At 38.4% G+C, this 72,089-nt stretch overlaps 1 long non-coding RNA gene and 1 other non-coding gene across 2 annotated transcripts; both read right to left on the reverse strand.

Annotated features, from left to right (window-relative positions):
- Positions 1-7,933: 7,933 nt before the first annotated feature.
- On the reverse strand, positions 7,934-58,346 carry LOC112449131 (uncharacterized). The gene is made up of 3 exons (XR_009496631.1): positions 58,098-58,346; positions 54,003-54,177; positions 7,934-8,031 (listed from the first exon to the last, which is right to left on the reverse strand). It is a non-coding gene; the product is annotated as an uncharacterized lncRNA (long non-coding RNA).
- Positions 45,590-45,661, reverse strand: TRNAW-CCA (transfer RNA tryptophan (anticodon CCA)). The gene has a single exon. It is a non-coding gene; the product is annotated as a tRNA-Trp (tRNA).
- Positions 58,347-72,089: the final 13,743 nt, after the last annotated feature.

Here is a 72,089-nt window from a genome sequence, read left to right on the forward strand (position 1 = left end):
AATGTAAAAAGTGCTTATATCCTTTGACCATGATTACTTTTCCAGAATTCTATCTTAATGCAAACTTTTCATCACAGACTTACAATAGAAAAGAAATTGGAAAGTACATAAACGTGTAACAACAGATGATTAATTAAGCATATTTATGGGTCATCCATAATGTTATACACTCATTAAAATATCATTTATTAAAAACTAATGATACAGAAACATGCATCCAAAACTCATATCTATCATTAAATCACAATGTAAAACATGTAGGAAAAATGCTAGAATAAAATGCAACACAATCTTATGACTGTATCAGGGAAAAATTTTAAAGACTGTGCTCTACTTCGAGGAAATAATGTTTGCAGGATTTGCTAAGCTAGCTCAATTTCCTATTTGTATCCTATCTCCATTACAGTTTTGCGATCTACATTAGAAGTCTTTTATTCATTTTCTACAAAATTGCTCCCTCTTTGCTTTAATTAGATTTAGGATCTTTGATCACATTATTCCTTTCTAATGCCATCTTATATTAGTGGAGTTTCAACTGAAGTCTCAAACTATGCCTATCATAACATTTTGCATTTTTGTAATAAAATTTTCCATACTTTGGTAATCACTTGTACTGAGAACTTTTAATACACAGGTACCTGGAACCCGAAGAACTCCCTGTTATGTCCATCTAAAAATTGTAATTTTTTTCCGGCCAATGGTCCTTCTTTATCTGTCTCCATTTTCTGTGTTCTGCTTATGATAGTGTAGGGAAATTTTATTAAGATTTTTTTCTTTCCACTCATTAAAATTTAGATTAAAACCAAGAAATAAGGTTTTGTGATTCTTCTTTCAAACATATCTTTCATAATTTCCACCCAGTATATGCTAAGAGTTGGACACGACTGAGCGACTGAACTGAACTGAACTGAACTGATATGCTAAACCCTTACCAGTAACTCTTTATTTCATTCAGTATCATCCATATATTCTGCTGTTTTCATAGTCTTATTCCCTTTTAGTGTCACAATCATCAATCAGAAGACCAAAACTGGCGCCAATACCTGGGGACCATACCCAGCCAATCCTGGAATGCTATTCCAGAATGTTAAATGTATCAGAGATTTTTATCACAATGTGTAATGCTTTTCCACTTGCTTTAGCAGAAACGAGTAGCCCTCAGTAAATATTAGGGATCTACCAAAGCCTCATTCACATTTTTTGAAATACAAGCCCAGGAATGCAGTCACAACACATAGCTGCCACAACACATAGCTGCCACCTAATATCTTTGTGACCTCTTGGAGTGAAGTCAACACCAACCCTCACGATCTTGTACAGCTGACAAGACCTCTTCTACCTATAGCCCCTTGACCTTCCTGCCTCAATCCTCCTCTAACCGGGTAGTGGTGAAGCCTTTTCAAGATGCTCTAAGCCACCATTGATTAAAAATTCCCCTTGTTGTCATTGTGCAGTAGCTAAGTCATGTCTGACTCTTTGCAACCCCATGGACTGCAGCACACCAGTCTTCCTTCTCCTCTGAGTCTTCTACCTATTTATCTCTTACAACTGATTTACTACCACACTCAGAATTCTGTAAGAAGCCCTTCTACCCAAGAATACTTTAATAAGCTGGGTATAAAGTTCATCTGGAAAGTTTTTTAAAATGCACACAGGTTCCTGGGCTTATCCTCTAGAAATTCTGTTTCAGTAAGTCTAGGTAGGATACTGGGAATTTTTAACAAACACTGCAGTTGATTCTAATAGGGATGCTTTACAAGACACATTGAGAAAGTGTTTTCATCTTTATAAGAACCTTGAGCATCATTTCTCAAGCTCCTTTTCCTGCAACAGATTTATTCAACACCTCAAAATACTCTGCTTCCAAGGGTTCCTACAGATTGTCTTGTTAAACCTATTTCATTCTAGTTTTATCTATTTGATGGCCACTCAGTATTAACATATGAAAGATTTAAATGCTTTTTCATAGGATCCATACGCTCATGGAACAAAAGACCCTAAAACCAAGGCTCCCCTTCCTTAGAGCAGCAGGCAGCACTAAAAAAAGTGCTGCCTCACCTTTCCTGATTAATTCTGGACACCTCCTAAACCCCTACTCCTGGATTCAGTTCAGTTCAGTCACTCAGTCATGTCCGACTCTTTGCCACCCCATGAATTGCAGCACTCCAGGCTCCCTGTCCATCACCAACTCCCGGAGTTCACTCAAACTCATGTCCATTGAGTCGGTGATGCCATCCAGCCATCTCATCCTCTGTTGTCCCCTTCTCCTCCTGCCCCCAATCCCTCACAGCATCAGAATCTTTTCCAATGAGTCAACTCTTCGCAGGAGGTAGCCAAAGTACTAGAGCTTCAGCTTTACCATCATTCCTTCCAAAGAACACTCAGGACTGATCTCTTTTAGAATGGACTGGTTGGATCTCTTTGCAGTCCAAGGGACTCAAGAGTCTTCTCCAACACCACTGTTCAAAAGCATCAATTCGTCAGCGCTCAGCTCTCTTCACAGTCCAACTCTCACATCCATACATGACCACTGGAAAAACCATAGCCTTGACTAGATGGACCTTTGTTGGCAAAGTAATGTCTCTGCTTTTGAATATGCTATCTAGGTTGGTCATAACTTTCCTTCCAAGGAGTAAGCGTCTTTTAATTTCATGGCTGCAGTCACCATCTGCAGTGACTTTGGAGCCCCCCAAAATAAAGTCTGACACTGTTTCCCCATCTATTTCCCATGAAGTGATGGGACCAGATGCCATGATCTTCGTTTTCTGAATGCTGAGCTTTAAGCCAACTTTTTCACTCTCCTCTTTCACTTTCATCAAGAGGATTTTTAGTTCCTCTTCACTTTCTGCCATAAGGGTGGTGTCATCTGCATATCTAAGGTTATTGATATTTCTCCCGGCAATCTTGATTCCAGCTTGTGCTTCTTCCAGCCCAGTGTTTCTCATGATGTACTCTGCATATAATTTAAATAAGCAGGGTGATAATATACAGCCTTGACATACTCCTTTTCCTATTTGGAACCAGTCTGTTGTTCCATGTCCAGTTCTAACTGTTACTTCCTGACCTGCATATAGGTTTCTCAAGAGGCAGGTCAGGTGGTCTGGTATTCCCATCTCTTTCAGAATTTTCCACAGCTTATTGTGATCCACACAGTCAAGGCTTTGGCATAGCCAATAAAGCAGAAATAGATGTTTTTCTGGAACTCTCTTGCTTTTTTCCATGATCCAGCAGATGCTGGCAATTTGATCTCTGGTTCCTCTGCCTTTTCTAAAACCAGCTTGAACATCTGGAAGTTCATGGTTCACATATTGCTGAAGCCTGGCTTAAAGAATTTTGAGCATTACTTTACTAGAGTGTGAGATGAGTGCAATTGTGCAGTAGTTTGAGCATTCTTTGGCATTGCCTTTCTTTGGGATTGGAATGAAAACTGACCTTTTCCAGTCCTGTGGCCACTGCTGAGTTTTCCAAATTTGCTGGCATATTGAGTGCAGCACTTTCACAGCATCATCTTTCAGGATTTGAAACAGCTCCACTGGAATTCCATCAGCTCCACTAGCTTTGCTCATAGTCATGCTTTCTAAGGCCCACTTGACTTCACATTCCAGGATGTCTGGCTCCAGGTGAGTGATCACACCACCGTGATTATCTGGGTTGTGAAGATCTTTTTTGTACAGTTCTTCTGTGTATTCTTGCCATCTCTTCTTAATATCTTCTGCTTCTGTTAGGTCTGTACCATTTCTGTCCTTTATTGAGACCATCTTTGCATATAATGTTCCCTTGATAGTTTTAATTTTCTTGAAGAGATCCCTAGTCTTTCCCATTCTGTTGTTTTCCTCTATTTCTTTGCATTGATGGCTGAGGAAGGCTTTCTTATCTCTCCTTGCTATTCTTTGGAACTCTGCATTCAGATGCTTATGTCTTTCCTTTTCTCCTTTGCTTTTCGCTTCTCTTCTTTCCACAGCTATTTGTAAGGCCTCCCCAGACAGCCATTTTGCTTTTTTGCATTTCTTTTCCATGGAAATAGTCTTGATCCCTGTCTCCTGTACAATGTCATGAACCTTTGTCCATAGTTCATCAGGCACTCTATCTATCCGATCTAGTCCCTTAAATCTATTTCTCATTTCCACTGTATAATCATAAGGAGTTTTATTTAAATAGGTCGTACCTGAATGGTCTAGTGGTTTTCCCTACTTTCTTCCATTTAAGTCTGAATTTGGCAATAAGGAGTTCATGATCTGAGACACAAGACCTTTTAGAAATAACACCCAAAAAAGATGTCCTTTTCATTACAGGGGACTGTAATGCAAAAGTAGGAAGTCAAGAAACACCTGGGGTAACAGGCAAATTTGGCCTTGGAATACGGAATGAAGCAGGGCAAAAGCTAATAGAGTTTTGCCAAGAGAATGCACTGGTCATAGCAAACACCCTCTTCCAACAACACAAGAGAAGACTCTACACATGAACATCACCAGATGGTCAACATAGAAATCAGATTGATTATGTTGTTTGCAGCCAAAGATGGAGAAGCTCCTGGATTATAGACATCAATTATCACATTCTTATAGGATAAGCAGCCTTCCACACCTACATTTTCATGATCAGTTATGTCATATAACTAACAGTTATTTCTTTATTTCCTGAATAAATTTAAACCAGGAAAAGACCATTCTATTGCATCTTAATGTCTGCTCATGCAATTCATCATATTCAGCTTATCTTTCTCCTGCCCCCTCTTGTCCTTTCTATGGTTTTTCCTACTTGTTTTTTTAATTACCAAACCTGCATAAACTCCTGGTGCATTTATAAAGCCTTTCTAGGTCAGTCCTACAGGTACACAAAGCTTATAATAACAATGTTTGCTGTTAACACCTGAATAAAAATGATGTCTGTTAACATTTAGGACCTTTTCAATCACAACATGGGTTTCCATTATGTAATCAAGGCAGAGCAGTACAATAAATTAAAACAATTTTCTTTCTCTTCAGTCGAATATCTCACTTGAAGCTCCTTTAATTACCAAACCCGCATAAACCCTGGTGTATTTACTGAATCATTCCAAGTCAGCCCTACAGCTACATAAAGCTTATAACAGTGTTTACTGCTAACACCTGAAGAATAAAATGACGTCTGTTAATATTTAGGACCTTCTCAACCACGATAGGAGTTTCCATTTTGTAATCAAGGCAGAGTAGTACAATAAATTATAATATTTTTCCTCTTTTCAACTATATAACTTGAAACAAAAGATCTTTACCTAAGGGTAAATTCTATTTCATTTACATATGACAGAACTTAATTTACAAAATAGCCTTTTTCTTTTTTTTCCGTTCTCAAGTCAGGTGACTGACAGTTTGCAAAGAAGGAATAGTTAACTGGTTATCAAGAGAAAGATAAACAAGCTGAGCCCTTCATAGAGACCATGAGCTATTTCTCACAAATGCACATTATGTATAGTTGAACAACCTTTCTGAAACATGCATACTATCATCTCACCGACCTCATCTTTTAAGCTAATGTACTCAGACATTTCTTGGGAGAAAAATGACTTCTGAGATGATTTTTAAACCAAGAAACAAAAATACATTACACTTCCAAAGTAGACAATATTGCATTAAATGTATCCCCACTTACAAATATTATAAATACCTAGCGACTATAAATATGATGAATATAAAGCAAGTGGGAAGTGTTTTCCCTTGCAATACAACTTGAATCAGAGCTTATCTCAATATTTCTCAACCAGCTTTTAATACAGTGGAACTATTTCTGAAATTGCCTTGAGAACATGAGTAAACTGATGTCCCAAAGAGACTAAGGAAGAAGTCCTGCAATTCAGTGGATACAAATCTCCCTCCACAACACCGAGGAAGTTATTTAATCTGTTTGCTCTTCTGTTTTCATGTCCGTACAATGAAGATTATTAGAGTTCCTGTCTCACAGGGTCATTGGGATGATTAGATATAAAAATAAATGTGTATCCAGTATCTTTTTATTTTTATATGTATGTGTATTTATGTATGTATATTTGTATTATGTTCATATGTATAGCTGTATGAGAAAATTAGTATAAAGAAAGTAATAAATGTAAAAAAAGCACATATAGTAAAAACTCACTAATATACATTATTCTCATTATACAGTTTTGGGGCACTGAAATTTCCCAAAATGGTTACATTGGGATGTCTTACTTTATTATTAGACTAGTTCCTTGTGGAAAAGATATCTCCCAACAGTACCCTATAGTCAAAATCTCAGATAAAAAGCAAGTAAGATGCTTTTAGGGCAAAGTACTGTCAAAAAAGTCTTCTATAAATTTCAGGCATTATTAGTGTTGATGACAACTGTGATAATGACATTCCTCAAATCTTATGTCATTCAGGTAGTCCCATTTTCTCCAGCCTTCCAGAGTCCCTCTTCCTTTTTACACAAGCAACAGCAATTCAGTCACCACCTTTTGTTACAGTTTCCTCCACCCCGAGGACTCACTGAGGAATGCATGTGTGTGACAGAATTACACTCTCTGGGTCACTTCTCAAGTATGTAACGCCTGCCCATCAACACCCGAAGCACAGTTAAGATTAAGTGGAAGCCATAGACAAAGGGAAGGTCATTGTAATGCAGGAAAGGAAAATGCAATGCTTCAAAAGTCCCTTCACAGGCAGTGACTTATTTTTAGCTCCTCAAATATTTCTCCTCAGAATTTTATCTGCTAGCATATTATAGAAGTTGACTTAGCTCTTCTCAAGCAAAGTTCTTTCAGACTATTTCCTTCCTACTGAGAAGTCAGGTGCCTGTGTTCCTGGCCACAGAAAGAAGAATAGCAAAACTCTCCGCCTGCCCTCTGCCACCCAAATGTCGTCAAGGGTATATTTTCCAAAGTCTGAAAGGCATCACAATCGGGGATCCTCTGCACAATCTTCGTTATTGTGTTTACCTATCCTTCCAGTCTATGGATCGTCAGTGAACAAGCACGTGGAGGGAAAACAAGAGTGAGAGAGAGAGACCCACCTGTCAACGGCAGACGTTAATTTTCAGAAAACGCCTAGCCAAAATCCATGTCTAGGAGAAGAGGTATTGGGCTCTTCTAGGCCATACCCTTAAGAAGTACACACCCAATTTAACATTTCAGTCTGAGGCATCTGTGTTTGAATTACTTCTCCAGTTCTGGGTTTCTGGAGTACCATGAATTAGATTCTTGCTTTGATTCTACTTGGTTAAAACTACTCACACAACTGATCTCTCCCATAACAAAAGAGGCTCAATACCCAGCCTAAATTCCCTCTTCTGCTCTGAAATTTAGACAGCCTTTATGTCTCTCAAATGGTATTTTTCCAGCTTCAATTATTTTAAGATCTCGGCATTTGACTTTGTAAATATGAATATGGATTCATATTTAAGTAAATATGGAGCACAAGAAGAAACTCTAAGAACTATTATTTGGTAAGGGATATAGTAGGCATATACAAACAATTCATGAGCAGCCATGAATTTTAATAAATATCAAATTATTGATCTGGGGTTTGTAGCTGAGGAAGAGGAATTCCAAATGACTCTCTCAACCCCCCCAAATGGAATAAAGTCAAATAATCAGTTAGAAGTTGATTTTGAGATAGCTTGTTAGAACAGGCACATATATGCCTTCCTAATCCTTGGTGAAAAAATAACATTGTTGTCTATTCTTTGACAGCTCAGCCTAATTATTAATTAAATATTAAAAAGACATATTTAGAATTAGCTCTATATTTGTTTTGAAATATGAAATATTCTTTTTCTAAGAGAAAAAAATCATTCCAGAATCAAGTAAGTATATCCAGATACCATCACTATATGAACACAACAGAGCACAGAGCCTAGAGTGCAAAAGACATCTAGGTGCCAGTTTCACTTACAATCTGAAGTGAGGCCCAACAGTCCTATGAGAGTCTTACCTCCATCAGTGAACTTGGTGACTATAAGCTGTTAGATGTAATTTGGACAGTGATGAAGTTCCATGAAGCAGATGCTAAAGGCCCAGAATGGTCCTCCTGGGACCTGTAGGGGATCAAGCAAAAGTACCATCTTAAAAACTCTGATTGAGGGCTTTCCTGGTAGTTCAGTGGTAAAGAATCCCCCAGCCAATGCAGGAGACGCAGGTTTGATCCCTGGTCTGGGAAGATCCCCCATGCTGCAGGGCAGCCAAACCCATGTGCCACAACCATTGAGCCTGTGCTCGAGAGCCTGGGAGCCATACTACCGAGCCCACATGTCCCAACTCTTGAGCCCACATGCCACAACTACTGAAGCCCGTGTGCCCTAGAGCCCCTGCTCCACAACAAAGAAGCCACCGCCAAGAGAAGCCCACACACGGCAACTAGAGAGTACCCCTGCTCCCCACAACTAGAAAAAGCCTGTGCCCATCAGTGAAGACCCCAGCATAGCCACAAACTAAATAAATAAATTAAAATGTTGAAAAATCCTGAATGAGCATTGAAAACTTATTCATCTTTGATCAATTCCTGGTAATCAGAAGTTTAAGGTTTAAAGGAAGGGGCTGAAGTTGCCATAAGCTTACCACCTTCGTACATAATCAAAAGCAGCATTTTTATTCCAAAGGGGTTTAATTACCCTATATTATGAAAACATTCCCAGAAGTGTTTGCAATTCTATAATATTAATATTACTTGCAATTTTCCAAGCAAACATTTTCCAAAAGTATAGTTTTTCTAACTTAAACCATGATTTAATTTCCCTCTTGTATTGAAAAATAATTAAAATGAATTTTCTTTTTTCTCTCTAGAGCATTTCCTTTTCTTTTAAGGCATATGGACCACTTATAAATCAGATTTACAGAAAAATGATACAAAAGATGACATGTCAAGCAATTATGCAATAAAACAAATCAATTGTAACTGTTTCAACCGGTTTTCAATAAATTAACTGACTTCATTCGTTTTATTGCCCAATTTTGTCAAACTGCCACCCTTGTAAGTATGAAACACATTTTGATGATTTTGACACTAAAGTATGCTATATTTAAACCTAGATGGTCTTTTATACATCCCTGAAATTCTAATAATTTGGAGAGCTGGTTTTTCTATGGAAAATTTTTTATCGTAAGTGAAGAATGCTCATGGATTTCACATTCAGTTCAGTTCAGTTCAGTCGCTCAGTCATGTCTGACTCTTTGCAACCCCATGAATCACAGCATGCCAGGCCTCCCTGTCCATCATCAGCTCCTGGAGTTCACTCAAACTCATGTGCATTGAGTCGGTGATGCCATCCAGCCATCTCATCCTCTGTCGTCCCCTTCTCCTCCTGCCCCCAATCCCTCCCAGCAACAGAGTCTTTTCCAATGAGTCAACACTTCACATGAGGTGGCCAAAGTACTGGAATTTCAGCTTTAGCACCATTCCTTCCAAAGAAATCCCAGGGCTGATCTCCTTCAGAATGGACTGGTTGGATCTCCTTGCAGTCCAAGGGACTCTCAAGAGGCTTCTCCAACACCACAGTTCAAAAGCATCAAATCCTTGGCATTCAGCCTTCTTCACAGTCCAACTCTCACATCCATACATGACCACAGGAAAAACCATAGCCTTGACTAGATGGACCTTTGTTGGCAAAGTAATGTCTCTGCTTTTGAATATGCTATCTAGGTTGGTCATAACTTTCCTTTGAAGGAGTAAGCGTCTTTTAATTTCATGGCTACAATCACCATCTGCAGTGATTTTGGAGCCCCAAAAAATAAAGTCTGACACTGTTTCCACTGCTTCCCCATCTATTTCCCATGAAGTGATGGGACCAGATGCCATGATCTTTGTTTTCTGAATGTTGAGCTTTAAGCCAACATTTTCACTCTCCTCTTTCACTTTCATCAAGAGTCTTTTTAGTTCCTCCTCACTTTCTGCCATAAGGATGGTGTCATCTGCATATCTGAGGTTATTGATATTTCTCCCGGCAATCTTGATTCCAGCTTGTGCTTCTTCCAGCCCAGCGTTTCCCATGATGTACTTACATTACCTTTACTTAAAAGGTTAAATGATTTTTCTTTATGAAAATAATTCTTAATCCAATGCCCTTTTAAAAATTTATCCTACATGACAACTCAGGTAGGAATCAGCTGGGATGCTTTTCTTTTATTTTATTCTCAATCTTTTGTAGTATAACAGAAGAGGCTTTACCAAGAGGCTCCACAAATTTTGTAAAGACTATTACACCAATCAACTATGAACATGGTTCTCTGAGAATGCATATTTAACAACCAACAGTGATACACAAAAATTCCGTAAATTATGTTTCAAGGCTCAAGCCATGGTTCACTTTCCGTACATCAGTTAGCACATAACTCATAATAGCTTCCCCATTTCTTCAGCAGAATGTCTTGGCTTATGTTGATTGATTGCTTTTTTAACTACGTTGGAAGTAAAGCTGTTCTAATGGATGACAAGCAAAGAAGCCCTTCAATTACTTCTTTATTAATGTCATTCTTTTCTATGTAGTTGTCATTAATAATCCTTTCACCAATGTTTCCTGTTACAATTCTAAAAAGAGTTAGGTTTCTGCCATTTGATGAAATATATACTGGTTTCAATTTACTACATTTTTTTTTTCTTTCAAGTAAAACGCAGTCTCTGTTAATTTTTCTTGAGATTGCCTGTATGGGATCTTCTGATATATTCATGCTTCTAGTCACTGGTGGTGCTTCACAGTGAGCATGTATATGGTGCAGACATGGTACCTCCATTTGTATACTCAGTCAGTAATGCTTCAGAAGCTCTCTCCCCTTTAAGCAGCACTCAGTGTGGTCAGTTCAAAACTGATTCATAGAAAATACTCAGGCAGTCATTAAAAATAGAGACATTACTTTGCCGACAAAGTAGTAAATTGAAACCAGTATATACTTTGCCAACAAAGGCCCATATGTAATCAAAGCTATGGTTTTTCCAGTAGTCATGTACAGATGTGAGAGTTGGACCATAAAGAAAGTTTAGTGCCAAAAAAGCATTCAAAAAAAAATGAATGCTTTTGAATCGTGGAGCTGGAGAAGACTTTTGTCTTGAGAGCCCCTTGGACTGCAGGGAGATTAAAGCAGTCAATCCTAAAAGAAATCCACCCTGAACATTCATTGGAAGGACTGATGCTGAAGCTCCAATGCTTTGGCCACCTGATGTTAAGAGTGGACTCACCAGAAAAGTCCCTGATGCTGGGAAAGATTGAAGGCAAAAGGAGAATGGGGTGGGAGAGGATGAGAGGGTTATATAGCATCACCAACTCAGTGCACATGAATTTGAGCACACACTGGGAGATAGTGAAGGACAGGGGAGTCTGGCGTGCTGCAGTCCATGGGGTCCCAAAGAGTTGAACATGACTTAGTGACTGAACAACAACAAAGCATTAAAAGCAAAAGTGCAAGGAGTGAAAAATGAGTATTTAGCACCTATACACTCTATAATATCTTGCCTAAACATCAGATAACCTTATGAAATAAGTATTAGCTACTATTATAATTTTCCTAAAAAGTTTGTTTAATGAATTTCCCAAGGTCATACCTTGACTCCAAAATCATATTCTATATATCTTAATTGTAAATACTGTCCACAGAAATAAAACTTGATAGGTGGGGTCTGTATGCTTTCTAAAGTAAGAAAGAGTTTCATTAGATACTTTATTATGAGGGAGCATTCTTTCAAAGCTGAAGCTTCCCTGCTGGCTCAGCAGTAAAGAACCCACTCTGTGGGAGAGGAAGAGGGTGGGATGATTTGGGAGAATGGCACTGAAACATGTATAATATCATATATGAAACGAGTCGCCAGTCCAGGTTCGAATGCACGATACTGGATGCTCGGGGCTGGTGCACTGGGATGACCCAGAGGGATGGTATGGGGAAGGAAGAGGGAGGAGGGTTCAGGATGGGGAACACATGTATACCTGTGGCAGATTCATTTTGATATATGGCAAAACCAGTACAATATTGTAAAGTTAAAAAATAAAATAAAAAAAGAACCCACCTGCCAATGTAGGAGGTGCAGTTTCAAACTGTAGGTTGGGAAGATCCCTTGCAGGAGTCTTGTACAACTCACTCCAGTATTTTTACCTGGAGAATCCCATGGACAGAGCAGCCTGGTGGGCTACAGTGCATAGGGTTTCAAAGGGTTGGGCACAACTGAAGCAACTGAGCATCCACGCATGTACTTTCAAAGCTGCTGATGTTTTAGCAATAGTATAGAGAGGAAAGGAATAGTCATTTCTTGTATTTGTCAGGGTCCTTGTCACCATATGGTCTTTATGAGATCCTATTTACTTGCAAATGCTTCTGAATAGGAGAAATGATACCTTCACTAATTGTTTAATAGTGCTGCAATAGATGGATATCAGCAGAAATATATGACAGAATAAAACAGTTATATCTGCAGGACCCTAGAAATGATTGAACATGGAGACTGAGAAAGCGATAAGAGACAGAGATAACTACTTTGTTTCTAGCTCCCATAAATGAGGAAATTTTCATACCATTCATTTAAAGAGAACACAGTTGAGAAACAGATTTGAGGTGAAAATTACTAGGTCATTTTTAAATCACATAGAGTTCAAACTTCCTATAAAACACGTAAGTGAGATTTCCAGGAACCAGCTGGATTTACGAGTCTTGAGTTCAAGGAGAAAATTAAGGCTGAAAACGCAACATGTAAGTGATAACTGAAATCAGGAATGTAATTCAAGTAACCTTGTAAGTGTGGACAGCAAAAAGAACCCAGAGCTGATAAAGCAGCCTTGCAGAATATAACTAAGCAATGCGCAGAAAAAACATAAGCCCACGAAGGAAACTAGAAAGAAAATCTAAAAAATAGGATGGAATCCAGGAGAAAATAAAGTCATAGAAAATAAGGAGTATTTCTTGCTTTAAAAAGAGAATCCTCAACAGTGACAAGTAAGATGAAGCAAAAAGGGCGCATTTTATAGGCCATTGTTTATCCTGGGGAAAAAAACACCAAAGGAATGAATATGTACCAAAGTGATGGCAGGAAATGTTTCTTCCTCTATAAAGCAATTCTCCAGGCAAGAATACTGGAGTGGGTTGCCATTTTCTCCTTCAGGGGATCTTCCTGACCCAGGGACCAAACCTGTGTCTCTTATGTCTCCTGCACTGGCAGGCAGATTCTTTACTACCAGCACCACCTGGGAAGCCCCACTATAGAGCAGGTCCATTTTCACTAGAGGTTCAGGACTTAAGTGTAACTGAAAAGGGATGTACTTTGGCCACCTGATGTGAAGAGCTGACTCGTTTGAAAAGACCCTGATGCTAGGAAAGATTAAAGGCATGAGGAGAAGAGAATGACAGAAGATGAGCTGGTTGGATAGCATCATCGACTCAACGGATATGAGTTTGGGTAAACTCTGGGAGTAGGTGATGGACAGGGAGGCCTGGCATGCTGCAGTCCATGAGGTTGCAAATAGTCGGACATGACTGAGCGACTGAACTGAACTGAACTGAACTGAACTGAAAAAGGAATGTGATGTCAAAAGCAGATATTTTAAGCATAGGAAAAGCCGTTACTTTTTTTTTTTTTCCAGTGGTATTCACCTCTGAGAAAGCAAAGAGGTAAAACTATTGTTGTTGTTGTTCAGTCACGTCTGACTCTTTGAGATGCCATGGACTGCAGCTAAATCAATCCAAAACTGAGATTTTATAAGGGGTGGCCACCGATGGGCAAGGAAGAGAGGAAGGGTAATAGTGACAGAATGACTGAAGTGATGGACTTTGGAACCTAGGGTCGAAGAGGATGAAAGTGAATCTAGAAAGAAGCAGACAGATTAGAAGGAAATGGAGTGGCTCAAGGCCTGAAGTTTGCCTAAGGTCAAAGAGTAGATATACTAGTTTTACAGAGTTGGAAGGATAGACAGATTGTCACAGTTGCAAAGAGTGTGAAGTTTAATATTTTACATGTAATATAGCACTAGGTTTTGCTGTATTCAAGATGTGTCTTATCTGTCCCATACCAAATTAATATAAAGGTAAAGACCATTATAGGGGACTGGAATGCAAAAGTAGATAGTAAAGAAATACCTGGAGTAACAGGCAAATTTGGTCTTGAAGTACAGAATGAAGCAGGACAAAGGCTAATAGAGCTATGCCAAAAGAATGCACTGGTCATAGTAAACACCCTCTTCTAACAAAACAAGAGAAGACTCTACACATGGACATCACCAGATGGTCAATACTGAATTCAGATTGATTATATTTGCAGCCGAAGATGGAGAAGCTCTATACAGTTAGCAAAAATAAGACTGGGAATTGACTGTGGCTCAGATCATGAATGCCTTATTGCCAAATTCAGACTTAAATTGAAGAAAGTAGGGAAAACCACTAGACCACTCAGATATGACCTAAATCAAATCCCTTATGATTATACAGTGGAAGTGAGAAATAGATTCAAGGGATAAGATCTAAAGTGCCTGATGAACTGTGGATGGAGGTTCATGACATTGTACAGGAGGCAGGGATGAAGACCATCCCCAAGAAAAAGCAATGCAAAAAGGCAAAATGGTTGTCTGAGGAGGCCTTACAAATAGCTGAGAAAAGAAGAGAAGCTAAAGGCAAAGGAGAAAAGGAAAGATATACCTGTTTGAATGCAGAGTTCCAAAGAATACGAAGAAAAGATAAAGATAACCTTCCTCAGTGATCAATGCAAAGAAATAGAGGAAAACAATAGAATGGGAAACTCTTCAAGAAAATTAGAGCTACCAAGGGAACATTTCATGCAACAATGGGCACAATAAAGGAAAGACATGATATGGACATAATAGAAGCAAGTTATTAAGAATAGGTGGAAAGAACACACAGAAGAACTGTACAAAAAAGATCTTCATGACCCAGATAACCATGATAGTATGATCACTCACCTAGAGCCAGACATCCTGGAATGTGAAGTCAAGTGGGCCTTAGGAAACATCACTACGAACAAAGCTAGTGGAGGTGATGGAATTCCAGTTAAGCTATTTTAAATCTTGAAGATGACACTGTAAAAGTTCTACATTCAATATGCCATAAAATTTGGAAAATGGAGCCACAGGACTGGAAAAGTTCAGTTTTCATTCCAATCCCAAAGAAAGACAATGCCAAAGAATGTTCAAACTACCACACAATTCCATTCATCTCACATGCTAGTAAAGTAATGCTCAAAATTCTCCAAGCCAGGCTTCAGCAGTACGTGAACCATGAACGCCCAGATGTTCAAGATGGATTTAGAAAAGGCAGAGGAACCAGGGATCAAATTGCCAACATCCACTGGATCATCAAAAAAGCAGAAAAGTTCCAGGAAGACATCCATTTCTACTTTATTGACTATGCCAAAGCCTTTGACTGTGTGGATCACAATAAACTGTGGAAAATTCTTAAAGAGATGGAAATACCAAACCATCTGAACTGCCTCTTGAGAAATCTGTATGCAGGTCAGGGAAAAACAGTTAGAACTGGACATGGAACAACAGACTGGTTCCAAATAGGGAAAGGAGTACATCAAGACTGTATATTGTCACCCTGCTTATTTAACTTATATGTAGAGTACATCATGAGAAACTCTGGGCTGGAGAAAGCACAAGCTGGAATCAAGATTGCAGGGAGAAAAATCAGTAACCTCAGATATGCAGATGACACCACCCTTATGGCAGAAAGTGAAGAGAAACTAATGAGCCTCTTTAGGAAAGTGAAAAAGGAGAGTGAAAAAGTTGGCTTAAAACTCAACATTCATGTTTAAATGCCATTCTCCCTAATCATCCCAACCCTCTCCATATAATATCATATATGAAACGAATCACCAGTCCAGGTTCGATGCATGATACTGGATGCTTGGGGCTGGTGCACTAGGACAACCCAGAGGGATGGTATGGGGAGGGAGGAGGGAGGGGGGTTCAGGATGGGGAATATGTGTATACCTGTGGCAGATTCATGTTGATGTATGGCAAAACCAATACAATATTGCAAAGTAACTAACCTCCAATTAAAATAAATAAATTTATGTGTAAAACGAGATGCCAGTCTAGGTTCGATGCATGATACTGGATGCCTGGGGCTGGTGCACTGGGACGACCCAGAGGGATGGTGTGGGGAGGGAGGAGGGAGGAGGGTTCGGGATGGGGAGCACGTGTATATCTGTGGCGGATTCATTTTGATATTTGGCAAAACTAATACAATTGTGTAAAGTTTAAAAATAAAATAAAATTTAAAAAAAAAAAGCTCAGCATTCAAAAATTTAAGATCATGGCATCTGGTCCCATAACTTCAAAGCAAACAGATGGGAAAACAGTGGAAACAGTGACAGACATTATTTTGGGGGGCTCCAAAATCACTGCAGACAGTGACTGCATCCATGAAATTAAAAGATGCTTGCTATTTGGAAGGAAAGTTATAATCAACCTAGACAGCTATTTAAAAAGCAGAGACATTACTTTGTCAACAAAGGTCCATCTAGTCAAAGTTATGGTTTTTCCAGTAGTGATGTATGAATTTGAGAGTTGGACTATAAAGAAAGCTGAGCGCTGAAGAATTGATGCTTTTGCACTGTGGTGTTGGAGAAGACTCTTGAGAGTCCCTTTGACAGCAAGGAGGTCCAACCAGTCCATCCTAAAGGAGATCAGTCCTGGGTGTTCATTGGAAGGACTGATGCTGAATCTGAAGCTCCAATACTTTGGCTACCTGATGCAAAGAACTGACTCATTTGAAAAGACCCTGATGCTGGGAAAGATTGAAGGCAAGAGCAGAAGAGGATGACAGAGGATGAGATGGTTGGATGTCATCACCGACTCAATAGACATGAGTTTGGGCAAACTCCGGGAGTTGGTGATGGACAGGGAGGCCTGGCATGCTGCAGTCCATGGGGTCGCAAAGAGTCAGACACGACTGAGTGACTGAATTGACTTAAAGGACATTAGAGGGGCTTCCCTAGTGGCCCAGATGGTAAATAATTTGTCTGCCATGCAGGAAACCCGGGTTGAACCCCTGTGTTGGGAAGTACCCTGGAAAAGGCAATGGCTACTCACTCCAGTATTTTTGCCCTGAGAATTCCATGGACAGAGGGCCTGTCGGGCTATAGTCCATGTGGTCACAAAGAGTCACACATGACTGACTGAGTAACAGTTTTAAAGGCCAACAGAATTGAAATCAAAGACTTAACTTCAATTATGTCATTCACAAAGTCATTAGGATAGTCTTGGAAATTATTAAGACTAAAGTAAAAGGGTGGGGTACTAAAAAGACATTGCTAAACCAGTGTTATGTCAATCAACTCATAAAGTCTTGTTTCATTTAGAATTTATCTAAAAGAAAAATCAGTTGAAAACGTGCAATGTACAATAGATTGAGACAGTCAAACAGTCACTGACTTTTCTGAGAATTAGCCACTGCAGCTCAAACCACAGATAACATTATGAGAAACAAGAGAAAAATATTTGACTATTAATTGACAAGTATTTTCCTAGCAAAAATTTGCTCAAATGTTTTGCTTACTTTATTTACCAGCTTTAGAAAACAATATCCTTCTTAAATTTTTTGGTTAACAAATTTCAAAAATAGATTTTGATGCTATCTTCATATGACATATGCAATATCATTACATAATGGTGTATATTTTACTAAAGCACACAAATATATTACTGTCTTTTTTTCTTACCCAACTTTATTGAGATATAGTTAACTTATAGCACTGTGTGTATTTGAAGTGTGTAGCATAATGGTTTGATGTATGTATGTACTGTGAAATGATTACCACAATAGGTTGTTTGACACATGTATTATCTCACACAGTTATAATGCATGTGTGAGTTGTGTTTGTGGGGGGCTGGCTTTTGAGATCAGTACTCATAGCAATTTTCAAATACACAGTGCAGTGTTTGTTGTTCACTATAGTCACTGTGCTGTTCATTACATCTCCAGAACCTATGCATCTTATGACTGGAAGTTTGTAACCTTTGACCAGCTTCACCTATTTTCCTCACCCCATGGCAACTATCAGCTTTCTCTGTTTCTATGAGTTTGATTTTTATAGAGGATGTGGAATAAAGGAAACCCCAGTGGAGACAGTGGCTGACTGTGTTTTTGTGGACTCCAAAATCACTGCAGATGGTGATTGCAGCCATGAAACTAAAAGACACTTACTCCTTGGAAGGAAAGTTATGACCAACCTAGACATATTAAAAAGCTGAGACATTACTTTGCCAACAAAGGTCCGTCTAGTCAAGGCTATGGTTTTTCAAGTAGTCATGTATGGATGTGAGAGTTGGACTAGAAAGAAAGCTGAGGGCCGAAGAATTGATATTTTGGAACTGTGGTGTTGGAGAAGACTCTTGAGAGTCCCTTGGACTGCAAGGAGATCCAACCAGTCCATCATAAAGGAGATCAGTCCTGGGTGTTCATTGGAAGGACTGATGCTTAAGCTGAAGTTCCAATACTTTGGCCACCTGATGTGAAGAGCTGACTCATTCATTAGAAAACACCCTGATGCTAGGAAAATTGAGGGCAGGAGGAGAAGGGGAAGATAGAGGATGAGATCATTGGATGGTATCACTGACTCAATGCACATGGGTTTGGGTAGACTCTGGCAGTTGGTGATAGACAGAGAGGCCTGACGTGCTGCAGTCCATGGGGTTGCAAAGAGTTGGACACAACTGAGCAACTGACCTATACACTGTTCATGGGATTGTAACTTGGTATAGCTACAATGGAAAATAGTACAGAGGCTCCTCAAAATATTAAAAATAGAACTAACATCTGAGCCAGCAGTTCTACCCCTGGGCATACCTTAAGGAAATAAAATAGCTATTTTAAGATTATCTGCACCTTACATTCATAGAAGCATTATCTACAATGGCCAAGACATGGAAACAATCTAGGCGTCCATCAAGAGACAAATGGATAAAAATAAAAATAATACATATATATATAAATACACACATAATGGAATATTATTCTTCTAAAACTCATCTCCAATAACCTGGTATTCAGGTGTCCTAGTTTTGTGCTCTAATTTTTATCAATTGTAACATATCTTTAGTAGACTGTTGGCCCTAATTGATCTATGACTAAATAAGCTCTAGCTATCAAACTAGAATTAATGCATTATTGCTAGGACGGTTATTTTACTTCTTAAGTGGATGGTTCTGAAGCAAAATCGACTTTAAATATTTTATGTATATACATGTATATTTATATATATATGTGTATATATACATATGTGTGCATATATTACACATATACATACATATACATAAAAGAGAACTAATATTTCTTAATTTCTTATGTTCAAGGATATTCCAGGAGTAAATTTAAGTACATTGTAGTAGCTCATTTATTGTTGACTGTTTATTGTTTTAAGATAGTCTGTTTATGTAGTATGTATCCATATATGTAATGGTTATACATTGTAATAGTAGAAAATGTAGAAATATGAGAGGATATACAGAAGAAGTTCTCCCTCTGTATCCTATCTCCTCAGTTCCTATACCTTTACACTTTGGTAATAATCAGTGAGCCTAGGACTTCTGAAATATCCTTAAGAATATTTTCTAATATTCTTTGGTAACATGTCTATTTATATATTCTACATACGAGATTTATGAAATATATCTGTGTGATGTCTTCATTGTGGTATTATTTATTATTAACCTAAGAACGAAGATTACTTTTGCTTTTTAAATTTCCAAGTGAAAAGGGTTTTTCCCAATATCATTATCAATTTCTAATTTCATTAAGTAGTGATCAAAAATTAATTAATTAGAAATGAATACCCTAATTGAGACACAGAAGTACATTTGTGAACATGACCATGAGTAGGAAAATGGCAGCCACAAGAAGTGTGTACATTAATTGCATGAGCTTCTAAAGTTCTTAGGATCTATAAGGGCAGGTGTATCATTAATAGCTAGTCTCCATATACACTCTTAAGGAGTTTCTTCCCCTTGTATCTAGCAATAAAATGAGGCAGAGCTGACTCTGAATGACTTCATCACTTCTCACAAACATAGGTCATAAGAAGCTTGTCATTACTCACAGAGTTTCTCAGAATACTTGCTCTGAAAGAAGCAAGATAACCAAGTACCCAGTAAGCACACGCTTTGAGGAAACTAGACTTACAGAGAGGTCACATGGAGAGAGAGAAATGCCCTGCCCAGCCCAGCCATCTCAGCTAAGGTTTCAGACATGTGTGTGGAGGAGCCATTTTTGCCACCCACCCAAGTCAAGCCTTCAGATGACCTCAGAATTGGTCGACATGTAACTGAAATTGCATGAGAGAGCTATCCAGCTGAGCCCAAGCAATGGACAAAAGCTTGAGGAATAATATATTTGTATTTTAAGTCTTTTATGTTCAAGCAGCTTTCTGTACAAGAGTGGGAACAGCAGGAAATTAAACGATGACATGAACAGAAGGGTGACACCTCTTCGTATTACACAAAGCAAAAAGGAAAGTAAGGCTGGAACTGATGAGATTAAGGGGCATGCAGATAAGATGACAGGTTTGAGACAAGCAATATGGTTTGAAATTGGTACTGTGGGAAATGGAAATGAGAGTTGAAAATGGAAATGGATAAGGATATCTGGGTGATATCATAGGTTAAGCTGAAATCTATGTTTGCATTGGTACCATTTACCTAGTTGTTAAACTCATTCATGAGAAGGAAATCAAGGGTCTATGAATACAATATAATGAAAGTGTAAGTTATACAGATAGTAAAACGACTAGAAATGAAGGCAGCACTTGGGGTGTTAAGGATGTGAATCTGGAACTCTTTACTGAAAGCCAGAGAAGCCAATACATGGCAATTGCAGAGAGGACAGTTACAGCTGAAGAAGGCTCAAGGTGGTAGAGTTTATGCTATGATCCTCAAAAGATTTCCCCAGATTTGGAAGCATAACATAACTTTAACAGCATCCAGTTTTAAAGGGAACAGTTTAACCTGTTGAAGAGAAACATTTTTAATTCTTTGATATGTAAAGCCAAATTAATATCTTCAATAGTTTATATTACAAATAGCTATTATGAAAGTTTCCTAACTAAACTTAAAAGTTTTGATCAGCAAAGGATACCATGGACTTCTCAAAGCCAAACTTGCACCAAAAAAGGTCATGGTCAGTGTTTGTGGTCTGTTGCCTGTCTATCCACTACAGCTTTCTGAATCCTGGTGAAACCGTTACATCTGAGAAGTACATTCAGCAAATTGATGAGAAGCACTGAAAATCGCAATGCCTGCAGCCAGCATTGTTCAACAGAAAGGGCCCAATTCTTCTGCACAATGCCTGACTGCAGGCTGCACAACCAATGCTTCAAAATTTGAACAAATTGGGCCACGAAGTTTTGCCATCCACCATATTCACGTGATCTCTTGCCAACTGACTACCACTTCTTCAAGCATCTTCACAACTTTTTTGCAGGCAAAATGCTTCCACAGCCAGCAGGAGGCAGAAAGTGTTTTCCAAGAGTTCATCGAATCTCAAAGCATAATTTTTATGCTCTAGGAATAAACAAACTTATTTCTCGTTGGCAAAAATGTGTTACTTATAATGGTTCTTATTTTGACTAATAAAGATGTGCTTGAGCCTTGTTATAAGAATAAAAAATTCATGGTCCAAATTCATAATTACTTTTTTTTACCAACCTAAATATTTCTCAGATGGCACTAGTGGTAAAAAAGAAAAAACAAAAAACTTGCCTGTCAATGCAGGAGACGCAAGAGATGGGGGTTGGGAAGATCCCCTGGAGAAGGAAATGGCAACACACTCTGGTATTCTTGCCTGGAAAATCCCACAGACAGAGGAACCTGGTGGGCTATGGGGTGGCAAAGAGTCGGACAAAATTGAGCACACACAGTGGCATACATGGTCAAGTAAGTGCTATACAAGGCAAATATCTGAGCCTAAGCAAAATAAAACAAGACCTTTGATGACACCTTATAAACAAAATAGAGAAACGTTGCTGAAGACCTGAGTATGGTTTTTAAGGTTCAATCAGGAAGCAAGAAGTACAAGTTTTAGCCATTAAGACTGGGTTTAATTTAAGGAAGAATTTTCTAGTAGTAAGATCTCTCCTTTCAGTGGCCTCAAGAGATGATGACTTGTTTATAATTGAGGTAGCAACTTTGAAAGGGCATTCTACTGCCAGGAGAGTCCCTTAAAACTTGATAAATGTACAAGCATAAAATTTGTCTATAAAATTAATATAACCAGTTCCAAGCATTCCTTTTATAAATTACATCTATCAGGGAAAAAAGAGTCACATGATTTCTTTTCTTTTCTCAATTAGGATCTCTTGAGGAAGATTTCAAGCGATAGATTTAACCAGTCTTGTCCACAAGTCACAATTCCAGGGTGTACCCACAATATCCAACCTACTCATGTAGCTGTTCCCAGCTCAAGCACTGGGGTAGTGGAATCCAAATTGTCATTTCCATGATTTCTAACTTCCTTAGTCTTGTCTCTTAACTAGATAAATGTTCCAGTCTCTCCCAGTTTGATTGGTAATAGTGTCCTTGTCCTCCCAGGGGTACCTCCTAAATATACCAGCCAGCAATTTAACTGGTGCAGTTGTCTGAATAATAAACCCTCCCAGTGAATAAACCTTTTCACACGTGCCAGGCAGCCGAGTCATTTTCATGGCTACAGGGGCCAGGCTGGGTGACTGTCTCAGGTCTCACCTAGACCAACACGAGGTTGTTTCCACAGAACCATGTCCCCCTCAGTCTGTGCAAACCTGATGGAATACATTTCCTTCCTCTCTTTTAGATGACCAAAAGTCCCCAGGAATTATACTAGCTTTGTTCTCTTGCCTTCGCCCTCCTTCGTTTGTCTGCCCACCATACTGTATTAATCGCATTCCCCCCAAACAGGATAAATAACTACTTTTTCACTCCTTCTTTGTTCATTCATTTTTTTATTTTTCTTTTGCCTTGTGTCTCTGATAGCTTTGGCAGTTGATTGGTTCTTTATTTTGAGCTTTAATGGTAACTCTGTGGTTTGCTATTTTACTGGAGAAACAGCCACAGTATAAGAAATCATACATCTATCTCTGGAACTATGCTGGCAGATCTGTATAATTTTCTACATATTTCCCCTAAAACTTCCCGTAGCCTATGTTTACATGATTTCTTTTTAACCATTATATTTCTAGCTTCCTATTTTAGCACTGCCAACTCAAGGAAGTCTTATATGAATGGATATATCCTTAGAAGGAATTTAAGAGGAAAAGTACTTAAAACTGCAAATCAAAACACCACTTGAGTTCTATATGAATCTATGGTTAAGAGAAATGGTTTATTTGCACCCTCTTTAGGCACATTTTTTTCTTGGAATGGCACTCACCATAATTTGTGGGCAGTGCTCATTAAATATACAGTTCAATTTTAGGAAATAACTGATAAAGAGAATATATTATCAAGAACTTGTTCCTATAGGTATATCCTTTATACATTAATTTTGTGCCAGCATGGCCTCAATTTCATTCTCTTTTCTTATTTAAATTGCCTATCCAGTCTTCTGTCTTTAGAAAGATATGAAATAGTCTGAAAATGTTTATATCCCTTAATCTAAATATACAGAATCATAAATTATACAGACAGGGTGGAGTTGAGAGTTTCATTAAACTACTTGGTACTTTAGTTGATGAGTTTGAGAACCTGTAGAAGTTACATGAGTTAGATATAGTTTCAAGGAAGGAAAACCAGATTTCCTGCCCCTATTACTGTATACTGTCTGTTATAAACTCCCCTAATAATCTGGGGAGTTTATAACAGACAAAATGATTTCATCAACTTCAGCTATAACTGATTTTAACTGGGAACTCCATTTTCTCAAAGCAAATTTCAAAGAAATGCTGAGTCCATTTCAAGTTTAATAAAATTTTACTTTAACAATGGCCTTTTCCAAAGTTCAAACATTTTAACCAAATATTCAGAACATACTACTCATGAAAAAATTAAAGACAAAATTTTACTCCTTAATCACTTCTTTTGCCTTTCAATTTTAATTGGAAGAACTTGAAAGTATAAGCTACAAAGAAGATTAATTCCCTTTCTCATCACAAATGCCACAGTCCTTCAGTCATTTATAACTTTTTCCTGGCAGAGCTGCCCTGCGGCAACTGTATAATCTTTTCCCAATGCCTGGCCAGGTTTCCCTGGAGCCGCTTTCCAGGAATGTCTGGAATTAGAATATTTTTTGGTCATTCTTTTCTTCTTTTTTCCTTCAGTAATCATATCTTTTTTTTCCTGTCTCACACTTAACTGTTGGATATACTGGATGGTATTTCAGTGATCATTTTAAAAGAAAACAAAATTTTAGTCTCCATTGAAATGATGGTATCAAGCTATCATCAAGTCCCATGAGTAAAAGCTGAATGGAAGTAATAAACTTCAAAAATGTTTATAAAGACTTAAAAACTATTAGTAACAGTTTAACTGAAGTATAATTGACATTTACTATACTATTTATCACAAGTATACAATTTGATAAGATTAGACAAGTGTGTACACTCATGAAAACTATCACTGCAATCAAGATAATGAAGATATGCTTCACCTCTGATTACAATCTTTTCATCCATCCCCGCTTCCCTCCTCCGCCTTGTTCACTCCAGGCAAACACTGGTCTGCTTTCTGTCATGATAGATTAGTTTGCATTTTCTAGAATCTTATATAAATCATAGTCTGTACTCCATTTTGTCTAGCTTTTTTCATATTATAGTTATTTTGAGACTAATTCATGCTGCAGCATGTTTAAATAGTTCATCTGTTTTACTGCGGAGTAGTAGAGTAGTACTCAACTGAATGACTGTATCAGACTTTGCTTATCCATTCATTTGTTAATGGACATTTGAGTGGTTTCCAGCTTGAGGCTATTAGAAATAAAGCTGCTATGAGCACTTGTACATAAGTTTTTGTATGGACATATGTTTCTGCTTTTCATGGGTAAATACTTAGGAGTAGAAAAGCTGGATCATATGGTAAATGTATGCCAAAGTTTTTTTTTTTTTTAATCCACAAAGTGTTTTTACCAAGTTGTACTATTCCACATTCCCACTAGCAGTGTATAAGAGTTCCACTTCATCTACATCTTTAGCATGGTAGGGCCTGCATTTTTTATTTTAGCCAAACTTATAGATATGTAGTGGTATCTCATTATGGTTTTAATTTTCTTTTCTCTAATGACTAATGTTGCCAGGCACCCTATATTACTCCGCTTGGAATAACAATGGAACCTGCCGCTTTGTTATTTATGTACTTGTCCTGGTGTCTCAGAGCCTGAGATCTCCACGTAAAATGGCTGGACTAAGTAAGATCCACAGAACTCGTTTAATGGTAAACCCTGACAGGGGAGCCTGGTGGGCTGCCGTCTATGGGGTCGCACAGGGTTGGACACGACTGAAGCGATTTAGCAGCAGCAGCAGCAGCAGCAGCCAGAGAAGGCAATGGCAACCCACTCCAGTACTCTTGCCTGGAAAATCCCATGGACAGAGGAGCCTGGTAGGCTGCAGTCCATGGGGTTGCTAAGAGTCGGACTCAACTGAGCGACTTCACTTTCACTTTTCACTTTCATGCATTAGAGAAGGAAATGGCAACCCATTCCAGCGTTCTTGCTTGGAGAATCCCAGGGATGGCAGAGCCTAGTGGGATGCCATCTATGGGGTCCCACGGAGTCGGACACGACTGAAACGACTTAGCAGCAACAGCAGCAGCAGCAGCAGAAATGCATAAATCTCCCCTCAGTCAGGATGATAAATAAATAAATCATAGCTGGTGGAAACTAAACTCTAAATCAAGAAAAAGAAATCATCTTAAAAATTCAAAGGGAAATCGTTCTGTAGATATTATTTACTAAAAGAACCAAAAGAAGTTTTCATTGTTTTGGCAAAATTGCTCAATCCTCAATAATATGTAAAAATGAATGATCTTAATAGAACAGTATCAGAAAACCAGGAAAAGAGACTGGGCTGAGATTACAGAGCAACCATATAAAACGGCAGTCAGGGTGACATCTCTAAATGCTTGAAGGAAAGTGTGACTGGTGCCAGATTTTTATTCAAGCCAAATTGGCTTCCACCACAACAGGAAGACATCTGCAAAAATGTCTCCAACAACTCAGTAAATCATAAACTCTTTGGGAAAAAAAAATAAAAACACACTTCATTAAGCGAAGGAGTGAGCTTATCTATTCATCTATTTATTTGTGAAATAAATATTTATTAAATCATTGTTGCAAAGGTACTTATTATTGCAAGGTGATAGGGTCCTAAGAAACCATAGAAAAGGTATTGTGCGTGCATGTTAAGTCACTTCAGTCATGTCTGACTCGTTGCAACCCTATGGACTGTAACCCACTAGGCTCCCCTGTCCATGGAATTTTCCAGGCAAGAATATTGGAGTGGGTTGCCATTCCCTCCTCCAGGGGATCTCCCCAACCCAGGGATCAAACCAGCATCTCTTATGTCTCCTGCATTGGCAGGTGGATTCTTTACCACTAGCGCCACATGGGAAGCCCAGAATAGTTATCATTTTTCATCAAATGGATATTAGCCTTTAAAATACATTGCTATTATGGATTGCTGAAATATTAAATAATGCTTCCCATTTAAAATATAGGAATTTAGTTACTACTAAGCTGTTTTGTAGTTAACTATTTTATCTGGCAAGATCACTACAAATTCATTCTGACTAATCCAATACTATGGTTATCAGAAACTCTGTGGTTATTTACTACTTATACTAAATGGGAATAACCAATTAGGGAATAAATATGTAATTAAGTAAGGAAATTTAATTAAGTAAAGAAAGTTTGATTGTACAGTCAATGGTCACCATCATTTTAAGATTCACAGAAGGCTTCAAGATCACAGAGTCCCTCAGGGTTCTAACTACAAAAATGTGATCTCACTGTCCAATAGATATCAACAATGCCCAATTCTGGAATTGTAAATAACAGATATCCTGTTTCACATAGATGTTTAGATTCAAGTGACAGCTTACCTATCACATCCTGCTCTCCAAATGATTAGGCAAGTAGTGGGTGGAGAGGATATTTGATCTCCATGATGCCTCTGCCCCACTGATTCCGTGTTGGACATATACTTGATTATGCAGTGAAGGCCTTTACATCTCTTGAGAGGCTATCAATAACCAGGAAAATGTTAGAACTTTGATCCTTTTCAGACAGTAGCACCTGAAAATCTTCCCCGGTAGGCAGCTAGGGAGCTAGTTGACTCCAGAATAAATATGAAGAATGAGAAGAGCCCCTTTCAGGGAAACACTGGAAATTGAATATGCAGTCTCCCCTCTTTACAAATCCAATCTATTTCATGTTATTTTGAGCATTTACTCCATATAATGGAAGGTTTTTGTTAGAAGCACAAAGGTGGTGGGGATACGCTTCAGGAAAACAACATAAATTTCTCCACTATTATTTCTGCATTCCTTGTTGACTCACATGCCTCTCTTGCAATAAATAATTTACTGTAATAAAAAATTTACCACACTAAAACTATCATTAAGGTCACTGAAAGAATAAATCATGGTGTTTTACAGAGTGTGCCTAGCTAACAAATTCACTGCTTGGATTTTTATGCTCTGGGTGATGGGATGTGCAGGGAAGTTAGAGGAAGTAGAGATAACTGAATAAAAATGAAAACATTCTTATAGCAAGCCACCAGGATTGAATTTGACCTTTGGGAAGCAAATTGAAGAGTCACGTAAAAGTTGTGCTTTGAGTCACATTAGAGTTATGTTTATGGACAAAATCTCCAATGAGATATTTGACAATATGCATACTTATGGCTCTCAAAGGAAAGAACAGAACAGAACATATTGTCAGCTTGTTAGCAATTCTTCAGAAACAATATAGACACTTTAAGTCATTCTTGGAGGAGGGAATGGCAAGCCACTCCAGTATTCTTGCCTGGAGAACCCCTGTGGACAGAGGAGCCTGGCGCGCTACAGTCCCTGGGGTCACAGAGTCGGACATGACTGAATGACTAACATTGTCATTCCACATCTTCAAACACTAACAAAAACTCCAAGAAAACTCTCTTTAGCCTTGTGTTTTATGTATACAAATGTAATGTATTATCTATATAATGTATCAGGTCTATCAGAACAGCTTGGATAATTGCTTAACAACTATAATTTAGATAACAATGTAAATAAACCATTTTAATCCCATTATCTAACTGTCAAAATGAAAATTTAAATATTCTCTGAATTGCAAAACTCTTTTTTTGAGGCATGAGGAATTGCTCAAATGTTAAATGATACTGTGTAGTTTCAAAACACATGGATGATCATTTCAGTGAAATAAAAGGATGCCCTGTGATCAGAGAAGGAAAGCTATAATTCCTAAACCTATGTTGCTTCCCTGGTGGCTCAGTGGTAAAGAATCCTTCTGCTGAGCAGGAGACGCGGGTTCAATTCCTAGGTCAGGAAGATCCCCTGGAGAAGAAAATGGCAACCCACTACCTGGGAAATCCCATGGACAGAGGAGCATGATGGGTTACAATCCATGGGGTCGTGAGAGTTGGACACAACTTAGCAACTGAGCACAGACAGAAACCTATGTTATTCGTATTCTGAATATATAAAAAAGGAGAATACAATTTGAACTTGAATGATAATAAAATATGTTCTGGATCATAATTTCCAATTATTATTCCCAAGACACTGACCTCACTCGAGCTTCATTTATCATTCTTGATTTTATGGCTACACTTTCCAAATATTTATAGATCCATTTAATCAACAAATATTTATTGTGCTCCTAATATATGTTTAAAGAGCTGTGCTAGTCATGGTTGGAGAAATAAGATGGCTATGCTATCCTTTATTCCTGCCATCCAAGGTCAGGTAAACCTGATATCTGCACCTGTGACTCTAAAGCAGAGTGGAAGGGAAAGATCACTGAAGTTGCAGTTACAAATCAAGGGCAGTTAGAGTACTGGCAGAGTTACTTATGATGATACTGAAGTCACTGAGAATGTTGCCAGGGATTAGAATGAAAAGAATACAAAGTCAGGTACTAAAATCTTAGGGAAGCTAGGAATTGAAAAGGGCCTCATCTTCATGTGTTTAGCATTTCCCTTTTTTCCTCACTGAAACGGTATATTCGTGTTCAATATGTAACATTATATAAATATTACCTCTTTCATATAAAACTTTTGAGATTTCTTTATGGTGACTCAAAGTAGGTGAGCAGGAGGAATGAGTACGTCTTCTTCAGACATACATAGATGCACATCGATGGTAGAGAAGACACCATGAATGATATGATGTGACGCTAAAATCTAGAAGGGCTGGTGCCTGAGAGAGTGACCAAAGCCACTCTCTGGGAACCAAAGAACAGTGAGTGAAGCATGAGAACTGGAAGCTGTGGTGCACATTCTGGGAGTCTGAGGACCAGCAGGCAGGCATTATTCACTCCTGAGCATCCTGGCCTCAGATGCCAATCAGGCTGAGAATAAGAGGAAAGACTCCCTGGGCAAAGAGACTGGTAAGAAGAAGTGTGTGTGTGTGTTGGGGGTCGGGGGCGGTGGACGACCACTTCTGAGACTGTGAGCTGATGCAGGAAGTGCTCTAAGAGGCTGAATGAAGAGATGAGACTTAGGATTAAGGTACACCTCCACTTCAAGCCAATACACGAATAAGTGAAAAAGCTGCCAGGTGTACAAAAGACATTCGGGGAAGAAGGCAGGGTAAATCCAGGTGTCCTGGGGCCTGAAGTTTATATAACATGGAAGCCTTCTTGAAAGAATGCTGAGCTGTGCTCAGTTGCTTCAGTTGTATCCAACTGTCTGCCAACCCATGGACTGTAGCCTGCCAGGCTCCTCTGTTCAGGGAATTTCCCAGGCAAGAATACTAGAGTAGACTGCCATGCCCTCCTCCAGGGGATCTTCCTAACCCGGGGATCAAACCCACGTCTCCTGCATCTCCTGCATTGCAGGCAGATTCTTTACTGCTGAGCCAATGAGAAGGTCCCTTGAAAGAACACAAAATTATAAATACAAAAAGTTAGGACTCCTCTCAGAAACTTGAAAGATATCCATGCAAACAGGGCTCTAAAGCCTAAACTTCAGTAGCTTCTAAGCTGTACTGGGGAAGGAGCTTGAAATGGATAATTTGAGAACTTCGCTGCTGCTCCTGAGACATCTACAAGTTTCTAAAATACTAAAGCAAAAATACTTCAATATTTTCTGCCTTCTGTGGCCTGAGAATCATCGTGGCCCTAAACTTTAAGTGCTATGATCATAAAGGTTGGCCATGGCGATGTGAAAAAGATGGAATTGGGAGAAGTGAATTAAGAAATATATGGAAAGTCCATCAACAGATGAATGGATAAAGAAGATGTGGTATTTATATACAATGGAATATTATTTATCCACAAAAATGAATAAAATTGGGTCATTATAGAGAGGTGGATGGACCTAGAGACTGTCATACAGAGAGGTAAGTCAGAAAGAGATAAATAAATATAATATTTTAATGCATATATGTGGAATCTAGAAAAATGGTAGAGACAAACCTATTTGCAGGGCAGGAATAGAGATGCAGACTAAAGAATGGACATACGGACACAGGGTCGAGGGAGGGGTGGGGTGAACTGTGAGATTAGGACTGATAAATATACACTGCCGTGTGTAAAACAGATAGTGGGAGCCTGCTGTACAGCCCAGGGGGCTCAGCTCAGCATTCTGTGGTGACCTAGAGAGATGGGCTGGGGGAGATTCGTGAGATGGGGGTCCAAGAGGGAGGAGATATATATACATATATATATATATACACACACACACATGGCTGATTCACTTCACTGTGCAGCAGAAACTGACACGACATTGTAAAGCAACTATACCCCATTAAAAAAAAATTAGAAATAAATGGCTTCTTTAAAAAAAAAAGAAAGAAAAAGAAATACATAGGAAACTCTTTGCTAAAGTGAGATAAACATACTGATTTCCCTTGCCAAATTTCAAAAGATGACTTTGGAATCAGAAAAATACAGTTATACAAACATGTATGCAAATTTGAGCATTATTTTAACATACATAAAACAGAGTATATAGAAACATGAGGGATAAAATACCACATATCAGAATAGAGTAATACTGTGTGTGGGTTGGTAATATTTTTACATTTTTCATTATAAAACACATATGATTATACTATAGGAAAAAAGGATAATCATTATCAATTCATATATACTCATTTTAGTTCACTTGAAATGAACTCATTTTGTTCATTCTTCTAAGATTTTTAAAATTATACACTTTATCTTATGTAATTCCCTATGTCCTTTGAAATAGAGGATCTTCCTCAATGTTAAAACATATCTCTATTACTTATTCACTAACTTCTAAACTGCATCCTCCTTTCTTTGAACCTGGTCAAGCTGCATTCATGCTCTAACCATCCTTTTCATCCTTGTTGCTAACTGCTTAAGAATAGCTAATGTAGCCCTCAATTTCATTAATGGAAGCATAATGCCCAGAACACAGGTGTTAATAGCCCTTCTCTACCCTGGACTGGGCAGACCACATGTAGATCACTGTGTTCATTCCCAGAAACACATTTTATAAGGGTCATTGACAAATGGAATTACATTCATTCAAAGGAGGATTATCAGGATGGCGAATGCCAAATGAGGGACATTAAAGAAATGGAAGGTGTTTAACCTTGAAAAGAAAAGCCCTGGAATGAAATGGGGAGACATGATAGATCCCATCAATTATCTGAAGTTTTGTCATGTGGAAGAGGCATTAGGCTTGTTCCTTGCAGCTCGACCATCAGGTGGAAGTTACTGGGAACCAAGTTGCTGCTCGATTGCAGTGAACTTTCTAACAAGGAAGGCTGTCTGAAATTTTAATAAGCTTACTGTTCCCCATCCTGGAGAGTGTTCAAGCAGAGACTGGATCACCACCTGGCAGATGTGCTTAATTGGAAGGTAAGTTCAACCAGCTGGAGTTACAAAGTCAGACGTCTTCAAAGACTCAGGCTAAGTATGGGAGAGGAAGCAGACCAGAGTGTTAATATGGAATGATGGAGCATGTGGCATGCCAGAGAGTGATGCCCCCACTTTAACGCACACCCCAGTTTATGGCTTTCACATTATTTTTGAAGCATTCAGAATACACACATAGACATACACTGTTATCCGATTATATTCAGCCTAGAGGCACTAGTTAACGGCTTTTAAACGGTGTTATTTTTGAGATGTCTTCCATGATTAAGATCCCCACATTCTAGGATTGTGTTCAGTACTGTGCCCTAGGGATTATATGATATCTTTTTGTTAATGATCACAAATAACTTTTTGTTTATTCTAACTTGAATGAGAATTCTATCACTTCTAGGATTTTGATATTTTACACTTTTCCACGAAAACATGGACTTTTATCAGTTGGAATGTATTTCCATTTTTTTCTCATCACCACTTGAAAACCTATGATGAATCAAGAAGGGACAGAAGCAGTCCTTATTAACAGCACTGTCTTTTATTAATAGATGCAAGTAAACAGGATCCTTTGAAACTAAGGATTTGAATTAGATTCTCCCACTGAATAATCTGTATGAGTGCATTCTTTTTCTTCGGCATTTCACAGCAATTGCCTTACCAATAAATAACACAGAAGAGTGATAAAACTATACCTACTCTTTGAATAACTTCACTGTGTTCAGATAGATGAATAAAACTCTAAATTTTATTCCAAATAGCACATTTTAAAGAAAAGTCTATTTTGACTTTTACTAAATTTTCTAAAATACAGTTAAAATGATGTTTTCGATATGTAAATAGTCAGATCATTGACAACAAATTGCATGTTTTAGAGCTACAAAATAATGTTCAAATAGAAAAGCAACCTTAAGAATACAATATACTGTACCTTGTTTAATACAGCACTATTTTGAGTCTCTGATATTTGTGGTGCCTGATCAATGCATTCATGTGTGAGATTTGATAAAAGTGATATTTTTCATAGATAATTGTGTATGCATGCTAAGTTGTTTCAGTCCTGTCCAACTCTTTGCAACCCTATGGACTGTAGCCCATCAGGCTCCTCTGTTCATGGGATTCTCCAGGCAAGAATACTGGAGTGGGTTGCCATTCCCTCCTCCAGGGGATCTTCCCAACCAAGCGATAAAACTCATGACTCCTATGCCTCCTGCATTGCCAGGCAGGTTCTTTACCACTAGAGCCGCCTGGGAAGACACAGTAGATAATTAACTAACGTCTGTAATTGACTACTGAAGAGGAATAAAATATTTGAGAATGAGAATAAAGCTTACGAATTTAGTTTTGGTCATTGAGTTTGAAGCCCTCTCAAAATTCCCATGTGTCTAGTCAACAAAGAGATACAGAGAAGTCTAGAACTCAAAGGAGAGGGGTGCACTAAAATAATAAATTTTGAAGTTTAGGTGCTTTTTAAAGCTAAGGGAGTTGATAAGCCCATACAGTAAGAGTAAGTCAACTGAGGAGAGAATGAAAAAACCTGGGGATCTTTACTTGTGATGTTATGAGAAGGGCGGGGGGAGGTTAAAGCAGTCTGAAAAAAAATCAGAAATTGAAGAGGTCGAAGGGCTGAAACTAGCCCATGGAAAACTGTTTCATGGAGTCCAAGTTAGCCCAAGTTTCAAGAAAAAAAGAGGCGGCGACAAAGCCAAACTTCCTGGAAGAAAAATATCCCATGGGTTGAAAGAACCTTGGTGACCACAGGCAGAGAAGTTTTCAGGGAAGTGAAGTCTAAATCCTGATAAGAGAGCCCTGAGAAGAGGCATATGAGGCTACGGACATTTGTTATGAATTTTTCTTTACTTTGCGCTTTTTTGTTGTGCGTTATTAGCTTTTCCTTTATTTTCAAAAAGATACATATCTTTTCAACATCTTTAAATAAATGCCATATCTTCTTTCTCTGCTTGGGTTGGCTCCTTAAAGTTACACACGAGCTCATCTCTACTTCCTCAGCTCCTGCTTGCCTTTCTCTTTGGTGATATCCATCCTAAGAAATAGGGACACTAGAATAGACGCACAAACATCTTCAAAATGACGGTATTCAAGTACAAAAATTTGGGGAAAACCCAAAATGTCCCAAATGGAGAATTAAATAAATTATGGTATAGAAGACTCTTGAGAGTCCCTTGGACTGCAAGGAGATCCAACCAGTCCATTCTGAAGGAGATCAGCCCTGGGATTTCTTTGGAAGGAATGATGCTAAAGCTGAAACTCCAGTACTTTGGCCACCTCATGCGAAGAGTTGACTCATTGGAAAAGACTCTGATGCTGGGAGGGATTGGGGGCAGGAGGAGAAGGGGACGACAGAGGATGAGATGGCTGGATGGCATCACTGCCTCAATGGACGTGAGTCTGAGTGAACTCCGGGAGTTGGTGATGGACAGGGAGGCCTGGTGTGCTGTGATTCATGGGGTCGCAAAGAGTCGGACACGACTGAGAGACTGATCTGATCTGATCTGATCTGATGAGTATATATGTGTCAGTTGTGTCCAACTCTTTGTAACTCCACAGACTGTAGCCTGCCAGGCTCCTCTGTCCACGGGATTCTCCAGGCAAGAATACTGGAGTGGGTTGTCGTGCCCTCCTCCAGGGGATCTTCCCAAGGCAGGGATTGAAACTTGTGGCTCTTGTGTTTCTTATATGGGCAAACAGGGAGTATAAAACTTCTAAAAATGAATGAGATAGAACTGTATGTACTAATATAGAGAATTTAAACATGTTGATAAAATTTTCTAAAGCAAATTGCAGAACAATAGTGTCATATAATAATGTTTAAATACACACATGTATTTATCTACCTATATATCCACTCATTTATATATTTATGCTTTAATGAATAACAGGCACAAAAGGATACAACCCAATTGCTAACAATTTCTAATTAGCTGAATGTTTACAACACAAAGCTACTATTACCATATTTTCTATAATTTTCTTTTTCCAATAAAGCATTATACATAGTTTATATAGGTTTAATTATAATTTTATTTATTTACTCATTAGTATACTCTATCAAATTAAGACCCCTTTCTTCTATTCCTATCTTATGGAGAGATTTATCAAATGGATATTGTATTTTTATTCACATATCATTTTCTCCACTAATTCCACTCCTCAATATCATTCTTAAGTAAATATGTACAGTAGGATATATGTTCAAAGAGTATTTACTATTATCTTACTTGTAATAGCCAAAATTAAGAGAATACCCAAATAGTCACCAACAGAATAAGGGTTAAATAAATTATGGTACATGGACATGAAGTATTCAGCCATCAGAAAACAGCCTTGTCACCAAGTGCATGAAAAGATGTTCAACATCACTCATCACCAGAGATGCATATCATAGTGAGACACCTGTTAGACTGGCTATTTTCAAAAAAAAGAAGAAATAACAATTATTGGCAAGGACATGGAGAAAAAGGAACTCTTGTGCACTGAATTCAGTGGGAATGGGAATCAGTGCAGCCACTATAGAAAAGAGTATGGAGATTCCTCAAAAAATTGAAAATAAAACTAGCCTATAATTCAGCAATTCCACTTCTGGGTATTTATCCAAAGGGAAAAAAAAAAACCCTCCAACTTGAATAGATATATTCACCACATTCATTGCAGCATTATTTACAATAGCCAAGATATGGAAACAAGCTAAGTGTCCACTGATGGATAAATGGATAAAGAAAACATAGTTTGTGTATATATACTATATATGGAATATTATCAGTCATAAAAAGAAGGAAATCTTGCCATTGGCAACAAAAGGGATGGCCCCTGAGGACACTATGCTACGTAAAATAAATCAGAGGAAGATAAATTCTGTATGATTTCACATCCATGTGAAATTAAAAAAAAACAAAAAACAGAAAACAAAGAAAAAAATCAAGCTCATAGATATGGAGAACAGGTAGGTGGTGGCCAAAGACAGGATGTAAAGGGTGGACAAAATGTGTCAGGGGGCCAAAAGTTACAAACTTCCAATTATAAAATGAATAAGTTAAATGGGATGTAACATACAGTATGTATTACTAACTAATATAGTTAGTAATAATGTGTTGCGTATTTGAAAGTTGCTAAGAGAATAAATCTTAAAAGTTCTCATCAGAAGGAAACAATTGTAACTATGAATGGTGTAGGATGTTAACTAGACTTATTGTGGTGATCTTTTTGCAACATATACAAATATCAATATCATTATGTTGTATACCTGAAACTAGTGTTAAATGGCAATTATCCCTTAATTAAAAAAAGAATTTTGGTTGCATTTATGGCTATGGTTTTTTCTTTTAATATTTATTCAATAATTTTTGTATATGAGTATAGTCTCTCAGACACTTATTCTTAGGATCAGAATAATTATCAGAATAATAAATGTCATTATTTATTTTGTTGTTCGAAGTTAAATTTCTTTTAACAAATGTCATATATTAATGCACATATGTGGAATCTAGAAACGTGATACAGATAAATCTAGTTCCAGGGAAGGAACAGAGATGCATGTGCAGAGAACAGAAGTGTGGACACGGGGTGGGAAGGGGTGAGTGGAATGAATTTAGAGTTTAGGTTTGACATAAATATACTGTCGCTGATGCTAAGTCGCTTCAGTCGTGTCTGACTCTTAGCGACCCCATGGACTGCAGCCTACCAGGCTCCTCCATCCATGGGATTTTCCAGGCAAGAGTACTGGAGTGCGTTGCCATTGCCTTCTCCATAAATATACCACCATGTGTAAAATCGATAGCTAGTGAGAACCCGCTATATAGCACAGTGATGACCTAGAGTGGTGGGATAGCAGGCAGGATGGGAGTGAGGTGGAAGGGAGGTCCAAGAGGGAGGGGATATATGTATACATATGGCTGATTCCCTTCTTTTCAACAGCAGAAACTAACACAACATTGTAAAGCAATTATACTCCAATAAAAAAAAGTCACCTGGATGTGTTTATTATCCACTCCCCCCTCTACCTCTAGATAGTCTCAGCTCTCGCAACCATCAGATTGTAAATTTGTGAATCTAGAAATCTATCTAAAAACCTTTGTTTTCCTCCACAGTACCCAGTATATCATTGAACATAGTAACTGCTTATCGAATATGTGTTGATAGAGAATAAGTAGAGAGATACATAGAGACAGATGTGTCTTTCTACCACAAGGTAAAAATCATTTTAGCCAGATAACTTCCTGCCTTAATCTTACAGATCTCAGGGGGGGAATTGTTGTTAGAGAAATCAAGGGCAGTACAAGCACATTTAAGGCAAAAGAAAGACATTTTCAAGACAATCCTCAGAGGTAAAGAACTATTTATATCAGAGCTTATTTCCCACTTAACATAAGCCTTGACTTCTTTCTTTCTACTATGTCACATCTGTGTTAAGCATTCTGACCTTTCCTATAAACTGCCTATTTACAAAGAAGAGCCTCAGATTTTAGAAAACCAAAACCCTAAAGACTAATTCTAAACCAATGTACAGTTAAAAAAAATACACACACACGACTAACGTTTACCCAACATAAGAAGGAAACACTACAAATTTTAATTACCCTAATTTAAAAAAAACCAACTGTTATTATTGCAATAATCAATTCCAAAGCTGCATATACTAATGAGATAAACACACTACTTTGATACTCCAAAGCTCTTGACCCTAATGTACTAGAGATGTGTGATTCTCTAATTAGGATTCATACCATCGTGTGCTATTACATTTATCAGCAGAGGAACGCATTTGTAAATTCCTTCCTGTGAGCAAAATGCCAAGTGTTCAAAGGCCACATCTAAACAGTCAAAATGAAGCAGAGTATCAAGTAATTATGTAACAAATTCCGACAGTGTAGACAATAATTACTGAGGCCAAAACATTCATCCCAGGCTCTGGGACAACTAAGCAATCTAAGAACTGGGCCAACTCCATGCAGAAACAATACTGAATTAAGTGTATATCACTAAATCACATCAGTTGTGTCCAACTCTTTGTGACCCTATGGACTGTAGCCCACCAGGCTCCTCTGTCCATGGAATTTTCCAGGCAAGAACACTGGTATGGGTTGCCATGCCCTCCTCAGTGAATCTTCCCAACCCAGGGATTAAGCCTGAGTCTCTTATGTCTCCTCATTTGCAGGAGGGTTCTTTACCACTAGCACCATCTGGGAAGCCCATTAAGTCCATATATTAAGATAAAGTTTAACAAGAAGGATTGCTATTCATTCCAATTAACGAAACTAACCATAGACAACCGTTATGATTGAACTCAGAAAATTAACCAAGTGCAAGAAGGACATTCCAGAACCTTGAATAGGTTTGCAGCAGAGTTGGAAGAGCTAGTCGGGGGTAGGGTTGGGCCGGGGAATTTCCTCAGTAAAGTCTACTTTTCTTATTTTATACTTGAAGTCATAAGACTTGACAAGCCGCTAGCCCACAAAGCTCTTCTTAATTTTCTAATATTAATATGAGTTGAAACAGGCTGCCTGCTCTCACACAGGGTCAAAGCTACAGTGTGCATTTGTACATGGACAGCTTCTATAAATACTATATTCCCTTTGCTTACTTTTGGAAACACACTACCTGATCCCCAATTAACACAATGATTTACGTAAAATGTTGTTGTTCAGTTGCTAAGTCGTGTCTGAGTCTTTGCAACCCCGTAGACTGTAGCACGCCAGACTCCCTTGTCCTCCACTATATCCCACAGGAGTTTGCTCAAATTTATGTCTGCTGAGTTGGTGATGCTATCTAACCATGTCATCCTCTGCCGCTGCCTTCTTTTGCCTTCAATCTTCCCCAGCATCCGAGTCTTTTCCAAGGAGTCGGAAAGTGTATGTAAAAGGAAAGCCCCCATTTCTTTGTTTCCGTGTTGTCCATCTGCAGTGTTTCCAGGCAGGGCCACATTTAAAGCAATACCTGGCAAGTATGTCTGTTGGAAATGAACCACACGTGCGCGCGCACACACACACACACATACACACACACAGAGGAAACCACCATTGTTCTCTTTTCCACAAGTTTGCAGGTATTCCACATGGAGAGGAAAAGACTCCAACTTCTTACATTTCCAGCGCTAACACCTCTTGCTCCTCTGCCTGCAGTTATTTCAAAGCAGAGTTTCATCAGGCAGCTGGGGCTCATCAGAGCAGAGACCTCAGTCATTCAGGGAGGTGCTCCCTCTTTGCCTCAGAAAAGCTTCAGGGATGAAAGGGGTCCTGATCACTGTTGCTTGAGATTCCGGTTTGTTACAGTGAGCAGTAGAAATGACACGATTTGTTTGGGGAAGCTGGCAGCGGTGGCGACATGGGGACTGCATGGTGGTGAGCCAATTAACTGGCTCCCCTACCCCCTGGGACAGTGGGCAAGGAGGATGCCATCTCTCAGTTGAGACCATGCCCCTCTGTCCCATTGTCATCACTTTTGAAGACTTCTATTTCAAAGGGTTCTTTAGAGATAGAGAAAAATCTGCCTATGGCTACTGAATGTGACATTAGTTTTGTCTGCAAATGACTTGATCAAATTATATTAGGTAACATTTATTTTACTATTAATTTACATGGGTTAGGCCAGGTTGGTTAAGATGTTCTGTCTCTGTTTTCCCAGTGTTAAATCAAATTGAACAGGAGCAACTGGAGGACACTATATTCCTTTTCCTATTTCCAATTACTCTTTACCGAAGAGCAATCTTTTCTCTACCCTGGTACTTTACTGCCATTTATTTATTACTGTATATGTATTAGAGGTAAAGAGTTGATCTTGTGATATTTGAGATTACACTTTAAATGGAAATAAAATTTTCACTTGGCATTAGCTATGGGCTTATGGGCTATAGTTATAAGTACAAACCTCAAAGGTCCACTGCATTATAGTTTTGAATCTGAAGGTATTATAATGACTATTTTGACACAGAATAGATTTTTATATCTGCCTAAGAAAGGGTAGAAATTTAATATGTTCATTTCATTAAAAGATGAGATTTTTTTAATGTAAGAAATGGTTGATAATACTAACTGGAATTATACCACTAGAAAAACACACTAAGAGATCAACGATAGGAGATCAGAAAAGAAAGATGTAGCATCAATTTAATAGTAAAAGATGATTTAATCATAGGAAACCCTAAGAAAACATTAAAATATACTTATGTAATGTCTTTGGACATGAAAACTGCAACTATTACTAATCCAGGTGGTAACTTTGACCAAGAGTCTAGGTCTTCCCTCTGTTGGGGGACATCATGCCGTGTCACCCAGGAAGGAAAAATAAATGAGTGAAAGTGGACCTGTGACAAGTCATGGAAAGCAAGTCTGTAAAGAGCTATAGCAATGGTGGTATGAATTGTTATCAATTAATTTTAAATTATTTTTAATTATTATTAATTTTTTCTAAAGAAGATTAATATTTAGATCCATATGAGAGACCTCTTATTTTTCAAACATTGAAAATGAATGCTTTCTCCCAAATTTTCTGGCAAAATGAAACAAGGTTTGGATTAGACCTTCAGGCAGCCAGTTTCTCTCTCAGGCTTAGGATTCTACAGGAGAAAGATTTTTGTTTTAAAAATATTTGGAAACAGTTAAAATAGGTTTAAATCATAGTTCTATGATGTTCAAAGGTGCTGCTTATACTTGTCATTCTAAGCCTTTACAATTAAGTGACATTTTAAAGATATAAAAACATTTTTTGCAGAACGGTGAAGGCGGAATCAGGAGTGTAAAAAGAAAAAAAAAATTACCCTTGAATGACAATCTGGTGAACAAATAAAAACATTTCTTGAAGAGATTATTAATGCAGGTCTAGGAGAAGGAAATGACAACCCACTCCAGTATTCTTGCCTAGAGAATCCCAGGGACAGAGGAGCCTGGTGGGCTGCCATTTATGAGGTCGCACAGAAGCGGACACGACTGAAGCGACTTAGCAGCAGCAGCAGGTCAAAATGAGAGGTATGTATACCACTGACGTAATCTTGGCACATTTTTATAAACCAATGAAGCAACACACTTATATAAAGTGTAAAACCACAGTATAAAACTATGTACCATATGTGATATGGCTGCCACCTTTTAGAGTCCAAGTTGATCTTCAAGGATCTCTAGAGGGGCATGAAATTCACCTTTTTTTGTAATTGGAGTATAATTGCTTTACAATATTGTGTTAGTTTCTGCTGTTCCACAAAGTGAATCAACTGTAAGTATACATATATCCCTCCCTCTTGAACCTTCTTCCCACTCCCCCTACTTCTCTAGATCATCACAGAGCACTGAGCTGAGCTCCCTGTGCTATACAACAGCTTCCCACTAGCTCTTTTACACATGGGCGTGTATATATGTCAATGCTGATTAGACCTCTTGCAGCTTCTATCCAACCCCCCTTTCTTTTATTCTGTGCTTCACAGTGAACACATACACTATCTTGGCATGATGTTCTTTGACTCAACTCCAATCTTTTCCATGATATAAAACTCCAGAAAAGCTTTCACATCAGTGACTTCCACTCAAATATAAGAGCTCTTTACAGTCTACTAGAAATCGTAGAATGCATGCCCCTGTGATATGTTTTATCCATTACCATTTAATTTCAAAATGGCTGAGTGAAATAGAATTGTGGTTGTACCTTTTAAAACTACTCTACACATTGGGAAGTCTATAATCTCCTTTAAAGGTAATTATAGCTTTTACAATCTGAAACTTTTACCATAATTATTCTCCCTGCTTATCAACTTAACTGCCCTCATATCAGTTCAGTTCAGTTCAGTTCAGTCGCTCAGTCGTGTCCGACTCTTTGCGACCCCATGAATCACAGCATGCCTCCCTGTCCATCACTAACTCCCGGAATTTACTCAAACTCATGTCCATCGAGTCAGTGATGCCATCCAGCCGTCTCATCCTCTGTCGTCCCCTTCTCCTCCTGCCCCCAATCCCTCCCAGCATCACAGTCTTTTCCAATGAGTCAACTCTTTGCATGAGGTGGCCAAAGTATTGGAGTTTCAGCTTTAGCATCATTCCTTCCAATGAACACCCAGGGCTGATCTCCTTTAGAATGGACTGGTTGGATCTCCTTGCAGTCCAAGGGACTCTCAAGAGTCTTCTCCAACACCACAGTTCAAAAGCATCAATTCTTCGGCACTCAGCTTTCTTCACAGTCCAACTCTCACATCCATACATGACCACAGGAAAAACCATAGCCTTGACTAGATGGACCTTTGTTGGCAAAGTAATATCTCTGCTTTTTAATATGCTATCTAGGTTGGTCATAACTCTCCTTCCAAGAAGTAAGCATCTTTTAATTTCATGGCTACAATCACCATCTGCAGTGATTTTGGAATCCAAAAATAACTTGCTTTATATTATTTACACTGACTTTTAGTCACTTCATTCTTACTACATTTTAAGAGGTCATTTGCTTTGCACATTCACTTAAAGCTACCTTTGAGTTCTTTATGTGTCAAGTATGCTACACTTATTCTAGCCACATAGTATCTCTTTGGAAAAAGATGAGGGTGAAGTTGATAAGTAAATGAGCAAATAATTTTTAAAAATTAACATTTTTGAACTTTTTTGAATTGAATAGTGTCCTCCTGCTCCAAATCACATGTTGAGTCCTAACCCCCAGTCACTTCAAATAAGTGATCTTATTTGAATACAGGATCATTACAGAGGTGATAAATTAAAATAAGATCATTAGCATGGTTCCAATCTGCTTGGTGTCCTCATAAAAAGGAGAAACTGGACAAAAATACATAGAGTGAAGATAATGTGAAAAGACACACAGAGAAGAAGGGCCTCTATAAGCTAAGGAAAAAGGACTGGAACAAACCTTTCCCCCACAACTTCAGAAGAAACCAACCCTGCCAACACCTTGACTTTGGACTTCTAGACTAGAACCATGAAACGATAAAACTGTTGCTTAAGCCACCCAGTCTGTGGCACTGTATCACTGTATGACAACCCACTCCAGTATTGGTGCCTTTAAACATCCCATAGACTGAAGAGTCTGGCAGGCTACTGTCCATGGGGTCGCAAAGAGTCGGACACAACTGAGCACCTAGCACCAGAGTATACTAGATCTACTATTCCAACGTCAGAAAGAGGCAGAATAGTAATGATCAAGGAAGGCAACAACAGTCACACTCTCAGAGTATACTCATAAGTTATATGGTGTGTATGAGTTAGTCACTCAGTCGTGTCTAACTCTTTGTGATTCCATGGACTGTAGCTTTCCAGGCTCCTCTGTCCATGAAATTCTCCAGGCAAAAATACTATAATGGGTTGCCATTTCTTTCTCCAGGGGATCTTCCCAATCCAGAGATGGAACCGGGGTCTCCTGCATTGCAGGCAGATTCCTTACTGAGTGACCAGGGAAGTCCTGAGTTGCATGGCCCAGGTCTAAAATGTCAAAGGGGCATTACATTGTATAGAAAAGTGCCTCTACCTTGTACCTGGAAATTACCAAACCTTAGTAAAGAAGGATGCTCAGATGGTATAATGTTAGTCTCTAGGGAGAAAAATGAGGTAATTCTATTTTTAAAAAATATTTTCTCTGTATATTTCAAGGTTTATAACTCCCAAAGAGATTCTCATGCATCCCTGTTTGAACCAGATTCATTATGTTTGGAACAAAAAACAGAGCAATGTGTCCTGCAGGTGCAATGTTTTTTCAAGCAAATCCATTAGTCCACCAGGAGTTGCCCATTAAACGTGTGTCTTTTTACAACCAGCTGGATCACTTCCTATTACTCATAACAGGGTTATTTACAAATGAGACACTGAAGGTATAACAACGTCTACCACAGCCAAGGCACCTTCTGTTCTATTAAGAATATATAAAAGTAAGCAACAGAAAGAAAACACATTTCCCGCCAGTTAACAAGATGCTAGTTAAGAGCCTGAGGCAAAGCCCAGGGCCCTTAAACTAGCCAGTCATTAACTGCTAGGAAATGCCTACAGAGAGGTCACCCGTGGTGATGGTGAGAGAGCAGACGGACCCAGGAGAAACATTCACAGCTGCGTGATGGGGAAGCTGAAGATCTCAAGAGGACAAATGCAGAAAGACCCAAGGAGCCTTTTTGTCTTAGTTTTCATCCAAAACCAGTTCCATTATACTGCAGCTTTTTCACGAAGGGAAAATCACTCCATCACCTTATGGTGGGAGGCATCTTTTTCCTCCTCCTTGCTTCATATGTTTGTTTTTCCAAGATTTTACTTCCTCCTTTTCAGTGTAATGACAAACTTTCATGTATAAGATCTGATTACAGATCTGGACCCAAACATTAGGAATTTCAATAAAAGAATTTGTAATGAATGTCTGCTCCCTTCTATGATTCATTTTGGTTATAAATTATATTCAGGGCTACTTTGTTCTGACCAAGAATCAAAATGAAACCCAACTACCATATAGTACCTAGGTTAGGCTAATCTTAAATCAGCAGTAAATTTACTCCCTGGAAGCATTCACAGCATGCCATTCCTACTTGATTAAAGATTTTTGAAAGATCAATTTTTGTTTGAAACAGCCTTATGCCTGGAGCTGCTTATGTGATATACTGCTCTTGGCTTTTGTTTCCAAAATGTCAGCAGATGGAGAAACTGAAATGAAATAGGAGGATCTGCAAGGGTCCAGAAAAAGAAATTAAAAGTTATCTCCTACTGCTTCATGTCCCAAATTCATTCACCACCCCCATCCCTAGTCTTATATCCATAATACTTTGCTTCTCCTTGCCCACTAAAACACAGGGCTTTCAAAGATCTTTAGAAATCCCAGAAATTATCAACTGACATCAAAAGTAGGAGGGTGCAATGCAGATAGTTTCCACAGATTAAACTAAAGAGAAGTAGGGGAGTTTGACATCATTTACCCTACAGAACCCCATTCCAAATGCAACGTGTATCTTTATCCAGATATACTGCTTTTGTTATCAACAAGGGACATATTTTTATAATCTTTCAAGATCTCATGCTCAGTCTTTCCAAGATCAACACAAGCAATTAAGCATTGTGCCAAACTTGCATAAAAACTAGTGTTAGCAGTGACCACCCCTTAAGAATACAGTTTGGTAACCATTTGTTTACACTTAATATTTCACTTGGCACAAGTCAGTCAACTGCAAGGAAGCTAGTAAATGAAATGTTCTCTACCTTAGTCACATATTATATATCCAAGCATGTAGACTCCACCAACCTGGGCATTGTTTGACTAATTTTGTGAGATAATTACCCATGCAAACTATTTAACAGAGAAGAAAAAAGGAGGTGACTTTGTCAGAATATCCCTTCTTAACTAAATATTGAATATGTCCTATTGCCATGAAAAGCTTACTGCTGTCGTAGAGAGAAATTAAGGGGAAATGCATTTGAGATGCTGTTCTAAGTGGAGGCTCTTTCAGGCTGAGGGATTTCATTAGGGACCCTCATTCTGGCCCTGAACTTGGGCAGGGTAGAAGATAGGGATGGCAGTCCTCACTCTGCTTAATAAAAGTCAAAGTAAAAGTGAATTCACTCAGTCATGTCCAACTCTTTGCGACCGGATGGACTGTAGCCTACCAGGCTCCTTTGTCCATGGGATTTTCCAGGCAATAGTACTGGAGTGGATTACCATTTCCTTTTCCAGGGGATCTTCCCGACCCAGGGATTGAACCTGGGTCTCCCGCATTGGAGGCAGACGCTTTACCGTCTGAGCCACCAGGGAAGTCCGTCTGCTTAATAAAGTGGCAATTAAAATATAAAAGTGACCTGGAGAAAACCATAATTCAAAAAGCTACATGCACCCCAGTGTTGACTATAGCACTATTTGCAATACCCAGGACATAGAAGCAATGTGAATGTCCACTGACAGAAGAATGGATAAAGAAGATGTAGTACATACACATAATGGAATATTACTCACCCATAAAAGGGAATGATACTGTGTCATTTGCAGAGACATGGACGGACCTAGTCTGTCATACAGAGTGAAGTAAGTCAGAAAGAGAAAAACAAATATCATATACTAACACATATATGTGGAACCTAGAAAAAATGGCATAGATGATCTTATTTGCAAAGCAGAAATAGAGGCAGATGTAGAGAAAAAATGTGTGGATACCCAAGGGGAAGGGGGAAGTGGGATGAATTAGCAGACTGTGATCAACATATATACACTATTGATACTGTTTAAAATAGATAACTAATGAGAACCTACTAAATAGCACAGGGAACTCTACTCAATCCTCTGTGGTGACCTAAATGGGAAGGAAATCCAAAAAAGAGGGGATATATATACATATACTGATTCAGTTTATTGTACAGCAGAACCTAACACAACATTGTAAAGCAACTAAACTCCAATAAAAATTAATAAAAAAATTAAAAGACAAAATAACAAACAAAAATAAATGTATCAAAATAGCATGCTGCAAAGCTTACTTATAAATTGTAACATATCAAATTTCCCAAATTAAAAAAAAAAAATTTAAAGGAAGGGGTAAAGCTAAAGAGAAAAAAAAAAAGATGAAAGAGGAAGCAGAAGAGCTATGTTTTACTTAAAATTTCCCTCTGGGAGGATTTAAAAGATAACATTTCTCCCTTCTCCAACATCTCATCAAATTCCACATCATAATCTGGTTCAGACAACTTCATTTTCCTGGTTTCCTGGCAATGCAAAAGCAGTTATTGCTATAAATGGTCATTGACTGTTTTAGTATGTGTTATGACAGTAAGGAGCTTGACGTTGGATACAAATATTGCAAGTAACAGTTTTATGATATTTTGCAATCAGTGCCTCATTGTTAGCTAATTATTCAAGGACAGAGGGTTATAAACGACCAGTTTATGACAGCAGGAAAGGTCACCAAAATTGGGAAGAATTGGGTTTCCCCAAATTGCTATGTGTTTCTTGGCATGCTGATTCATACCATATAAATTTATATAAACTGAAAAGCAAAGACATTACTTTGCCAACAAAGGTCCGTCTAGTCAAGGCTATGGTTTTTCCTGTGGTCATGTATGGATGTGAGAGTTGGACTGTGAAGAAGACTGAGTGCCGAAGAATTAACGCTTTTGAACTGTAGTGTTGGAGAAGACTCTTGAGAGTCCCTTGGACTGCAAGGAGATCCAACCAGTCCATTCTACAGGAGATCAGCCCTGGGATTTCTTTGGAAGGAATGATGCTAAAACTGAAACTCCAGTACTTTGGCCACCTCATGCGAAGAGTTGACTCATTGGAAAAGACTTTGATGCTGGGAGGGATTGGGGGCAGGAGGAGAAGGGGACGACAGAGGATGAGACGGCTGGATGGCATCACTGACTCGATGGACGTGAGTCTGAGTGAACTCTGGGAGTTGGTGATGGACAGGGAGGCCTGGCATGCTGCGATTCATGGGGTCACAAAGAGTCGGACACAACTGAGCAATCGAACTGAGCTGAGGCTTCCCTGGCGGCTTAGATGGTAAAAAGAATCCACCTGCACCGCAGAAGACCTGGGTTCAATTCTTGGGTGGGAAGATCCCCTGGAGAAGGGAATGGCAACCCACTCCAGTATTCTTGCCTGGAGAATTCCAAGGACAGAGGAGCCTGGCAGGCTACAGTCCCTGGTGTCACAAAGAGTCAGATACAACTGAGCAACTAACACACATACAAGACTAATTCAAATTCCCCAACAAGTTAAGCAAGACATGTTATTTTTATCTCTGCTCTCAATCACCATTCTGGAAAAGAAAATAGTTTTTTTCATGCCATTCCATCAGCATTTACGTATTTAAAACAAAAAGCATATCGTTAGCAATCAAATGGCCCTGAGTTGTTATTTAATCACTAAGTCACGTCCAGCTCTTTTGTGACCCTGTGGACTGCAGCCTATCCAGGCTCCTTCCTCTGTCCATGGGATTTCCCAGGCAAGAATACTAAAGTGGGTTGCCATTTCCTTCTCCAGGGCATCTCCCTGACCCATGGATCGAATTTACTTCTCCTACCCTGGCAGGCAGGTTTTTTACCAGTGAGCCACCAGGGAACTCCCAAATGGAATTGTATTTACATGACAGTTTAAAGTCATTACTTAAATTTCCAGTGCTTGTTTATGTTTGCAACTGGAAAACACTAGACTTTCCATTTTGCATATAGGGAAAAAAATACTTTTATATGGTAAGTAATTATTTAAAATAATCAATTCCTTAGTCCAGAACGAAGATTCTTCAACTGCTCTTTTCTAATTCTACCCTCACAGACTCAGTTTCCAAAAAAATATTGTTCTTCATCTTAACATTTGCCTCTACTCCTTTCACAAAATGAGTTGGATTTGGAAATACAGATATAGTTTACATGTAAAATGGAGGTAAGTTATTCGATCTAAAATTCAGATCTTTGCGACAGCCTGCCACGAATCTATCAATCAATATAACTGAGCCTGCAGTACTACAATTTGTTTATTTCCTGTCATTATGCAAGTTAGCAAACACCTTCCCTTCAGATTGCTGCTTGTTGACATTTACAAAGGCATGTAAAGCTTGGTCTTATGTAATTCTAGGACTTTTCTGTACAATGGCTTTAGAAAATATCTAAAACTTTTCTGGGTTTGCTGAGTGAGTATGCTGAACGACAGCTTCAGTGTCCTAAAACATCAGCCCAATTGCCTTCAAGGTATCCTTTTTAAAAATATTTTACTGAGTTATAAGAACTTTCATAATCATGGATAGATATCTCCATATCCTAAGAATTTACAAATATCAATAAAATGTTTCTCTTGTATTTTGACCTAAAAAAAAAGAATCTATAGTTAATTTCTCATGACATGCCCTTTGCGTGCCTTTCTTTAAATGATGGCCTAGCCACAAAAGGAAGATAGATTCTTGAGGAGTTTGGTGACTTAAAGTCTGGTGACTTTAAATGATGGCCTAAACAAAAGGAAGATAGATTCTTGAGGAGTCTGGTGACTTAATTTGCACTTATACAAAATAGCAAGACAGAAAGTTGTTTAAAAACTTACAGGGAGGTTATAGGGATTTATAGGGAGAGGAATAATTTACATGGAAAAGAATAACTTAGTGAAATTTTTAGAACTGGATGTATACAATGTTTTAAGAAACAGCTACAAAACAGTAAGTAAAGCATGATTCCCATTTTAACATGTTTAAAAATGTAGATATAACAAATATATCTATTTGAATATCTGTTGACACATATGTATGTGCATAGCTTCATAGATGGGAGTTTATTCACAGAAATCACCATAGAAATTCTCTCCATGTGGTTAGATTTATGGGCATTTTAAGTTTCCTTCTTTACACTTTAGTCTTCACATTTTTATATAATGATAGGTATTACCTATACAGTCGGAAGAATATCTTTAAACATAGAGAATAGATATATAATCAACCATAAAATTCTATGATTAGAAGGGCTGTGTCTTTAAATGCTTTAGAAGGAAATGTTAAGTTAAAAACTTACTAGAAGAGTAGTATTACAAATTCAAGACTCCGAAAATAATTTACTGGCAAAGTAAATGAGTAAGTCGCGTTTTCCTACTGAAAGTGAATCAGGTACTAAAGACATACAATCATTAAGGAGAGAGCAAAGCAAAGGAAGAGATTTTTTAGACCAGGAGGTTTAACAGTAATATTTTCATCGTCTCTTCTCTTGGATTGTATTTTAGCTAATTGCAGGGTTTAGTTTGCTTGGACTCAGTAAGTGGATTCATAATTACATTATTTAGTTTTAACAAAGCTAAAGGAAGATAACTTATACAATATAGACAGATATATTTAAAAGATTCTTGCAAAGAAACTACAGATTGCAGCTAATACTACTCATCCAAGCTCAAGCCAATATTTAAATGGTAGTGCTGACATCTCAGACTTTTTATACAAGATCTTCATTATTCCTTAGAAGCAATATCTGATAATTCAAAATAATCAAGATGAGTATTTGCAATATGTGTGTGTGTGCATGTGTGTGTGTATGATAATAAATTAATCTCGATTTAAGTGCATTCTGCACCTTAAGATACTAGTGACCATATAAAGCCATCACATTAGCAACATACAAGCAAATAAACAACCAAAATATAAGCATCCCTCAAAATCATCATGTTCTAAGTCATGTCATATGCAGTATTGCATTTTATCAAATTTCTCTATTAAAACTTATGCTAAGTATTTAGGAGTCTCTTGAGGTTTTCATTGGAGAAGGGAATGGCAACCCACTCCAGTATTCTTGCCTGGAGAATCCCATGGACAGAGAGCCTGGTGGGCTACAGTCCATAGGGTCGCAAAGAGTCAGACAAGACTGAGTGACTTTCACTCACTCACTGAGGCTTTCATTATGAAAAGCAAGTGTCATAACCAATGAGTAAACTTTCCTTCTCACAGAAGTAAAAAATGGACTGCAGCAATGCACCGAAAACAACAGAGGCACAATCTAAAGCCATATTTTAAAAGCAAACGCTGCTGAGAAAAAATACTGCCAAAGACTGGAGAAAACAAATCATCCGTGTGGGGGTCTTGTTCTTTTGGATGAAACTGTGGATTATGGTTTGTCTCAGCTTATGGTATTTGCTATGTGCTGTTTCAGTGATGAAAAGTACAAAGAACTACTTTTTGTGAGCTACTGAAAATAGTTGCCTGTGACAGGAATAGATAAGGGAATCTGCATTAAGAACTCAGAGATAGCCCCACTTGTGAAATTCATTCATTGCATCATTTACAGGCAAGTTATTACAGCAAAGGATTGAAGCAAATAAAGTGAACAAACTGCTACAAGATGTCAGTTAGTTCCCCTGTTGCATAACCCTGCTGCTGCTGCTGCTAAGTCGCTTCAGTCGTGTTCGACTCTGTGCGACCCCATAGACGGCAGCCCACCAGGCTCCACCGTCCCTGGGATTCTCCAGGCAAGAACACTGGAGTGGGTTGCCATTTCCTTCTCCAATGCATGAAAGTGAAAAGTGAAAGTGAAGTTGCTCAGTCGTGTCCGACTCTTAGCGACCCCATGGACTGCAGCCTACCAGGCTCCTCCATCCATGGGATTTTCCAGGCAAGAGGACTGGAATGGGTTGCCATTGCCTTCTCCATAACCCTAATCAACCTATAATAAAATATGACTAAACTTGAAACTGGGCAATGGTGGAGCCCTTGCTTTAGGTTCTGGCCCCAGTTTTGTATCAACAAAGGAGAGTTTTTAAAATATGGAGAAATACTTATGATAATTCATGGCACGGGGAGTGAATACATACAAGTCTTTTGGAGCATCCAGAGATTCACTGGATCTCTCACAGCAAAGTACTTTAAAAAGTTATCATTTAAAGCATGAGTTGAGTAATTTTCTTCTACAAAAGACACAAGTGTCAACTTTGCTGATCTTTAAATCTGTTCAATAATAATTATAAGTAATGTTTACCCTGAAAATATTTATGAAAAAATGTACATACCTAAATGGTACTTTGGGGTTTAAAATGAGGATGACATTTTTAACAAGTCACAAATATTTGTTTTTTAAGAAAATTCACACTATGGAAAAAGAATTTTAAATTGATGTTTAAAAATATTTCCAACTTTATGGGATTTTTGCCATTGAAACTGATATAAATAAGCCAATTAAAAATAAATAAAATTTTTAAAAATTATAAAAAAAGCTTTTATATTTGGACAACTAAAATAGGCCTTTCTAATTTGTTTTTAGAACTTCCAAGTAAAGAGTTTCAATAGAGTATGAATTTACTAGTTAATATCATTAAAATGTAGCACCTATTGTGCTTAATATTAGGAGAAATTCACATTTAGCCACCTTATTTTCAACAAATGCTTTGGAAAATTGGGGATGAGATAGAAAAACATTTTACTATTTGATAAGCAGACCCATTTCGATGTATGTATATTTCTGAAATAAGTTTTTCAGCTGTAATGGCCTTAAAATCTAGTATCAAAGCAAGCATCATCTAGAACCAGGTCTTTTTTAAATTAATTAATTAATTTTAATTGGAGGATAATTACTTTACAATTGTTGTAATGGTTTTTGCCATAATCAACATAAATCAGCTACAGGTATAGTTACTGTATCATGAAGTGCCAAACAGAGATTTGTTTAAAGCCTAGTTAGTTATAAATTTTCCAGTTTTAGCTAATTTTTGGGATTAGCACAATAGTATTTTAACAGTGTTAAAGATAAAAAATGTAATTAATATTTATTTCAGTTCTCATTCTTTTGAAATTTCTGTCATTATATTTTCTACTTTTAATAATATTAGTTTAATAGTATAAGTAACAAATTATGAATATGCATGCATATATTTATTGAGAGTTTGATATTAAAATTTACCTGATAAGTTATGTAATTTTCAAAATCTAATCCATTAGCCCACACTATAGAGATATGAAAAGCACTTAAATTCAGTAAGAGGACATTTAAAGAAAAGTTCTATTCCATAAGTAAGCACATCTAAATCAATGTATTTGTGATGTGGATTAGGTCACAAGGTAAGGAGATATTTTCCCAAGCAAAATATTTTCCCCTTTAATTGCGTTGTGCCTGTTTGATGCAAATTGCTTTTGCTGTTGTCAAGGTTCCTAGGACCTCACTGTTCTCGCGGTACAGCAGAGCATCAGAAAAGGAGTGCACATTTCAGAAACAGATCATTTCCCCAGATGAGACAGTGATCCCCAGAGAAAACAAGACCTTTATTTTCTCAAGCCTCAGATAGTTCATACTTCTGTTTAAATACCAACACTCTATAAAAATCACAGTCATTTATCTTACAATTCAAGAACTCTCCACAATTGCCATAGAGCAGCTTTATTACAGAAAAAAAATGGGAAGTAAATTTCTTTACTATCCCAAAACAGATAATGGAATTCATATCTTTCGCCTTGTCTTAGTTATTTATCTGTGACTTCCTGGTAAATACTCTGTACTTCATGTGGGCATCCTACCAGGTACACAAAGCAATCATTTAACTTGGGAATGGGAGATTATTTGTTTTCCATTTGTTTTGCCAACAGCTATAAATACATTTTAAAGTCACAGTTAACCATCATTAAGATCAATCACATCATTTTCAAAGCATTAAAATCTCATTCCATATATATGTGACAGTGTTAGTTGATCAATTGTGTCTGACTCTTTGTGACCCCATGGACTGTAACCTGCCAGGCTCCTCTGTTCATGGAATTCTCCAGGCAAGAATACTGAAGTGGGTAGCTATTCCCTTCTCCAGGGAACCTTCCCAATCCAGAAACTGAATCCAGGTCTCCTAAAAAGCAGGTGGATTCTTTGCTGTCTGAGTGACCAGGAAAATCCAAGAATACTGGAGTGGGTAGCCGTTCCCTTCTCCAAGGGATCTTCCTGACCCAGGGATTGAACCAGGGTCTCCTGCATTGCAAGAAGATTCCTTACCCTCTGAACTACCAGGGAAGCCCTGATATGTATGTATATACACTTTTAAGCCTGGTCTCTCAGCAAAGAGCACAGACCCCAGAAAGAATGAGTCATGCAGATCCCATCTACAGAAACAGAATTAAAAATTGTACAGGTATAGACCAATACAAGATGGTGGAGTGGAAGGACATGTGCTCATCTTCTCCTGCGAGAACTCCAAAATTGAAACTTGCTGCTAAACAACTATCTACAGGAGAATGTTGGATCCCACCAAAAAAAGATAACCCACATCCAAGGGCAAAAGAGAAGCCCCAGCAAAAAGGTAGGAGGGGCAAAATCAAATTTAGAATCAAACCCCAGACCCATCAGAATGCTCAAGGGCTCAAACAAAACCTTGTGCACACCAGGAGACCCCACAGAGCCTGAGTCAGACCTGCCTTAGAGTGTGTGAGTGTCTCCTGCAGAGGTACAGTTCAGCATTGGCCTGCCACAGGGACAGGGGCTCTGGGTGCAGCAGACCTGGGTGTGGCATAAGCCCTTTTGGAGGAGGTCACCATTAACCCCACCACAGAGCTGTCAGAATTTACCCATGGCTGGGGAAACCAATTCTTGAAGGCACAAACAAAACCTTGTGTGCACTAGGACCCTGGAGAAAGGAGCAGTGACCCTACAAGAGATTGACACAGACTTACCTTTGAGTGCCCAGGAGTATCCGGGGAAGGGATGGGTTGGTGGTGGCCTGCTCCTAAGTTGGGGGGGCACTGAGTGTGGCTGTGCATGCACAGGACCTTTTGAAGAAGGTCGCCATTATCTCCATTACCTCCACCATAGATTTTGTCTCAGGTCAAACAGAGAGGGAACACAGCCCTGCCAATCAACAGAAAATTGGATTAAAGATTATTGAGCATAACCCACCCATTAGAACAAGACCCAGTTTCCCCCAAGTCAGTCTCTCCCATCAGGAAGATTCCATAAGCTGTTTATACTTATCCCTCAGAGGGCAGACAGAATGAAAACCATAATCACAGAAAACTAATCAAACTGATCACATGGACCACAGCCTTGTCTAACTCAAAGAAACCACGAACAATGCCACGTAGGGATACCCAAGACAGACAGGTCATTGTGGAGAGTTCTGACAAAATGTGGTCCACCGGAGAAGGCAATGGCAAACTACTTCACTATTCTTGCCTTGAGAAGCCCATGGACAATATGAAAAAGCAAAAAGATACGACACTGAAAGATGAACTCCCCAGGTCAGTAGGTGCCCAATATGCTACTGGAGAAGAGTGTAGAAATAACTCCAGAAAGAATGAAGAGATGGAGCCAAAGCAAAAACAATGTCCAGTTGTGGATGTGACTGGTGATGGAAGTAAAGTCCTAAGCTGTAAGGAACAATATTGTATAGGAAACTGGAATGTTAGGTCCATGAATAAATTGGAAGTGGTCAAACAGAAGATGGTAAGAGTGAACATCATTTTAGGAATCAGTGAACTAAAATGGACTGGAATAGGGGAATTTAACTCAGATGACCATTGTATCTATTACTGTGGACAAGAATCCCTTAGAAGAAATGGAGTAGCCATCATAGTCAACAAAGGAGTCCAAAATGCAGTACTTGGGTGCAATCTCAAAATTGACAGAATGATTTCTGTTCATTTCCAAGACAAACCATTCAATATCACAGTAATACAAGTCTATGCCCCAACCAGTAATGCTGAAGAAGCTAAAGTTGAATGGTTTGATAAAGACCTACAAGACCTTCTGGAACTAACACCCCAAAAGATGTCCTCTTCATCATAGGGGACTGGAATGCAAAAGTAGAAAGTCAAGAGATACCTTGAGTAACAGGCAAATTTGGCTTTGGAGTACAAAATGAAGCAGGGCAAAGGTTAACATAGTTTTGCCAAGAGAACTCACTGGTCATATCAAACACCCTCTTCCAACAACATAAGAGAAGACTCTACACATGGATATCACAAGATGATCAATACTGAAATCAGATTGATTATGTTCTTTGAATCCAAAGATGGAAAAGCTATTTACAGTCAGGAAAAACAAGACTGGGAGCTGACTGTGGCTCAGATCATGAACTCCTTATTGCAAAATTCAGACTTAAATTGAAGAAAGTAGGGAAAACCACTAGACCATTCAGGTATGACCTAAATCAAATGCCTTATGGTTATACAATGGAAGTGACAAATAGATTCAAGGGATTAGATCTAACAGACAGAGCGCCTGAAGGACTATGGGTGGAGGTTCGTGACATTTGTACTCCAGGCAGTGATTAAGATTATTCCTAAGAAAAGTAAATGCAAAAAAAAAAATGCAAAGAAAAAGAAAAGCAAAATGGTTGTCTGAGGAAGCCTTACAAATAGCTGAGAAAATAAGAGAAGCTAAAGTCAAAGGAGAAAAGGAAAGATAAACCGATTTGAATCCAGAGTTCCAAAGCATAGCAAAGAGAGATAAGAAAGTCTTCCTCAGTAATCAATGAAAAGAAAAAGAAGAAAACAATAGAATGGAAAAGACTAGAGATCTCTTCAAGAAAAATAGAAATACCAAGGGAACATTTTACGCAAAGATGGGCACAATAAAGGACAGAAATGGTATGGACCTAACAGAAGCAGAAGATATTAAGAATACGTGGCAAGAATACACAGAAGAACTATACAGAAAAGATCTTCATGACCCAGATAAGCAAGATGATGTGATCACTCACCTAGAGCCAGACATCCTAGAATGTGAAGTCAAGTGGGCCTTAGGAAGCATCACTATGAACAAAGCTAGTGGAGGTGATGGAATTCCAGTTGAGCTATTTCAAATTCTAAAAGATGATGATGTGAAAGTGCTGCACTCAATATGCCAGCAAATTTGGAAAACTCAGCAGTAGCCACAGGACTGGAAAAGGTCAGTTTTCATTCCAATGCCAGAGAATGTTCAAACTACCACACAATTGTTCTCATCTCACACACTAGCAAAGTAATGCTCAAACTTCTCAAAGTCAGGCTTCGACAGTACATGACTGGTGAACTCCCAGACATTCAAGCTGGATTTAGAAAAGGCAGAGGAACCAGAGATCAAATTGCCAACATCCGCTGGATCATTGAAAATGCACAAATGTTCCGGGAAAACATCTACTTCTGCTTTATTGACTATGCCAAATCCATTGACTGTGTGGATCATAACTATGGAAAATTCTTAAAGAGATGGGAATACCAGACCACTGACCTGCCTCCTGAGAAATCTGTAGGCATGTCAAGAAACAACAGTTAGAACTGAATGTGGAACAATAGACTGGTTCCAAACCGGGAAAGGAGTCTATCAAGGCTGTATGTTGTCATCCTACTTATTTAACTTATATGCAGAGTACATCATGCAATATGGCAGGCTGGATGAAGCACAAGCTGGAATCAAGATTGCAGGGAGAAATATCAATAACCTCAGATATGCAGATGACACCTCCCTTATGGCAGAAAGCAAAGAACTAAAGAGCCTCTTGATGAAAATGAAAAGAGGCGAGTGAAAAAGTTGGCTTAAAATTCAACATTCAAAAAACTAAGATCATGGCATCTGGTCCCATCACTTCATGGCAAAGAGATGGGGAAACAATGGAAACAGCAATAGACTTTATTTTGGGGGGCTCTAAAATCTCTGCAGATGGTTACTGCAGCCATGAAAATTCAAAGACGCTTGCTCATTGGAAGAAAAGCTATGACCAATCTAGACAGCATATTAAAAAGCAGAGACATTTCCTTGCCAACAAAGGTCCACCTAGTCAAAGCTATGGCTTTTCCAGTAGTCGTGTATGGATGTGAGAGTTGAGAAAACTGAGTGCCAAAGAATTGATGCCTTTGAAATGTGGTGTTGGAGAAGACTCTTGAAAGTTCCTTGGACTGCAAGGAGATCCAACCAGTTCATACTGACAGAATCAGTCTTGAATATGCTTTGGAAGGACTGATACTGAAGCTAAAACTCCAATATTTTGGCCACCTGATACGAAAAACTGGCTCACTGGAAAAGACCCTGATGCTGGGAAATATCGAAAGCAGGAGAAGGGGACAACAGAGGTTGAGATGGCTGGATGGCATCATCTACTCAATGCACATGAGTTTGAGTAAGCTCCAGGAGTTGGTGACGGACAGTGAGGCCTGGTGTGCTGCAGTCCATGGGATCACAAAGTGTCGGATATGACCGAGTGACTGAACTGAAACTATATGTATTTTAAAGATAAATACATAGGGTCAAAAGCTATAGAACAAGGGAATACTTATTTTGAAATAGGATAATGGTTGTCTCTTGTCTTAGTCAGTTCAGGACACTCCAACAAAAATACCATAGACTGGCGGCTTAAACAATAAGCATTTTTTTTTGTTTTGTTTTTGTTTTTTTCTCTCACAGTTTTGGAAGCTAAGAAGTCTAAGATCAAGGTGTCAACAGATCTCATTTCTGGTCATAGCCTGCTTCCTGGCTTATAGACAGCTAGCTTCTCCCTACAGCTTTACATGGCTAAGAGAGATACCTTCTCTGTGTCTCTTCCTATATAGACACACATCCCATTCTCAAGGATTCCACCCCTCATGATCTAATTACTTCTCAAAGTTCCCACCTCCAAATACCAGAACATTGGGGATTAGGCATTAATATATGACTTCTGAAGGGACACAAACATTCAGTGTATATCATCTCTAGATAGAAGAGCACATAGTGGTGGCTTATAACTCAAAAAACAAGGTATTAATAGAGTTATGCTTGATATATGATAGCTACCTAAGTAATCACAGCATTACCTCTATATCTATTGTTATAATATCTCCTCAAAACAGACATAAATGAGAAAGGATACAAGATTTTCTATGTCTTGATAATATCATTTGGAAGATGCTTAGAAGACTGATGTTGTATCAGTTAAGGACTCTGTTCCTCTGTAAGTGACAGAAAATATGACCAATAATGGCTCATCCTATACACCAAGAAATCTTGGCTTAGCATCAGAGCTGGTACCGTGGCTTCATGATGCCATCAAGGAGCAGGCTCTTTGTTTTTTCCTGTCCTGCTATCCTCTGTATCATTTTGTGCTCATGAGAGCATAATGGCTGCTAAATCACCAGGCATTATGTCCTCATTCTAGACAACAGAAGGATGAAAAAGGAACACAGCAGCTGAGTCTGTTTCAACTGACGCCCAACATTATAGCAGCTGTCTTTTTTTTTCCAGTTCACCTAAATATCTTTATTTTTTAATTGGAGGATAGTGCTTTACAATATTGTATTGGTTTCTGTTGAACAGCATCATGAATCAGACCTAACTGTATGTACATACATATGTACATATATACATACAAGCCCTTGAGCCTCCGTCCCACCCCACTCCCTATCCTGCCTCTCTAGGTTGTCACAGAGCGCGAGGCTGGGTTATCTGACACACGGAGGTATATGCATGTCAAGGCTACTTTCTCAGTTCTTCCCACCCTCTTCTTCCCCCTGTGTCCCCAAGTCTCTCCTCTGCATCTGTGTCTCCATTCCTTCCCTGCAAATATGTTCACCAGTACTGTTTTTCTAGATTCTGTGTATATGCTTTAATAAGCTACATTTTTTTTCACTTTATAACTTACTTCACTCTGTATAACAGGCTCTAGGTTCATCCACCACACTACAATTGACTCAAATTCATCCCTTTTTATGGCTGAGTAATATTCAATTATATTATATGTACCACTACTTCTTCATCCATTCATCTGTTGATGGGCATCTAGGTTGCTTCCATGTCCTGGCTATTGTAAACAGTGCTGCAGAGAACATTAGGATACATGTGTCTTTTTGAATTGTGGTTTTTCTCAGGGTATATGGGCTTCCCTTGGCTCAGCTGGTAAAGAATCCACCTGAAATGTGGGAGACCTGGGTTTAATCCCTGGGTTGGGAAGATCCCCTGGAGAAGGAAAAGGCTACCCACTCTAGTATTCTGGCCTGGAGAATTCCATGGACAGTATAGTCCATGGAGTTGCAAAGAGTCAGACATGACTGAGCAACTTTCACTTCACTTCACTTTAGGGTATGCCCAGCAGTGGGATTGCTGGGTCATGTAAAAGAAAGCAATTAGAATACTTCCTAATACCACACACAAAAATATACTCAAAGTGGATTAATAACTTAAATGTAAGGTCAGAAGCTATAAAACTCTTAGAGGAAGACATGGGCAGAAAACTCTTTGACATAAATCATAGCAAACTCCTCTTTGACCCACCTCCTAGAGTAATGGAAATAAAAACAAAAGTAAACAAATGAAATCTAATTAAACTTAAAAGCTTTTGCACAGCTAAGAAAACTATAAACAAGATGAAAATACAACCCTCAGAATGGGAGAAAATAATTGCAAATGAAACACTGACTAAGAATTAACCTCCAAAATATGAGCAGCTCATGTAGCTCAATATCACAAAAACAAACAGCCTAATCAAAAATTAGGCAGAAGACTTAAACAGACACTTTTCCAAAGAAGACATTCAGGTGGCCAATAAACACAGGAAAAGATGCTCAGCATCGCTTGTTCTTAGAGAAATGCAAATCAAAACTACGATGAGGTACCTCCTCCCACCAGTCAGAATGACCATCATCAAAAAATCTAAAAACAATGAATCCCGGAGAGGATGTGGATAAAAGGGAACCTTCTTGCACTGTTGGTGGTAATGTAATTTGAAACAACCACGATGGAGAACAGTATCGAGATTCCTTTAAAAACTAGGACTAAAACTACCATCTGGCTACAGCAGCTATCTTGCTATCGGAAGACAAAGGTCAAACTATGAAGACCATAGAAGAAGAAAGGATGAGATGAAATATCGTTGCCCTCCTCTTTTGGAGGACTTGTTTAGAAAGGGTATGAATCAGTTCAGATGCTCAATCTTGTTTGACTCTTTGCAACCCCATGAACTGCACCACACCACGCCTCCCTGTCCATCACCAATTCCTGGAACTTGCTCAAACTCAGGTCCATCAAGTCCATGATGCCATCTAACTATCTCATCCTCTGTTGTCCCCTTCTCCTTCTGCCTTCAATCTTTCTCAGCATCAGGGTCTTTTCAAATGAGTCAGTTCTTCATATCAGGGGGCCAAAGTATTGGCGTTTCAGCATCAGTCCTTCCAATGAATATTCAGGACTCATCTCCTTTAGGATGGACTGGTTGGATCTCCTTGCAGTCCAAGGGACTCTCAAGAGTCTTCTCCAACACCACGGTTCAAAAGCATCAATTCTTTGGTGCTCACCTTTCTTAATAGTCTAACTTTCACATCTATATATGACTGCTGGAAAAACCATAGTTTTGATTAGATGTACCTTTGTTGGCAAAGTAATGTCTCTGCTTTTTAATATGCTATCTAGGTTGGTCATAGCTTTTCTTCCAAGGAGCAAGAGTATTTTAATTTCACAGCTGCAGTTACCATCTGCAGTGACTTTGGAGCACAAGAAAATTAAGTCTGTCATTGTTTCCATTGTTTCCCCATCTTTTGCCATGAAGTGATGGGACCGGATGCCATAATCTTAGTTTTCTGAATGTTGAGTTTTAAGCCAGCTTTTTCACTCTCATCTTTCACTTTCACTAAAGAGGCTCTTTAGTTCCTCTTTGCTTTCTGTCTTAAGAGTGGTGTCATCTGCATATCTGACTTGTTTAGAAAGGGGTATGAAAGGGAACCTTTATATTGAAATAAAGTTTTTTTATAACTGCTATGACAAATATGGAAATATTTATTTGGATGGAAGGAAGTTATGACTGATAATAATACATTTTTTTCCCTGCTCTCACTTTATCTTCCAGCTTTGTTTCTTCATACAGCCAGTGAATTTATAATCCCTTAAAACAATGAAGAGGGCTGCAAGCTGCTAAAAGAGTAGGTAAAGTAAGTTTCTTTTGGAATGATCTCTCTTTCTCTCTCGGTCTCTCTTACCCTTTTTGTAAGTATCCCTATGCCTTCTGGTTCTAGAAACATGTAGATGAGAAGGGAGTCAGAAAATTCTTCTTGAGTGGACCAAACTGGCAAAGAGGAAATGTGGACATCCAGAGTTCCTGGCTGTAATATCATTGGAATCCAATTAATCTCAACAAACCATCATTCAGTCCCATTTTTACAGCATGATGAATACACTATGAACCCGGATAGTTCATCTATCGTGGTCTTCTAGAACGTTACTGAACCTTACTTTATAAAGCGTGATCATCAGATGCACCTTCAGATGTTCCTTCTTAAAGGAACATGTATCTTAATTTCTACACTTATCACGTCTTCTCTTCCAGGATACAAAATACTTATAATGAAAATGGACAAAACGTTTGAAATATCTGTACCAGATACTTTAGAATTATCTGGATTCTTCTTTATTCCATAAAGATCTAAAGGCATTATTATACCATAAGGCAAATAATGGCTGTGAAGACTACCCGGTTTTAAGTTCTAATGCTGTAAGTGACCAATTATATAAATTTCTAAAGCTTCTTATTCTTCATCTGCTAAATCAGGACAATAAAACCTATTTCATAAGGTGATTACAAGGATTACATGAAAAGAACATGTGTCATGCTTCTCAAAATTCCTCAGAGTACTTTGTTCTGAGTCATAAAAAATCATGGTACAGTCTCATGGAACATAAATTTTATTCTAAGATTGAGGAGTAAGGGGAGTCAAAATAATGTACTTCTTTAAAAATGGAAAATAGTGTTAAGATATTAAAACAAGCACATATCATAGGGTTTTAAATTCACATGAATAAGTTAAACAGAAAACTTCACAGAAATTTGATTTTCAGCCAGCTGCCACAAATTTCATGCTGCTCTTGCATTACATATACTTTGGTGACAATTTTTAGAAGCAACATATGCATGCCTTTGCATTGTCAAACACATAATAGATGCTCCATAGTAGTAAAGATAAAATTTCCTCATCTGGGTCAAATTCCCTTTTTAGTGGAAATTCCTCATGATGCTAGCATTGCACATGATACCAACTGTCGTAAATCCACAGGGATGAGCAAATAAATGATAATGCAACACAGAGTAAAGCAAACACATATGTGACAGAATCAATAACCTCTTGAACCTGGCTGACTGGGAAAGACAGGTCATTTGGAGGGGATTAAGAATTTTTTGAGAGTTGATAGCCTGAAGCAAAACCAGGGGCTATTTGTCCCATGCAGTCATTAGCTTTCTGAAATAGCAGCCTATAATCTCCTTACCAAAATGATGTACAAACACATTGATGATTGTAGAGACACAGAGATCCTTGCTAATAAACTCAGAAGTGGGCAACTGGTGCTTAAGGAGTAGAGAAATGCACATCCTTCTCTTTTCCTCCTTTTCATCATCTTCAGAGATAGAGCAAATAACCCTAAATGAGTCATGCAGTTTCAAAAGTAGCTATAGAAACCATAATGCTTTCAAATTGAGGGTTGGAACTCATTAAAAGGTAATAAAAAAATTTAGTTGGTTCAACTCATAATTTTTTATTAAATAGAATAAGGCATTTTAATGAAATGGAATAGAAAGGAAAATACCAGAGAGCTTTGTATTTAGTAAGAGTAAACATTGTTTCTAAAAACTTTTGTTCCAATTGTCTAGAAAATGGTTCCCTAGGTGTGTACCAGGCTAGTCACTAAGTAAAATGAATTTCTTATTGTGAGTTGCAGAAAAAAAAAAAAAAAAAAAACTTGAAAACCCTTGATGGAAAGCACCTTTTGATTTTAAAGACAATGAAAGTAAAGCACAAAGAGTTTATAGGCTTTGCAGAAGCATACTGAGTTTGTGTTAATGTTATGCCTCAAAGTAGCACTCAGGTCTCCCAATTCATTCCAAGTTGATTTTTCTGTTTCTGCCAAGTTTTTCTGCATTTTTAAGTGTTGAAAAGCCTTGAAAATATTTTTTAAGAAATATACTAATGATGTCTTAAATAAGCACCACAAATTTATGTCAAAATACTGACATTTGTAAAAATATAAGGGAATATGTTTATCCCAACACATCTGTCCCTTTCCCTAAAGAAACTGTAGACAGTTTCTGAGATGGCCCCCCAAGGATCTTTACCTCCCATGGTTCATGCGTTTGTGGAATTTCCTCCCTTTAAGAGTGTGCTGAACCAAGTGACTCCCTTTTAATAAATACAGTGGGACAGAAGTGATAAGATATTACTTCCAAAATTAGATTCAAATATTTTGTACTTCGATCTTGCTTGTTCTTCCTTTCACTCATCTTGATGAAGCCAGCTGCCATCTTGGAAATTGCTGTATGGAGAAGCCCATGTAGGGAGGAACTGAGGGAATATCTAGCAACAACCAGTCCAACAACTGGTAAGGACCTGAATTCTGCTAATAACCTCCTGAGTAAGCTTGGGAGCATCCTGACCCATGAAGCCTGAGTGGAGATGGCAGCTCTGCCCCACATCTAGATTATAGTCTTGAGAAATACCCTGAGCTTGAGGATTAAGTTGCCTATGAATTCTGTACCCACTGAAGCCACAGATAACAAATGTTTGTAGTTTTAAGCCTCTAAGTTATGGGTTAACTTGTTAACTAAAGTTAGATAACTAAAAACAATATTTTCCCCTATAGGTACTAAAAAATATAAGAAAAGACCATGATGATTTTTCCCCACTAGTAAAATGAATGATTATGGTTGCTCTTAACATAAGTAATCTCAGGGAGTACTGTTCATTGCAGCACTATTTACAATAGCTAGAACATGGAAGCAACCTAGATGTCCATCGACAGATGAATGGATAAAGAAGTTGTGGTATATATACAAAACGAAATATTACTCAGCCATAAAAAAGAACACATTTGAATCAGTCCTAATGAGGTGGATGAACCTAGAATCTATTATACAGAGTGAAGTAAATCAGAAAAATAAAGATAAATGTCATATTCTAATGCATATATACAGAATCTAGAAAAATAGTACTGAAGAATTTATTTACATGGAAACAATGGAGAAACGGACATAGGGAACAGACTTATGGACATGGGGAGAGGGGAGGAGAGGGTGAGATGTATGGAGAGAGTAACATAGAAACTTACATTACCGTATGTAAAATAGATAGCCAATGGAAATTTGCTGTATGGCTCAGGAAACTCAAACAGAGGCTCTGTATCAACCTAGAGGGGTGGAATGGGGAGGGAGATGGGAGGGAGATTCAAAAGGGAAGGGATATATGTATACCTATGGCTGATTCATGTTGAGGTTTGACATAAAACAGCAAAATTCTGTAAAGCAATTATCCTTCAATAAAAAATTTTTTTTAATTAAAAAACAATAATATTAAAAAAAAGATAGAAAATGAGGAAAAGTGAGACAAAGGTACAGGACACTGAAATGTGAAGATATGATTGACAAAAATAAATTTTACAAGGCAAAGAGATGTTATTTTTGATTTTAAAAAAATATAGGCATACTGGAAAACCTCATACATGGCTGATGAGAATATAAAATGGTATAGCTGTGGAAAAGAGGTTAGCATGAAAGCATAGTCCCTCAGGAGTTGGTTTTCCAGTCCAATTCCTTGCAATTCTATGGATTTGCAGCCCTCCAGGCTCCTCTGTCCATGGAATTCTCCAGGCAAGTATACTAGAATGGGTTGCCATTCCCTTCTCCAGAGAATCTTCCTGATCCACCGATTGAACCTGGGTCTCCTGCATTGCAGGCAGATTCTTTACTGTCTGAGCCATGAGGGAAAAGAAGTTAGAGGTTCCTCAAAGAGTTAAACATAGAACTTTCATTTGATCCTAACAGTTACACTCCTGGAAATATACCCAAGAGAATGAAACAAACCAGTCCACACAAACATTTATACAGGAATGTTCATAGCAGTATTTTTCATATTAGTCAAAAAGTAGAAGCAACCTAAGTGCCTATCAATGGATGAAGGGACAAACAAAATGTGGCATATCTATACAATGGATTATTATTTAGCAATAAAAAAATGAAGTATTGATATACACTGCAGCATGGGTGAGCACTGAAAACACTATGTACATGTACGCTAAATGAAAGATGAACACCGTGTGATTCAATGTATATGAAATGTTCAAAACAGGCAATTCCTTAGAGACAAAGTAGACCAATGGGTGTTAAGACTGGAAGAAATGACATAATTGCTATGCAGGTATGGGGTTTCTTTGGGGATATTATGAAAATATTCTGGAATTAGTGGTGATGGTAAACAACACTATGAGTGTCCTGAAAATGCCTAATGCACACTTAAAAATAGTTAAAACTGTGAATTTGATTGTTATTGAATTAGGTCTGGCTGATTACCACTCAAAATCAATACCTGAGAGAGAGAGAGAGAGAGAGAGAGAGAGACAAATGTTGGTAGAAAGGAAAATCATTTATAATAAGAATGCCAGCAATCTGGGGAGATGGTGGACTCAGTGTTCCACAGAAACCATGTCTGAAGATTCTGCTCAGCTATGAAAGTTTTTAAAGTGAAAAAGAAAAATAACCTGAGTTAACCACTGAGATAGGGCATCAGGGCCATCACCATGCCCGGCTCTGTGCAGGCTGTGTCTGCTTGTCGACTTCTTGTGATCATGATCTTTTTTAGAGGCTATCTTGTGCACGTAATTTGTTCACAAGATTACTAGGGAGAGACCTGGAACTCTGTTAGTTACTTATTCTTCATTTCTGCTTCTTTGATTTATGGAAAGAATCAACAAGGTAAGCAAAATTTTGTGTGTCCAAAGATGTGAAAGGTATGCTGGGGCTGGAGATGTGCAGAGAATGAGGATGTCCAGTTTAAGTTTGGTGACAAGACAGAGGAGCCTCCTGCAAGAGTTCTTTCCTGCCAAAGGCTGCTTAAATGATGCCATGTTAGATTGATTCAATTTTTTTTTAAAAGGCAATCAGAGATGAGGGGATGACATAAGAGATAAGGAAATGAGACAAAACTGAAAAAAAAGGACTCTATTATTTGTCCTCGAAAGGAGTTGTTCTATTGGCTTGGAGCAGTCACTAATCTAGTGAGTGAGGACTAGCAGTGCCATACAAGCCGATTTTATGGGGGAATTAACCCATGTGATTTATCACGCTATCACAACAGTAAGTGCTTCCAAACAGGAATATATATTTTTAATACAACCTCATTAAAGAGCTGATGCACTTCTCAAAATCATCAGAACATTGTTTTCAATTTTAGAGTACATTAAGGCCAAGAGACTTATTTTCTTATATTTCTTTCCATGTAGGATTTTATAGGGGTCAAACATTTTATTCTTTTCAAATAATTCCCTAATGGGATTCTGTATATAACCTACTAGATAAGAAATTCTTTTAAGTGCTCAAAGAAAAATTAAAAGTCTATCATGAGATCAGAAAAGGAGAAAAGAACATTCCTTGAGTGGAATCATTTAATCAGAATCATAGCTAGAAAAGGTGTGTGTGTGATGTGGATTATTTTGATATTTTTCAGGAGGGAGTTCTCTGATGTCAAAAAGGAATGTATTAAGTTCACAAACTTTAATATTAAAGTATGTCAATTATAAACTTTCCATGTCTATTTTTTTTTTTAAATTCCATATCTCAACTACCTCTGAAACTATTTCTTTTGTTATAACTCTAATGGCAATTCTTCTCTCTAATTTCTCAGTCTGCACACTCACTAATTCTACCTAGATGTTTTTTAAAATAATTCTTCACCTGGCTCTGGACCTCAAGCATATGGACAAGGGTCATCCTACTCTAATCCTTACTCTCAAGTCAAGAGCGATTTTTCTAAAACAAGTATCATAGGCCACTTCAAATATCCTTTTTCACTACAAGAAGTGATCTCTTGCTTGGTCAGTAAAACAATTTGTGGATCTTAAATAAGATTTTTCATGAAGTATAGAAAAGACTAGAGGATAGAAAAAAGAAAAAGAAAGGAAGAGGGAAAAATGGAAGAAAATATTAATGGGGAAGACTTACTTTGGGAAACTTTTGTCTTAATTACAATTAAACAGTTGTTTAATTACAATTTGTTTAGAATTTCTTACCTGCAGGCATCTACTGAACAATTTAAAAGCAAGTTTTACCCTGATTTACAAAACCGGTTTCTCCTGGCTTTTTGCCTGCCTTTCCAGACCTTTCTTTTGCCTCTCCAGTCAGGTTTTTTTCACCCTTGTCTTTGATACTCTATGAAAGTCTCCCCATCCTACCTGGCAAATGCCTGCTTATCCTTCATGAGGATCATTGTTGTTTAGCTGCGAAGTTGTGTCCAACTCTCGAGACCCCGTGGATGGTGTAGCCCACTAGGCTTCCCTGCCCATGGGAATTTCCAAGTTAAGAATACTGAAGTGGGTTGCCATTTCCTTCTCCAAGGGATCTTCCCAACCCAAGGATCAAACCCACATTTCCTGCATTGACAGGCAGATTATTTACCTCTGAGCCACCAGGGAAGCACTGGAGAAGATAATTCAGTTCAAATGTTTCCTCCACAGAGAGCTGCTCAACTCCCAGGCAGCAAGCAACACTGTGTGTTTCAGGCTGCCATCAACCCTATTCAATGATTTTTTTTTATTTTATTTTTAAACTTTACATAATTGTATTAGTTTTGCCAAATATCAAAATGAATCCGCCACAGGTATACATGCGTTCCCCATCCTGAACCCTCCTCCCTCCTCCCTCCCCATACCATCCCTCTGCGTCGTCCCAGTGCACCAGCCCCAAGCATCCAGTATGGTGCATCGAACCTGGACTGGCATCTCGTTTCAAACATGATATTTTACATGTTTCAATGCCATTCTCCCAAATCTTCCCACCCTCTCCCTCTCCCACAGAGTCCATAAGACTGTTCTATACATCAGTGTCTCTTTTGCTGTCTCGTACACAGGGTTATTGTTACCATCTTCTAAATTCCATATATATGCGTTAGTATACTGTATTGGTGTTTTTCCTTCTGGCTTACTTCACTCTGTTTAATAGGCTCCAGTTTCATCCACCTCATTAGAACTGATTCAAATGTATTCTTTTTAATGGCTGAGTAATACTCCATTGTGTATATGTACCACAGCTTTCTTATCCATTCATCTGCTGATGGACATCTAGGTTGCTTCCATGTCCTGGCTATTATAAACAGTGCTGCGATGAACATTGGGGTACACGTGTCTCTTTCCCTTCTGGTTTCCTCAGTGTGTATGCCCAGCAGTGGGATTGCTGGGTCATAAGGCAGTTCTATTTCCAGCTTTTTAAGGAATCTCCACACTGTTCTCCATAGTGGCTGTACTAGCTTGCATTCCCACCAACAGTGTAAGAGGGTTCCCTTTTCTCCACACCCTCTCCAGCATCAATCACACTTTAATCATATGCTGAAGAGTCTGGTTTTCTAAGGCTCCTAAAAGAATTCTGAGTAAGCACATTGTCTGATTTGTCCTAAGTACTCAATAAGTGAGCATAAAATATATGAATAAATGTAAGGTAAATACTCTTCATGTGTTTACACACAATTATACTGCCTCTTGGTTAAAATTATTCCTGCAGAATTTTTGCCACTTATGCCACAAGAATTAACAATTGTGTGGGAGAAACATCGTGTGTGTGTGTTAGTCATTCAGTCATGTCTGACTCTTTGCGACCCCATGGACTGTAGCTTTCCAGGCTCCTCTGTCCATGGAATTCTCCAAGCAAGAATACTGGAGTGGGTTGCCACTCCCTTCTCCAGGGGATTTTCCTGGCCCAGGGATTGAATCCGGGTCTCCCGTATTGCAGGCAGATTCTTTACCATATCAACCACCAGGGAAGCCCATCAGTGCCCATCACTAATTCTACTAAATCTACACTATGCCTTACTCCAGAGTTTAGCATTAGTTAGGAACATTTTGCATCCAAGTGCCCGTCTTCAAAGTACAGTTCCACAACTTCCTAGCTGTGACTTCGGGCAAATTATACAGCCAGCTCTCTGCTGCAGGCAGCTCATCTGATGATAATAATAGTAAGGCTTAAATTATTTAATACCTATAAAGACCATAGAACTGTCCCCAGCACATAGTAAGAGGTCAATAAATATTAGCTATAGTTATTGCCCAAGTAAGAAGCAGAAAATCAATGCCTATAATTCAAAGCTTCTGCACTAATGACTTTCAATTTGAAAAGCACTATTTAATTTATCTGAAAGCCCTATTTGTTCTCTCTGTCCTCAGCTCCTTGATATGTACTTTCCTATGATAGTCACGTGGGCCTCTTGTCATTATCTCAGATTCAACTGCTTTGGTTGTTCACTACTTACTTCTTTGAGTTGCTGCTCCAGCTTGTAGATCACAAACTCTACGTTTTATTCAAGCCAGGTTAAACATAGTTCTCAAAAATCAAGAAAAGTATCTAGTCTTTTCATGTGACAAGAAACAGACTCAAAGCGGGGGCTTTTTGTTTGTTTGTTTGTTTATAAAAAGGTCATCTTTTTGTTTTAAGGCTGATAGCATGTCTTATTGCCAGACTGTCAATTTGCAAATGCTAATCAGGTTCTACTATAACCTGGTTGTTGATATAGATGTGTTATTTGTCAGAATGCATTACTCTGAACCCTGGTAATTTGAGAAGTTATCCTTCAACAAAAATTTTATTTTAGAAAAAGCTAAATTTATTTACGCAAGGTGATGAACGACCTTAGTAATGTCTGTCTTCTATGTCAGAGTCCTGCCTCTGCCACAGTATTTCTAGTGAGACAGACCTTATCTCCCTTGTCTCCCCTAGAACTCTCTCCCTTGATTAGCCAATTTCACAATACTATCCACTCAATTCTCCAAGCCAAAACCACAGAGTAAAAACTGATTCGCCATCTTTTTTACCACCATGAATACGCCATCATCATCAAGTCTCATTAATTCCACTTCTAAAATACCTTCAATGTCCATAAAATGCCTTGTTGGCCCCAAGGTCAGTACCCTAATCCTTGCTCTTGGCATTTTTTGCTTGGATTATTGCAGACACCTACTGACTCAATCCCTGGCTCGTGGTGGTCTCCCACCATCCTCCACAATGCCATCAGTACGTGTCCTTTCTATGAATTATACCTGCTCATGAAGTTTATACACTTAAATGCAATTGATGTTTTCCCATTTCCTACAAAGTGAAATGTAAACCTTTTGATAGAGTATATTCAAGTCTTCCCCAGATTACTCCACCCTTCATTTTCAAGGTTATCTCTGGCCATACCCCACTCATCCACCATCGTTTCCTGTTACCTGCACATTCCTCATCAATTTCCATGACTCCAAGGGAAGTTCGCACCTCTACATCATCATTTCTGCACTTCTCTACTTAGAGAAATCCTGTTTATGTTCAACGCTTAGTTCAAATGTCAGCCCTTCTGAGGCTTTCCTTTCCCTGCCTGCTCTGCCTTTCCACAGAGAGCATCATAACCTCTTCGGTATTATCACTTCTCTAACTCTCCTTTCACACTTTTATCATAGCATTACTATGAAATATTGTAGCTAGTTGTTTACACATTCATTTATGCAGAAAGGCTTTGTGCATCTGTCATGTGCCAGGGTCTCTGCTGATTTCTTGGAACTCAATAATCCACAGGATAGGTAAGGAGTCTGTTCTATTTTGCTATCTAGACTAAGCTGCTTGAGGTTAAAGAACATAGCTTACATACCTTTGCATCCTTCGGTTGGGCTTCCCTTGTGGCTCAGCTGGAAAAGAATCCACCTGAAATGCAGGAGACCTGGATTCGATCTCTGGGTGGGGATGATCCCCTGGAGAAGGGAAAGGCTACCCACTCCAGTATTCTGGCCTGGAGAATACCATGGACTGTATAGTCCATGGGGTCACAAAGAGTCGGACAGGATTGAGCGACTTTCACTTTCACTTTCATCCTTAGGGTAGATTAGAGACTAACATCTAATTAGCAAATTTTCATTGAATTTATGCTCTTTAAGGAATACAGACTGGACGTCCCTGGTGTCCAGTGATTAAGAATTCGCCTATCCTTGCAGGGGACATGGGTTTGATCCCTGGTCTGGGAAAACCCCACATGTCATGGGGCAACTAAGTCCATGCACCATAACAACTGAAGCCAATGTGCTCTAGAGCCTGTAGTCTGAACAAGATAAGCCACCACAATGAGAAGGCCCACACACCACAATGAAGAGTGGCCTCGGCTCACCGCACAGAAAGCAGCCTCTGCTCACCTCTGCTCACCAACTAGAGAAAGTCCATGAGCAGCACCAAAGAACCAACGCAGCCAAAAAAAAGAATAGAGACTGGTACCATTGGTATAGAGAACAAACTGTGACACACAGTAGTTTTATTTTTATTATTAATGCAAGCATTAATAGAGGTTTAACTAAACCAATTTATCAATTCCGTTTTCCATCCCAGGGTCACTGCCTTAATCAAGATCCTAGATTAGTTTCTAAATAATATCAAACTCTAATTTACTAAAAGAACTTAGTTTTTGATAATTCTGCTATTGAATCAAATCAGTGTTCTAAGAAAATTAATGACAAAATATTTCTGAATGGCAAATCTTTAGTGTTAAAGAGCTTTGCTAAATTTCTGAAATGTAGGATAGTAAATAATCCTGATGACCAGAATTTTCAGTGGGAGCCCCTGCCTCTTTTTCCCCAATAAGCATCACTGATTTGCTGTGTCTGCAGAGTCAGACCCATCTAGTATTCAAGCCAATCTATATTAGACTAAAGCAATCCACCAGCAGCTTCTCCAAAAAACCTGTGTTCTAACACGACTTGCCTGACCTCTGGTTTTCTGTCTGATCACTTGGTCATTGTTTAGACTGTCTTAGGCTATCCTATTACCCTAGGAACCCAGT

This window comes from Bos taurus, chromosome 12 (assembly GCF_002263795.3).
Source record: "Bos taurus isolate L1 Dominette 01449 registration number 42190680 breed Hereford chromosome 12, ARS-UCD2.0, whole genome shotgun sequence".
In the NCBI taxonomy this organism is placed as follows: Eukaryota; Metazoa; Chordata; class Mammalia; order Artiodactyla; family Bovidae; genus Bos; species Bos taurus.